This window comes from Physcomitrium patens, chromosome 1 (genome assembly GCF_059467195.1).
Source record: "Physcomitrium patens ecotype Gransden chromosome 1, ASM5946719v1, whole genome shotgun sequence".
NCBI lineage: Eukaryota > Viridiplantae > Streptophyta > Bryopsida > Funariales > Funariaceae > Physcomitrium > Physcomitrium patens.
The window spans coordinates 11,224,307-11,296,395 of record NC_143410.1 but is presented as its reverse complement, the minus strand read 5'-3'; the positions used below and the strand labels follow the sequence as shown (position 1 = coordinate 11,296,395).

Below are 72,089 nucleotides of genomic sequence, written 5' to 3'. Positions count from 1 at the left end.
TGTTCAAGAAAATTTAAAAATTATAATAATATAGAATAAAAAAATATAATTTTAATAAATCTTGTAATTTTGGAATTAGATAGCTTTAAAATTGAAGTTAAATTTCTAATTATACTTGATTCATAAATCTTCAAAATTTTGATCTTATACCATCAAACTTTTCAAGTTAGGTAATTTTTAATTCTCTAATATTTAAATAATATTCTAATATAGAAAAAAGTTTATGATTTGATACAAATATTGAAACGGCTCCAATCATCTCTATATCTCTACTTTTTATCATTCTTGTTTCTCCTTTTGGTAGTAAATTGAATTGATGTATGCAAGCATTAACTCCCTGAATTTTTCTTGCATTTGTGCCATTTTATTTTTCATTTTGAGAAGCTTTTCTATAATAACACTTAGAAAAAAAAAGATGTCTAATATCATTGAAGACAAGTAAAACAAAGAATTTGAAATAAAGAAAATACTAAAAATAATATTAGTTTAGAAGAAAGTAATTCAAAACTTCTAATATGCTTATGTCTTAACAAAAAAAAAAGGTATAAACTACTTTTAATCAAAAAATGATGAAGCTCTAATGTTATAAGTATATTCTTGTTAATTCATAAAGGAAAAGAACTTGATGAAAGTAAATAAATAGTGAAATTTTTTCAAAGAAGTATGAAAAAATAGAAATAAAGATATATGTATATTAAAAAAAAACTAAAATGGTTATTACCAAAAGTCAAGAAAATTAAAGACTCTTGAAACTAGATTAGAATTAAAAGAAAGAATTGATAAGAATGAAGAAGACTTCACTCTTGCCTCTATATATACTATTTACTTATGAGCTACATGGTGACATTCTATAAGACTTACAAAATGTGTTGATTTTATATGATATGTAGTTTAAATTTTAAGACAAGTTTTCTATATGGGTACCATATAGTTAACTTGTTTTGCAAGCTACTAACACGTTGTCATAATACGTGGCATTTGACTTGAAAATGCAGTGGACACCTAGCTATGGAAGATTTAAAAAAAAAAAATTGTAATAAGTCCTGGTAACTCTAATAGATTTTTAAACAAATTAAAATTAAAGATTAACAAGTATAATCACATATCAAACAAATTCAATCAAAATTGCAAAGAAATTATAAAAGAACACAAAGTATTCCTAAAGACCTTTTAAAGAAATCATGAAGAAATAACATAAAAATTCAAAAATATACTAAAATAGAAATATTAATAAAATATTAAAATAGAAATCTTAATTAAATATTAATAAAATCCTAAAAAAATACTAAATAAATCTTAATAAAATCCTAATAAAATCCTAAATAAATCCTAAATAAATCCTAAATAAATCCTAAATAAATCCTAAATAAATCCTAATAAAATTCTAAAAAAATTCTAATCAAATCTTAATAAAATCCTAAATAAATCCTAATCAAATCCTAATCAAATTCTAAATAAACCTTAACCAAATCCTAGTCAAATCCTAAATAAATCCTAAATTTTTTTTAATCAAAGCCTAAATAAATCCTAGTCAAATCCTAACCAAATTCTAGTAAAACCATAATAAATCCTAACTAAATCTTAATCAAATCCTAAACAAATCCTAACCAAATCTTAATCAAATCTTAATCAAATCCTATATAAATTTTAGTCAAATTCTAAATAAATCCTAATAAATCCTAACCAAATTCTAAACAAAATCTAAATAAATCTAATAAAATCTTAACCAAATCCTAATCAAATCCTTAACATATCCTAACCAAACTTTAAATAATTTCAAGTAATTTCTATAGCACATTTAAATCTCAATTACTAATGAATGAACCATTGATTTTAACTCAAATTTTGTACACTTCTTCAAAATTAAGTTGAAAACAAGAATTTTTTTTTTAAGAAGATCAAACTTATCAAAAAGAAGATCAACCCTAATATTTGCATGGATGTTGGCTAGCTTCCTTCTCCAATCTGAATGTTGAATTTTCAATGCCAATATCTCCTTATCAAATCATTCAATTGATCTCAAATTTCTCACATACATAAAAAACAAGTCTACTACTCATAGAAATAATTTTCACTCCAATCCAACTAATAAATTGTAAGAAATCTTAGAAACCCTTACTAGATCTAAAGCTCTATTTTTTGAGACCTTGATCTTTTTAAACCTCAATAATCCTTGATCTAATCCTTTGAACTAGCTCAAATTCACAACATATATTGAACACATATAAACCCACAAACACTTAAAATTTCATCTATAGATCTTTTGCAAAACTTATAAAATTCTCCAAAAAATATCACGTACTTTATTTTACAAATCCAGAGTCATCCAAAATAAACCCTGACTTTGCAAAGCTCTTACAAAGTCAATAAAAATTCAAATCATCCAAAACCAATGCTCATCAAAATCCTATGAAGTTTGCTTTCTAATTCCACTCTTTAATCTGCCAAAGAATCCCGAAATCATCATAGGAGCTCGTTTTTGTGCCTAGGGATCTGATTTTGATCCTAATTCATAACTGGCCTTTTTTAGGTATAAATATCTAATTTTTCTAGATAATTTTTATATTTACAATAAAATATCTAATTTTTTTAGATAATTTGTTATAATATATTTGAAATAAGAAAAATATGATATTTTCTTCATCCTTTTACCTACTAGCTGATTTACATCAGGACAAAATTTGACACTTGGTTAACTTATTGACTAAGTTTTTAATCTACCAATCAAGTAAAAATACATGTAAAGACAAAGTAGCATTTATGAAGCTTCAAGAAAGCTTTCTTAAAAGATATTATGAAATTAATCTATTTTTACTTATTTCTATCTATTTATATTATCTAGGTAATAATTATAATAAATATATGTTTTTAACACATTTACCACAAAGGAATGACATGAAAAAATATTTCTTTTGATTTTATTACTTTAAACATAAAGCATTGCCAATGCTTTGAAATGGATATAATGATATTAAATATTGGCAAATAAATCATATTTGCCTACCATTTCAATAGGCAATGTGAAGACATAGTTCAAATTTGAATTTTCTTATTATTTTTTTAAGACTATTACAACAAAAGATAAATAATATTATAAAAAAAGAAAATAAAAAAAAATATATAGTGTGAAATATCAATACTACTACATATATTTTGTATTATTTTGTCCTAAGACAAATGTCATTTCATAAGATTTGAAAAGTAAAGTCATGTGTAAGGCCATCACAATGATGACTAGATAATTAAGATTACTTTCAATTAAATTCTCAAATGTGGATGGTATGGAAGCTCTAATTGTATGAAAGCAAAATATATATATATTTTTAGAATAAATTTTTTTATATAAATTTGTAGATATATAGAATTATATTTTTATAAATCATTTGTTATAATATTCAAGCATTGTCATAAATACTTAAAAGAGTATAGATAGATCTTATTTAAGAGATTTATGACTTTTGATAAATGATCTAAAGTTGTTACACTAGTGTCACGGACATATATTTACTGTAATTGTTATCTAAGAGATATGAATAGGTAGAAGTAAGTAAAAGTAGATTAATTTCATAATATCTTTTAGAGAAGCTTCCTAGAAGCTTCATAGATACTGCTTTGACTTTACATGTGTTTATACTTTATTAGTGCGTTAGAAACTTAGTCAACAAGTTAACCACGTGCTAGACATATTGGTAGCTTGAGGAACAAGTTAATTATATAGCGCCCATATAGAAAACTTGCCTTGTAAGTTAAGGTATATGTTGTGCAAAGTCAATACATTTTTGGAGGTCTTATAGAATGTTTCCACGTAGCTCCTAAATTGATAGTATATATAGAGGCAAGAGTGAAGCCTTATTCACTCTTGTCAATTCCTTTCTTGCTTATAGTGTAGTTTCAAGGATCTCTAGTTTTCTTGTCTTTTGGCAATAGCCATTCCATTTTCTTTCTTAATATTCATATTTAGTTATTTCTATTTTATCATCTTTCTTTGAAAAAAGTCTCATTTGTTTATTTTTTTTTATCAAGTTCTTGTCCTTGACAGATTGACAAGAATCCACTTACAATATCAGAGCTTTATCTAATCTTGATTAAGAGTGGATTATCCTTTTCTCTTGATAAGACATAAGCGTATTAGAAATTGCGGATTATCCTCTTCTAAATTGATATTATTTTTAGTATTTTCTTTATTCTCAAGTCCTCTCTTTTATTTGTCTTGAGCGATATTAAACATCTTCTCTTTTTTAAGTGTTATCATGGTAGAATTTACTGAAATGAATAGTGCAATGGCACAAATACAAGAGCAATTGAGAGAGTTAATGCTTGCGATGTATCAATTCAATTTACCACCATAAGGAGCAACAAGATTGGCAGGAAGTGAAGATATAGAAATGATTGAAGCTGCTTCAATATTTGCACCAAATCATATCCCTTCTCTTATGGTGGAAAATCCTTCCAATGTTAGAGAACCAAGAATTGCCCTACTTAAGAGGTTTGATGGCACTAGATCAAAGTTTAGAGGATTTATCAATCAAGTACAACTTATTATTGAACTTCAATACCAAAGCTATTCAACTCTAAGATCACAAGTTAGATTCATTGGTATAGTTTTTTTAGGTTCAAGATTATCATAGTTTTTATCTTTTTTATAAAAAAAAGATCCAATATTGGATAATCTAGAGGCTTTTTTGGTAGAATTTTGACCTATGTATGGAGAGCATGATGCAATTTATGTCATAACCAATAAGATCCATATTTTGCGATAAGGCAATTGATCAGTAGCATTGTATGCTTCTTAATTTTGACAACTTATAACTGATATTAAGTAAGATGATGCTATACTTGTTAGCCAATTTTTCTATAGATTATAATATGACATAAAAAAAAAATTAATGCTCAATTTACTTGATCCTCAAACATTGAGTCAAGTAATTAACTTTGATGTGAAGTGCGACAATCGTATTTTTTAATTTCAATTTGAGAACTGTACAAGTGGACCTCAACGTTACTATAATTCAATGGCAATACCAACATTTCTTCAACACATACATTCGAAAGTAGAAGATATGCAAATTGATGTAGTACATTTTAAATCTTTTATTGAATAAAAAAATACTTGTCGTCATCAGGAAGGATTATACTTTTATTGTAGAAAACCTAAGCACACTGCTCAACATTATCAAAAGAAGTGACGCAACTATAAAATGAGAAGTACAGCTATTAAAGAAGATAGTATATTAGAAAAAAAAAAATTAGCTATAATAGGGACCATGTGGCTAGAACCTTATACAACACTTATTGAAGGTCCTATTCTCTCCTCAGAACCCTCTCCTTGTTTTACGATAAATATTATTTTAGGACCTAAACATCACAAAGCCTTTACCTTGTTAGATTCAGGAGCCTCAGCATGTTTCTTAGATGAAGAATTTGCTAAAAGACACAACATACTTTTAGTGAAGAAAACTAAACCTATTCATGTAGAAGTCATAGATGGTCATCCATTGTCTTTAGGAGATATTACTCATGAAACCCTTCTTATAGAAGTAGCAACTAATGATCATAGGACCTTTGTAATATTTAATATCATTAGATCTTTCTCTAATCCAATCATTTTAGATTTATCATGGCTAAAAAAATATAACCCTAAAATAGATTGAACTTCTTGTAGTCTTGACTTTTCTCAAAGTATAACTAAGAGCATAGTTAATCAAGTAGAAAGACTTAAGTTTAGTACAATTAAACTTGTATTTTTAGGTGCAAGAGCTTTCTTGTAAATTGCAAAAAAAAGATCACCTTGTATCATTTATGTCACATCTGTTTCTACTGGTAGAAAGACTTCAAGTGGCATTCCAAGCCAATATCAAGATTTTCAAGATATATTTAAAAAGAAAAATGTTGATACTCTTTTAGAACATCGTTCCTATGACTACTCAATTGACCTTCAAGAAAGAGCACAATTGTCATTTGGACTAATCTACAATTTATCACAAAATGAGTTAGTTGAACTCAAGGAGTATATTGAAGAAAATTTGGCTAAGAACTTCATATGCCATTCCAAATCTCCAACAAGAGTTCCAATTTTATTTGTGAAGAAAAAAGATAGATCATTGCGGATGTGTGTCGATTATTGAGGATTCAACAAAATCACCATCAAGAACAAGTACTAGCTATTTTTGGTATTTGGAGTCTTTGATCAGTTGAATCAAGCTAAGATCTATATAAATATAGATTTATAAAGAACATATAATATAATATGCATCAAAAAATAAGATAAATAGAAGACTGCATTTCAAACAAGGTATGGATATTTTGAATACAACGTCATATCTTTTGGACTTATAAATGCACCAGCAGCATTCTAACATTTAATGAATGATGTCTTTTAAGAATTTTTAGGTGATTTTATTATCTGTTATCTAGACAACATCTTAATCTAATCTAAGAACACAAAAGAACATGAACTTTATGTTCGTCATGTGTCACAAAAACTAAGAGATGTAAGACTCTATACCAAGTTAAAAAAGTGAGTATTTCACATTAATCAAGTCAACTTTTTAAGATACATCATTTCAAATGTTGGACTTATGATGGATACTAAAAAAATTCAAGCTATTATAGATTGGAAGAACCTAATAATGGTAAGAGATGTCCAATGTTTTTTGGGATTCGCCAACTACTATTGAATCTTCATCAAAAACTTCTCTCAAGTTGCATCTCTACTTATATGTTTGATTTGTAAAGACAAAATTCAATGGAATCAAGAAGCGGAAGTAGCATTTGAAGCTTTGAAGACAGCCTTTGTTTCTGCACCAATCTTATATTGCGTTGATTTTTCTAAGCCATTTTTTATAAAAATAAATGCATCAGACTTTGCTTTGGGTGCCGTATTGTCACAAATGGAAACAGATGATAAATTTCATCTATTAACTTTTCATTCTAAAAACTTTTTAACAGCCGAGATCAACTACAAGATCCATGACAAAGAAGTTCTTGCAATCATGGATTCATTTCAAGAATGGTACTATTATCTAAAAGGTGCTCCTAATCCAGTCACTATATGTACGGATCACAAGAATCTTGAATATTTTATATTAATACGTATTTTGAATTATAAATAAGTTTGTTGAAGTATATTTTTGTCAAGATTCAAATTCAAGATCACTTATCAACTAGGGAAACAACAAGGTTTGTCAGATTCACTCTCTAGACGATCTTACCTCGCACCAAAGGAAAGAGATGCTACTTTTGATCAGCAACAAATAATTCTCTTGAAGCTAGAGCATCTTCATCTTCAAGTAATGAAATCAATACTAACTGTTGATTCAACTTTTATTAAGCAAGTTTAGTCAAATATGTCTTTTGATCTTCTTCTTGATATTAAGAAAAATCCTTCAAAGTCTCATGATACCTTTAATTTTGAATTCAAGAAAAATCTACTATATTTTGACAGACGCCTATATGTTCCAGAAAGTGAAGCTCGATTACATGTTCTTCAAGCTCGTCATGACTTTCCAAGAGCAAGATATTTTGGATACAATAAAACTTTGGAACTAATACCCAAGGATTTTTGGTGGCCTCAAATATGAAAGGCAGTCAAAGATTTTGTACAATCTAGTGATGTTTGCTCGAGATCAAAAACTCCTCATCATTTACCTTATAGATTTCTTCAGCCATTACCTATTCTAGAACAACCATGGTCTTTTTTTTTTATGGATTTTATCATAGATCTTCCAATCTCAAGTTCTTATGACTCTATATTCATGATAATAGAAATTTTTACCTAGATGGCATATTTTATATCATGTACAAAATCTATCATATGTGGAGTAACAGCTAAACTCTTTCTTAACAACATCTATCGTTGTTATGGATTACCCAAGGATATTATATCCAATAAGAGAACTTAGTTCGTATCAAGATTTTGGTGGACTCTTTTCAAGATTCTAAAAGTGGATATAAAAGTATCTTTGGTATTCCATCCTCAAATTGATGGACAAACAGAGCATGTTAATCAAGTTTTGGAGTAATATTTAAGATGTACCATCAACTACCAACAAGATGATTGGACAATTCTTTTGCCATTGGCAAAGTTTGCTTATAATAACAAGATATATTCTTCTACAAAATAAACACCTTTCTTTGCCAATTATGGTTATCATCCATGACTTGATACTTTTGACTTTTCAAAAGTTGATAATCGTGCGACAAAAGATTTGGTAAATCATTTGTTAGACCTACATGCAACAATGAAGGTGTAGTTAAAAGAAGCTCAAGAACAACAAAAGATGAATGCAGATGTCTATCAAAAGGAACAACCACCATTCCACATGAGTGACAAGGTATAGTTCTTTCATCACAATATCAAGACCATTTGTTCTTGTGACAAGTTGGTCTATCAAAGACTTGGACTATTTTCTATTTTTGTACAAATCAATCAAGTTGCATATTGTTTATACCTATCAAAGTCAATGAAAATCCATCCAGTATTCCACGTATCTCTTCTTGAATCATATAAGACAATGGACATACCAAGAAGAAGACAAGCTCTACCTCCTCTTATAGAAGTAGATAATAATGAAGACTTCGAAGTGGAAGAAGTCCTAGATTCAAGGCGGCGTTAAAATAAATTAGAATATCTTGTCCATTGACACGGATATGATATTAGTGAATGTACATGGGAGCCAATAAAGAATCTTGTAAATACAAAAAAGGTGGTGGAAGCTTTTCATTGATGACATCCATCAAAATCAAAATAAAAATCTCTCTTATAAAAGAAACAAGATTTAAATAAGATAACATTCTACTTTTAATCCTTGTTTGTAGTTTTTTTGTAGTTGTGATGCTGAGGAGATGGAGAACCAACAACCAATGGGTTCGACTGAAGAACCTTTGTTTGCTAACCTGTTTGATGAGACATTATGATTGTCACAATGTTTAAGACGACGTAATGGAGATGAAGATCCTTAAGAACGACATGTTCTTCCTCGAATAAATGGCAAGATACAACGCGTTTGGTATCACGACCTTGGAGGGGACTCCCAATGTTTGGTGATTTTACTAAAGATAGGAACAAATCTTGATGGTCTTCCAAGTATTTTATTTGAAGGAAGTTATCAAGACCTCAACAAAGATCAAATAACATGGTGGTCTTCTTACCCTGATATGGGACACTATTGATAGTTGAGAGGCCCTATCAATCATCTTTGAAGAGAACAAAGATCAAAGTATGTGGCAAATATAATTTGTCGCATCTTGGACTTTCTCAACATGTAATCACCACTCCTTGTGGAACTTATTCCTAGAAGGGGGGGCAATATCATGGACATATATTTATTGTAATTGTTACCTAGGTGATATAAATAGGAAGAAGTAGGTAAAAGTAGATTAATTTCATAATATCTTCTAAAGTAGCTTCTTAGAAGCTTCATAGACACTGCTTTGACTTTACATGTATTTATACTTGATTGATAGGTTAGAAACTTGGTCAACAAGTTAACCACGTACCATACATGTTGATAGCTTGCAGAATACGCTAACTATATGGCGCCCACATAGAAAACTTACCTTGCAAGTTAAGATACTTGTTGTGTAAAGTCAATACATTTTTGGAGGTCCTATAGAATGTCGTTGTTGTATTACATGCTATCTAGCTTGAGAACACACCGGACGTATGACAGTCAAAGATAAAACGATGTTTTGCAAGTATCCAAGTAGTCTAGTGTGTTTCAACTATCTAAACACAAATTATTTTGGATTTCAATATAAAAGCTTAATTCCAATATAAACTACTTAGAATACTATTTTTAATAGCTTATAGATATTATAAGCATAGATTCTTTTTTTATTTATTATTTTTATTTCTATTTCATTTATTTTTTTATTTTTTTAAATCCTAACCTTAAACAGCAAGCCTCGACAAGCTGTAATTGTCAATTTGACTATCCGATTATTGTGAGACTTCTACCACTAGTATTTTTACAAGTCTTCTAAATACTCAAGAAGTTCAATCCAATCCAACTTACAGATTACAAGAAAACACCGTAAATCCACGTTGAAGTCCTTTGACCACCGCCTAGAAGGTTGATGACGAACTTTAACTTACAATTTCTCCTTCTTTGATTGTTAATTCTCATTCAAACTTTGTGTGTAGCTCCGCCTTTGAATCCTTGACTTGCCGTATCAAAATTCACCTTATTCCAGCTGATAGATCTCACATATTACAAAAATCCTAAACAACTCTAATATGCCAACTTCTGATACCTCTTTATACTAATGATCAAATATCCTCTATCTGTACCATAAGATTAACACAAATTTTTGCATGCACTTAGTATACTCAACCATCTAGACACCTCTAAAATTTCAACCATAGATGTCTCTCCAATTTCGCAAAACAATCAAGAGTACTAGCCTTTACTTTATTGCAAAAATCCAATTCACCAATACAAACGCTAACTTTGAGTAACGATTGCAAAGTCCTGCCAAATCCTATGAAATCCAATTCTATACCTTTCAAAGGAGCTTGAAGCTAGCTCTCTGACTCCAAAATCTTGATCTCCGAATGTCCCCTTCTTTTTCCTATCCTTTCCTTTAACTCCGTGAGGTCCCCTATTCTTCCGCCTTGGACTTTGAATTGGAACAATAGACCCGCTTCCATAGAATTTCCACCTCTAAGAGGATCTTTCCATGAAAAAGATGTTTCCTTGAAACGGCATAGAGAATGGAACAGCTTGAAATAGAACTGAAGCCTCCGTATTCGGGACCTCATTGGATTGCCCAACTGAGTCAGGTCTCATATTGGGTAAGAGGCCCATACCAGGACCTGGATTGAATGTCCTTGTAATTGGGTCAAATTGGCCTTTCACATCAGACTCACCTAAATATTGAATTGGTCCTTTTTCCTTTCGTCAATTCCTGGTAAGAACAGCTCGCACTTATTCTACTCGATTTACTAGAGAATCTTAAGGACCTCGATTTATTCCTTCAATTTTTCCCTGGCTTTGGATCTATTGATCCCAATTATTGAAATTAAACGGGGCATTACATTGTTGATAAGTATGCCCTGACTGCTTACTATTCCCACACACTAGCACGTAATTGTCATTGGCTCTAGGATTGAGACATTCACTAGCATAATGACCAACCTGTCTGCAATGGAAACAACGAAGTGGTCTTCTTGCACCTCCATCAGGCATATTGGGTGTCTCCATTGGTATATACTTACTAGGCTTGTTCCATGTAAGATTAGAAAATGATCTTGGTTGTCCCATTGGTATGGAGGGTACTTGGTTCGATGATGCCTGTGGAGCATACACTATTGTTACATTCGGTGGTATAGCTTGCAATGGGGTGATATTAACTGGCCTCTGAATATTGGCACTGGAATTGGCCACTGTTTCTAACATCTAAGATGACTAAATATTAATAAATATTTTCCATTTATATTTTTACCATATAGTCGTGTTGCAACACGACATCGCCACGTAGCTCCTAGATAGATAGTATATATAGAGGCAAGAGTGAAGCCTTCTTCTCTTATCAACTTCTTTTTTGCTTATAGTCTAGTTTCAAGGGTCTCTAGTTTTTTTATCTTTTGGCAATAGCCATTCAAGTTTCTTTCTTAATATACATATTTAGTTATTTCTATTTTGTCATCTTTCTTTGAGAAAAGTCTCACTTGTTTATTTATTTTTATCAAATTCTTGTCCTTGATAATTAGCTATTTATGGTCTTATTGTAGAAAAATTTTCTTTTAATCTTAGTATTATATTCTTCCTTAAAAATAATTGATATCAATTTTGAAATTTATATTCAAATTATATTTATACTTATAAAGATTGATAAATTACAAACAGATTTATTTGAAGAGGAATAGCATGCCTATCAGAAAGTTAATAAGATTCTAAATAATAGAACATCTTACATAATATAGTATTATGATAATTCTAAGCATGGCCATAGATAAATCATTGATTGAACTAAATTCTTGCTTTTCTTTCATGTCTTAGATTTTTTTCATAAATTTTTTTCATGAGATAAAATCTTCTCTTCTAGTAATCCACAAGAATATTAATAAGCAAGTTAAAGCTAGTAAAAAATCATCATTTGTAAATGTGGAGCAAAGAATTGATTGAAGTAATGTAAATATCAAAGAATAAATAATTTAATACTAAAGAATGCATATCATTTCTTATTAAAAATAAAAAAATAAAAAATAAAAAATAAAAAAATGATGCAAGTATAGCATGCAAATGCATTCACTACTTTTGAGTCCAATGCTACAAAAACTTAAAAGAAACAAAGTAAAGCTTTGATCCTAAACTTAATATGTATTGTAATCTAACATATTAATAAACAATATTGGTAAACAAGAGTGGGATAGAGTTCAAATTCAAAATTTTCTTTTGATAGCTTTATTTCCAAAAACCTCCACACAAGACATTGCTCATTAATTGATCAATAGGACCACCATAGAAAAGCATTGCATCCTCCCTAACCTCCTTGCAATTGTGCCAAGTATTAGAGTCTAGACAACAACAATTAGTCAATCAAAGGCCTCCAATTTTTTGAGTGTATGTGTAACAACTTAAAATTTACTAGTAACTTGAGCCTTTATATATTGATAGCTAGAATTTATTTTAAATATCAAAAATTTTACAAATGCTATTACTAAATTTTGGTAGTTCTAATAAGTCAACTATCTTAGATGTATTCCATGTAAACTTAACTAATGTTAAAAGAATAATTTAATTTAATTATCTTCATTATTAAATTCAATAAAAGGCTCTAATTATTAAGAAACTATATAATTAATTTATATAAAATTTTTAATTAACTTTTATAGTAGCTAAATTTTTTTATAAACATCTTATAAATATTATAATATTTTAGAAAATATTTTGTCTTTACAAAACTTACTATAGGATTTAACATATTTTTATTTTTAAAGTTTTAATAGATATAATTTTAAATAAAAAATATATATCTGAAAAGAAAATATATAATTTTTTTAAAAAAATAAGATTTTTTTTAAATAATAAATTTAATAAAAAATACTAGAATATTTTTTATTTAAATCAATGCAAATAAATATTAATAAAATTTAATTGAATATATATTATTAATATATTATTTTTCTAAATACTTTAGATTCTTAAAAACTTCTTTAGTTGGTATCAATATACAATTCAATTATATTACAATATCTTTTATTTTTAATTCATAATTAAAATAAAGTAATAAAAATGATATTAATATTTTAATATTATATTATTTAGAAATCATTTTAAGTCAATATCTTTGTTGCAAAACTATATATTTATTAAAAACCTTGCAACAACATAAAAAAACAAAAACAAAATAAATTTATTTTATTATTATAGATTTATAAATAACTTTAAAATATAATTTTTTTGAATTATATTTATTAGTAGAATTAAATAAATTTAGTATTATTTAATGATAAATAATTTTTTAAATAATCATTCTTATATTATATGTATATATATACAATTCAATTGAGACAAAATGGTGTTTTGATTTACCATATGCATCTTTCTTTGTTTTCATCAAAAGTAAAATGTTGGAGTTCACAAGGCCTTAATAGAACATGAAATTTTGGATGAACAATGTGTTGAACAATATATTTTCTACATACATCTTTTTTTATTTTCATTAAAAGCATTAAAAACAATGTATTCAATTTCTTTATTTCAATGTTTAAATATGTGCAAATTTTGGAGCATATTGAGGAAGTGGTAATTATGGCAGACATTGGTAAGATACAAATATCCCTTAATCACTGATTCCATATTTGCAATTAGATTCACATTTGATAGATTTACTATCAAATTAATAGATTCATATTTTTTTACTTTTCTGAAAATTAATGTATTTCGATTGTGGTATGGCACGTATATATTCCAAATATCAATGTTGAAGAAAATCAGGCAATGAAGAATTGTTTAGCTCCCAAAGAAGAAGTGTTGGAGAGGCATCTTTGAAGAAGGTAATACCATATGCTCATTTTATTTTAAGTTGTACATGGCAACAAGAGTATTACCATTCTATTATTCTTTTGGTTATGGTTAATCATATATTGATATATTTTGCATGTAGATTGGATTGCTTCCAAAAAAAGATAGTTTAGTTGCAAGCAAAGTTGCATTATCAGTTGGATTGCAGAAGTACTAGCACTGTTCAAAGTGGTGTTGAAATTGGAGCTCAATTCTTCTTGAAATGTGGTAGAGATTGTTTTTTTCAAATCTAGCTTGAATAATGGTGGCGGGCTAGCTGATCATGAGGTGGATAGTGTAGCAATAGCATGTATTTTTTTTGAGAGGAGGGGAGAAAAAAGCTCTAAAGAAGAGCTTATTTTGGCCATTCTTTAATATACTTTGGTTTAGTACAAAAGGCATATCTAATTTAGTTGCTACAAACAACTGTAAAGCTTAACTTTTTGTAACTACGTGATATGTGAAGCATCTATGTAAAGCTCAAATTTTGATTGTATCCTCTTCAATGTTACAAAAATATTCTTCTCTTGAGTTGGATAATGAGGTCAATGATTAAAAAAATTGAAGTGATTTTGTTTCATTTTGTATAATAAGATATAACTTGATTGCTCACTTTGAGAGGTTTGCAAGGATTATGCAAGAGTGGATTCATATTAATAGAGATTATTATTTTGAATAATAATTATTTGAATTATGTGCATAAGTTTATAAGTAATAAATAAAAATTTCCTCTTTTAGAAGTACAAGAGTGATTGTAGGAGTTGAAGAGATGACTGAGTATAAATTTATATTGTAGTTAATATGATGTCAACAAATATCTCAATATATGTTAATTTTTGCATATACAAAACTTGTGGCAATAGATCTATTTTTTATTTTTTATTTTTACAAAAAAGAGTGCTTTGAAGATCTGAGAATAAAATGTACAAGTGAGTGGAATTTTTAAACCATTTATCTTTCTTAAAAGTATTTGATTGCATGTATAGATTTGATTTGTTTCCTTTCTTTTCTTAATAATGGGGTGTGATGTGATTAGTGTCTTTTGTTGCTCTACTTTTCAAGTGATCGTTGAGGTCACTATAAGTCTTCTTTTGTTTTTATGGACTAATCTAAAAGTACTAGGTTCTTTTCTTATAGTATTACCAAATGTGGAAGCAAATAGGTGGAAATCCTAAAAGCCTTTATTTTTTTAATAAAAGAATGTGATGATCTGAAGTTTGATGTTTGCTTAAGAGTATTTTAAATTTAATTTTTATTAGAGAATGAGCAATAAAATGTTTGGGCAGGTATTTCAAAGTACAAATGCTTTTGTGAAGTTCATGTTGATCTCATTAAACATAATACTTTTGTTCAATCATGTACCAAGTGACTGTACTTGTAGAGTAATAATATTCTTTACAATCTTGGACTTCATGACATTCAATTATCAAGGAAAATTATTTGAATCTGAAATAGGAGAAGCTAAATTTTCATGAGCAATATGTGTTTCTAAGCAAGAAAGTATGCTCTGCTTTAATTATCAACATATAGAACCTACTTGGTGACAAAAATATTATTGAGATTTAAATCTATATGAATATAATTTTCAAATGATAATCCTTGCCTTTTATAAAGCTGGTATTATTACTTCAAGCACTAGTGTGCAGATGATCATCAAATACCAAAGAAAAATCCATTTTTCTTGAATCAAATCATTTTTTGCAACTATTAATTTTTGTAATTGTGCTTCATATATTTGTTACCTTTATGTGTGCTGTGTCTTGAACTTTTGCTCAAGAATAATATTGATTGTTGAATATGATAGTCAAAAAAGCACTGCAACTAATTCAACACCAAATTATTTCTAAATCTTTTTAATAATAAGAGACAAATCTTTGCAATATGAGTTATAAAATGATTACTAAATACAAAGAGGTTTTTTTAAAGTAAAAGAATTTTTCATGTGGAGACCATCAATTTTTTACAAAATCCATGTGATATCAACATGAATTAGAATAATTTAAAATTTCTAATTCACTTATATGTACAACAAAGTTATAAGACAAGTTTGTCTTGACATAAACTTTGTTCTTATAGCAAACTTTTTAACCTCAGTTGACTAGTTGAAGTTTATAGACTTTCTTTCAAAGATTAAAATTTCCTTTTCACATTATCCATGAGCTTAAGGGCAAACTTTTTTGCAAAGAAACTCCAAATCAAATTCTTCCAGAATTAGCAAACCCTTAAACAAGATACTCACTAAGATATTCCATATCCTACTCATAAAAGAATAAACGATGTTGTGTGACTTTTTTTGGATTGAATAGGAATTTTGATGAGGTGCATCACTTGTTTTATTATAATTTTATGAAACCATTTCACATATAGTTTTTATAAATTGAATGTTCTAAATTCTAAATATGATACCATGACAATTCTAAGATAACACAAGTATGTGATGTTATTAATTAACAACCACATTCATTACACATATGCATGTAAGTATGTATACTTATGCATACTTAAAAGCTCAATTTTACAACATTGTTTCATTATTATTGATATTGAAGATGTACCCAATTTCTAGTATAATATATTTTTGCATATTCTCTATGACAATGGCACACAGGTTCAACTAGTATGTATACATATATATATATATATATATATATATATGTCATCAATTGAATTTAATGATATCCTCTCACACCCTGCATGCCAAACAATCATTTGTTTGTTTCTTGTTTTATCTATCATTCAAAATATAAAATTCAAATCTTGTACATCCTTGCACTTCCTGAAGACCCATTAAAGATATTTAAAGCAAAACCTTAATCAATTTTGAACAAAAATCTAGAAATATGCACAAAAATTACATATGAAAATTTGCACCAAATAATCCATGCTTTCAGGGACTTCATGCCATGCAATAAACCAATTATAAAATCAAGAAAACTGTATTCTAAAACAGTACAGTGAGTAAGGATGAGCTGGGGTTTGTAGAACACACCTCGGTATTCACAAATGCACATTAATCAAGGGAAGACGTTAGCATTCAGCTTCCACGAAAGAGTAGTTCCAGATGCAGGACCTTTGATATAAAACTCAGTTCCTTGCTCTCAGGCCTTCGAAAATTCTATCTAGTGTCTGTGTGGAAGTGGGTTGTGGTGGACTTCTAACCGTGTCATTTCTTTCAGGGGAAAACCGATTTGTTCCTAAGTTCTGCCACCCAGACTTCATTATGTCCCAGTTCACTGGAAACTTGATACCAACTGAGCTATCCAACTGTTGAGGATTTCTAGGCGATGCAGTTTGCAAGTCAGTTGATGCTGGAGGTTCCGGTGACTTCGTTGAGGGAGTCACCCCTCTCGTCAACTCCCCATGTTGCACTTCGAAAGGGTCTCTGATATTGTTACCAGAAGGTTCTCTCTTTGGGATCTTGTGATTGCCACTGGAGGGTGCTTTAGAAACATCTCGAAGTGTGGCGTACTTGGAAACAATATCACTCTTAGATGGGGAATTTTTCACTCGTCCATATTGATAATAAGCAGAGCCTTCGTGTTTATCTGGTGGTGCACTGTATGCACTAATCAAAGATGAGTTCTGTTGCAAGTCCTGTTTGTCAGAAGTTGCCTTCTGCAACACAACGTCTTATCAGTATATTACGGGAGGATTTACGAAACTACGATGCAGAGATGAGCCGAAGGCTGACATATTTAAACAGCACCAGCAGTTTCAGGGCACAAGGCACAAGTCACTCCTATGATTAGACAATCAATGAGGAAGAAAAGAATGTATTTATAATGCTCATTCCCTGGAGATACACATACGTCGTGTCTAACGACTTATTTGGCATGGAAATTGACGGTATGGACCGATCCTCGTGTTGAAAAGTTGCTTCATTTTGAGACTGAACGAAGTCCTCAATTGAAATATTATCGTCACCATAAGCACGAGGTCGAGTAATTACCTTCATATTGGTTCCCTCAGGTTCAACGTCCAATTCAGCGCTGCCAAAGTTGCGAGCTAGGGGCACAACATTCTCTCCTACTACAGCACCCTGCTGAAGCCAAGACCGCTCTGCACGCCAGCAAACATAAATGGGTACAAAAAGAGCCTGAACATACAATACTTCACATTGGTAGTGTAGAACAACCCAAATGCCTCAACCTCAATTTCCACGGTCCACGACAATAGATTCTAACCTGGCAGTTAATATTTTTACTGATGAAAGACTATCGTTGCACGTGAAATGTATACCACTTCATCAAATTTTCACTTATCCACTAAGTGGTGAGAAACAACTCACTCACAACCGACCTTTAACCAAGGTAAATAAATTTGATCACCATTGGAGATTCACATACCTTTACGGAGAATGACAAGACCCAACGGATCAAACCCTTGACCATCTTCAGCGTCACGGCTTCTAAAATATCGCCAGCTGCCGAAGTAACTCATTGTACGGTTCAAGACATTGCTGGCCAGTAAGCCAGTGTAAATTACCATGAATATTGGATAGAAAGTGTTGAATCTTTCATCTCCAATGAAGGGGATTACAGTCATAGAACCCATTTTCTGCATCCACCAATAACGTCACAATCAGCTTCTAAAAAAACTCCAAATTGAGGGAAGTGATGTATCATCTTGTAAAAGACTTTCACTAAAATTGCATTCTAGTATTCAACTTGAAAATCAGGGACTCAAAAGTGAAGCGGGCACAAGATCATAAAACTAATAGTCTCCATCGTCAACTGAATGCTTCAACCACCAAAGTTTCCATAAGGAATTATACTTGCATCCTCAAAAACAGTTTTCTGATCGGTTCCGTCTGCATTCTTGAGCTTGATCAGGCCCAGAAAGTTGTAACAGAGGGGTGCTGCATACCTCGCAATCATCCTGCGATCACAACCAAATACTCTTTCAACGTAAACAAGTCATTGCCCAGCTGTACTAGTCTTAGTAGACCCTTCGAAGGATTATTACACAAATTGACGATACCACTGATGTCGTTCTAACTAGTTATGGGCTAACAAAATACCACACGGAATATCTACAGCATGATAAATATTCTCAATAGCGAGTTATCAGCTATACAAACATTAAATATGGAAGCATTTTTAAGCAATTTGATGTGCAACTGGGATCGCAACGACTTAGTTGCAGTAGTTCAGGTGAGAAATGGCATGATGTCAAATGTTGTTAACTTGTAACCGCCTTCTACTAATTAACAAGGGAGTGAAGTGCTTAAAATTACCTTTCTCGACTAAGGCAAGTACATGAGAAGGAAAGAATGTAAAGGAGTAAGTTATTTTACGAGCAAATCATGAGTAAGCTGACAGAGCTAGTTTGCTTTGGCGCTAGATAATAAATTGTCATCATTCCCAACTTGATAAGAGAAAAATACGTACACACACACATATATGCCAAAGGTACAAATGCAACCACCTGCAGCACATTGCACAAACGTACGTTTTCGCGTAGAATACTGCTCAAACGATACAGTAGCCACGATGTCGTTATCAGACAGAGACAGTTTCCAAATTAGTTCTAACGACTGGAGCTAAGAACTACGATTCGTCTCATACTAAGCCAAAACTGCCTCAACACCTCTTCCACAGGGGTTGAGATTGAAGACATATCTGGCTGAAGTCACATCCACCCATCAGTTCAAAGAACGTCCGCTATGGAATTTTTAAAAAATTGACATTAAAACTATTCTTTTCCATCAGCCTATGAAACAAATATAATAACCAACGCTGTGTCGGTTACAGTGCGAAAGCCATGATGACTAACCTGTACCAGTATTTCTGAATTTCCAACCGCTCTGAGCAGCAAAGACAAGAGAGAAAGATCTGCTTCGACCATAAGGGTGGCTTCAGCCATCACAATTGCAAGAGACATGGTTCCTAGAAATATAGCTGAAATTTTAACCACATACTGTTTAAGTTGCGAGCACCACACATACTCTGCAACCAAGTTCATAATTGAGAAAGAAAATTAGTCGCCGCTACAAAGAAGTTTCAGAAAATCAACAAAACATCTTACTAAATGGCAACATAACTTCACGAGTACCGTAGGTCGGAGTTACAGAGAAATCCAATCGCGGTCAAAACATGCACATCACAATACTGAAGCGATTTGGATGAGAGGGCATGGTTGTACGAATGTCAGTGCTTCGTACTTCGTGCTTCGCATCACTCACATTCAAGCATGGCCGTCATAATAAAACTATAAAAATTGCTCATATGTTCTAACAACAAAACGGGTCAAATTCATCAATAGAAAACTTACCAGCTCTATCAAGAAAATCAGCAAGGGGGCCAGTACGTTGTGGTCGAATTGTCGACACAAATCGCCTGCAACAAAAAGAGAATCTCGAATAGAAAACTATGAACAGATGGCCAGTCATTTTCAATTATAAATCTGAATACAGAATTCGAATGTTAAACTCTAAGACTGCAATGGAATGAGAAAGATCATATTGCCTATCGAGTTTTGTGAATGGAATAATTCTGTTCAAAGACTCGTTTAGATGGTGGCGTGCGACCAGTGCAGGAAAAGCCTGAATAAATACCCATCTGTATTACTCCCCCGCTGAACATTCTTCACTATCTCTTCCAATTCAAGTGCCTCCCAAATATATAACGTGTAGTCACTGATCATTCAGAGAAAAACGAGTGGCAGATTATTATCACCATCAGCAGAATTGACATAAGTTTCTGGGCTTCAGAACCCTCATTGCAAGCTTCTAAGTTACTTAAGCAGCAAAGAGCTTCACTGTGTACAGTTGTCTGTGCTACCGTGATTGCAAAGGGAAACCACCAGCTAAAATATCGAATCAAGTACAGGTAGGACAAGCAGTCATCGACGATCTGATTCATAACTATCGTTACTGCAACAATAAGGCAGGAAGTAACAACTAACACCTTTTGTATCGATAGTACGCACTCTGTGCTTTACGAAGACGCCTTCGAAGTGCAGCCATCGATTTCTCATTCTGATCATAGTCCATATCGTTTTCACCCATTCTTCCACCAGATGGCTTGAATGCTGGGTCTCCCCTATACTGGGATCCTCACAGCCATCAGATTCAAAAGCATAGTGTGCATTGTTGTGGCACCCACAAACAGATTCAATGACCACATGAACAACACCCACTGCGCTCAAACTACATGCACTAACAAACTATCACTTGACTTGCAAAAAACTGGCTTGCACATGATTCAACACGAATGTAGAGACAAACATCTAAGATCGTGCCAATTTGTGCAGAAGATCAACTAATATTCATCTACGAGGCCTTTCTTTGCATGAACTCAAGGGTAAACGCAAAGACCTAACCATTTCCACCATCATGTCATCGATTACATCCATGCATGGCCGTAGTATATCGTGGCTTGGCATCTGATTTGAAGTTGCTTGTGCAATCTATTCGAGTAGACATAAAATAAGATTAAAAGTTGCTCGACAAGATAGCATCCTCAAAGTTTTAAATTCACTCACAAGCCTGAAATCTATAGATGTTCATTTCAAGGCTGACTAACAGAAACTCCAAACAGGGATTTGCCAGAATGGTGTAATGACTATTAATCTTTCAGACATCTAGCAATAAGCCGGTACCTGTTAGAACCAAGGACAATTGAATATAGACTCAAGGGATGGAGAAAATACCTCCCCAAATACAAGATTACTCATTCCATCAGACCACAAGTAAAAGGAAGCTGTCCCGTGTGTGTAACTTGAATCCAAAAAATGCAATTACCAAGTCAGTAGCCTCTTTGAGAGCTTACAACAATTGCAGTGGACAGCTCCTGATGAGCGTCATCCAGCTTGACGGCACATCGTGCAATTTTGTGAGTCAGGTATTTCTGGCGATACTCCATATTTGCATTGCGCCACATGCTTCGAGGGATTTCTACCAGGCCAAAACCCAGAAGAAATGCACCCGTAACTAGTCCAAAAGTGTTGGAGCAGGCAATTGCTAATGCTAGAAGCCCATCCCTGGAAACAAATGCACACAAGGAACAGGGGTTCAGGTGAAATAAATATGTAGAACGGCATTCATAGTTTTACAGAAGCAAGCAGCACCAATCATCTCTGTGTCGGTGCTAGAATGTAAGAAATCGCGAGAGGAGCACCGAACAACAAGAAATCAGGGAGACTCTAGAAATCAGATCACCACTTTCCTGTGAAACGAAATGGTGTGGACCATACCAGTGTAGTTTGTTCATGAAGATCATAATCAGAACCCCCACACTCCCAACAAATCCCACAGCCCCATAAAAGGAAAAGTTCTGATGAATGCTTGTCTTCAGTCTCTTTGACACCGTAAAATCCCCAGCGTCCTCGTAACCCTGTAATGTCGGCACAACAAACCTGCCTCATACGAAAAGTCTAAGCATCATCTGTAATTATGAGCTGAGCATGGTTCAATCCAACAGGAAGGAAAACAAATAGTAAAATTCAAAATGAAGGCTACTTCTAGAATGTGCTGCAACGTACATACCAGGTAAGGTAGAAAGTGCTCCAATATGACCAGCTCCATAATGTAGCAATGCTAGGCTTACGGTCAGGCAAATGAACAGTCTGCCTCGTAAAATTACAACCATCGATAAATCCAAATGACAAGGAGAGAAATGTCTACCAACACATCTAAACAGAAGCTCCGAAGATGATACTCAGAATTAGTCAGTACGCAGAACAACTTGAATTGGAAAAACAAATCAACAACCACGTGGAGGTTCGACTATACACTTAAAAGAATAGTAGAAGATCTAATGGAAAACGATGGAACTTCTGAAACTTAATTCTAGCATCAAGGGCATGATGCCCTTCCAGGTCCAGCTCGTCTCCAAAATACCATCCCTAATAGAGAACAACTACAAGGTGGGAACGTAACCCCAAGGCGGTGAGCGAATGAAGTATATGCTTGTAATACACAAAATGAGAATCTCGACAACAAAAACCCCTACTCGCCAGGTCCTCCAAAACTGAATACACCTCAAAATTTTACCAATGCAATTACATAACTGGATCTCGACTTGTGGGAAAAAAAAATGAACAACGTGTCGTGAATTCAGACGGAGATTTCCAATGTTTGACATAGCCCCAAGCAGTTTAAGAAGGGTATGATCCAAAAGAATGGAATCCAGAAATGCACACATGCAGAGTGTGTACCTGGATACCAACCATCCCATGACCAACAACGCCCTGCTGCGTCGTAAATATTGAGAACAAAAGTGCAGACACTATCTGTTCTGCAGAGTAAAATCCAAAATGAAAAAGAGAGTGTGAAAACTGCTTACAGTCCAGATGTCAGCGGGCACAAGCACGATGATAGAGATGGCGCACAACCAAGCGTAACCTACAACAACACGGACGTGCAAGGGCACAGTGCGGGCAGCGAAGTACTGCAACACACCCGTGACCATGCCCAATGCGATGGGCCCTGCCAATGCATAGAACACCCACATTCTGCACACTCCAGATGACGCTCTTTCCCTTCACCACCACCAATCCAAGAACGGTCGCAACCAGGAACCCTGCCCTCAAGGACCTACTCCAAAGCACCAATTCGGATGCGTCCATCACTCATGCTCCTCTGCGACAGCCATACAGAACCTCTCGCGATTCCCCTTCAAATCTCCACAATCCCAGCGCCATGCCGCTTGCTTCATCCCCCCATATTCCACCACCTCTTCAACGATCAATCACGCCGCAGAACCTTCATATCTCACTAAAGCTCGAAGCTTGCGCCTCGGTACCTTCCCCACAACGGTCCGTCGCGCGTAATTGTGCGCTGCGAGGTGCCTGCCCTCCGACGTGAAAACTCAATCTCATCCCATAGAACCCCAAATTTCGAGACACAACTTTTGTTGAAAAGAGGGATTCAGGATTAACAACGCTGCTGGTTGAAGGTATGATCGGAACGCGGCGATGGGGAGTGGCCCCCAATTCAAGATTTACGAGGCTCGAAGCATCATGAGAGAGAGAGGTTGGTGGCGATGGGCCATCACGCCCTCTGTGCATGGCATGGCATGCAGAAATGCTTGAGACTCGGACAAAACCTCCCTCCGCGAAGATGAACGCACACAATCTACGATTATGCCCATATTTGTCTCCTCTTCATGCTTCTTATTCTTCATGCAATCGTTTTTTTGAAATTTAATTATTTGATTTTCTATACTTTTTTTCAAATCACAGTTTTTTGTAAAAAATCTGAAATTGTCTATCTATGTTGAAATTCTGAGAAGTAGTCCCCTGAAATTAATATCCTCTGACATTTGATACCTTGTTATGGAACAAATGTGGTAATAAGGCATGTAATTAATATCTTTGATATTTGATGTCTAATACGAATATTGAGAATTTTTTAATGTGATTATGGATTTTTTTCATTCTCAACTGAAAATTATTGAAGGGAGGAGAAGGGTTGCGTGAATATGGATTTTTTCATTGTTAAATATCAATTGTGAAAGGAAGTGGAAGGGTTGCACTTTGAAGAGGAGGAAGGAGTCATGTGTCATTGTGCCAAATCTCAATCCTACTCTAATATTTTATATTTTTTGCTAATTATTTCCTCTCTTTGCAATATATCATATAAATTAACAGAGGTTCAATTGTATTACATATAAATATGATAAATTTTAAGATATGAAGTTATTATTTATGGATTTAAATGTATTTTAAATATTCTTTTTAAGAATTAAGATGGTACTAGATATTCATATAATATGTATGTATGTATGTATGTATGTATGTATGTATATTAAAGAATATGTATGTGTATGTGTATATATATATATATATATATATATTAAAATAAGAAGTGTTTGTTTGTATGCTAAACAATTTTCAATCACAAGACAACTTCATGTTGCAAAGAAAGAAAGTAAGGTAATTCAATATTTAGTTGGTAATATTTTAATAGATGTTGCAACATTCCATCAAAGTTGCAATCCTTGTCCATGCCATTGAACCACAATACCTTATTGATCTTGAATATTAAGAAATTTGAGCTTGGAACCCACATGCATTCTTTCTCTGATGCATTTTATTGAATTTGGAGTAGCACTTGCCTAACACATGATGCCCATACACTTTAGCATTGCAGTAGTAATTTTTGCCACTCCTTCATGTCTTATTATACTAAGACTTGGCTACACTTGGCATTTATACTAGCACTTTTATTAAGCTCTTGTTTTACCAACATTACAGGAGCAACATATTACATTGAAATGGCAACAACTATGTAAGAAATTCTTTTAAAAGAAATTAAATTAAATTCTTGTGCCAAATTACAACTATCTTAAAAGTGACAATGGATAAAATATCTATATTAAATAAGATGAACAAAAGACTAGCTATAATTTTTTTATATTTTGCTTTTCAAATATCTTTGGCTTAGGAATTTTTATAACTAATCTATTACAATAGCAATAATATACCATGACAAAGTTAGCAATCTACACAACTACAATATTCTTAAATCTACATCTAAATGACTTGCTTTAATATAGTACTTCCAAAGAAAAATAATAACATTTTATGCTCTTATGTATATGTAATATTACACACAATATGATAGATAAATAATAAAAAATAATAATAATTATAAAGTCATTGTTATTGAAGTTAAAGAGAGTATTTAATACAAAAGTAAATAGACTATTTTTTATTTATAAATAAAAGTATTCTAATAAAAATATAGTAAAATATTGATTATTTCACTAAATATATAAACTATTTTATTATACTACTAAATTTAATTTATCTACTAAAAATTCCCATCATTAATTTTATAAAAAGTATCTGTTACTGTAATATTCGTTTTATTCTAAATTTAAAGTTTAGTTTTAAAAAATTCATGAAGTTTAATTTATTTGTAATTCTTCATCTACCTTCACAATAATTAATGCTTTTAATTAAAATTTACTAACAGATTGTTTATTAATTGAAATCCAATTGACTTGATAGTACATGTCTTATTAGGTTGTATGATAATTGTGTAGGCTTTTACAATTATACAATTTTACCATCAAAAATTAATAGTTGTATGCTATCAAGTGGCAAAGTAGTAGTTACAATCCAAATCGACAAATATATTGTGTTTAGAAGCAGTTGAGATATATATATATATATATATATATATTGTACAACATGTTAAAGTTAATCTCTGATTTATTTAAATGTAAAATATTTTACACAAGTTAAATTACTAATCAAATCATTTTCAAGTATTTTTTATATATTTAAATATTATGTAATTAAATATAATTAATAGTTACTTTTTATTTATTTTATTTTGTGTTCCACTACAGAATTGATCTTTGGTTTGATATTTTAAAATTTTCAATTTTTAATATATATATATATATATATATATAAATTTCTATATCTGGCACCTTTAATGATGATGTTGTTTGATAATTAATTAGGTCCAAACAGATGAAATATTCTAATCACAAATATTATAAATTGTTTCCACAGAGTTCTTATTTTTCCACATTTTGAGAAAAAAATAATGAGAATTTTTTTTTCTACAAAAAATGAATACAAAAACTTAGTAGATGCAATTGATTTTAATTATGAAAATGCAAAAGAGCTATAAAACAATAGTGAACTATTTTTGTCCAAGTTGGTTTAGCCAAAGTATGGACAAAAATAAACCAGCTTGGAAAAAAATAGTGATTTCAAATAAAATCCTCATTTTCAATAAAATTATTGAAATCACTATTGTAATTTTAAAAAATTGCACCAATCCAGACAAGACACTTGGCAGCAGCCCAGTGGACGACGAAGAAGACGAACGCGCAGGACAGAAAACAGGCTCCCCGATGCGTTTAGAAACGAGAACCATCCAAGATTGGATGAACAAAGAGCGCCTCGAGCGATGAGATATCAGCTCCTTCAAAGCAGCCAATAAGCACAGACACAAGTCTGACTGATCCGCAGTGGCGAGCGGAGACGGGGCTTGTAGATTTGGAGGGGGCGTCAATTTCCCTATGAGATAGAGTTTTGCGAGTACTTGCAGAGTGTAACGCAGCGATGGTGAGAGCCAGGGAGATCGGACGCGTGACCCATGAGCACATCATCACCTTGTTCTAAAGCGGCGAGGGAGCTTTACAGTTCCTGGTGAGTGACTTTGTTTTCATAGCACGACGGGGAAACGTTTTGCCTTTCCGTTTGAGAATTTGCAACCTTTGATATGGCTCCTGCCTTTTATTTGTTGCCGAAAGACGACCATGTGGCAGCTGCCGCTTTTTCTTAGTTGGGTGGAGAGATAGTTTGGTGGAGATGCTTCAACCCAGTTGTTGTTGTTGGTTTTAGTTGATGGACAAGCGTGCTGAGTGGAAGGTTCTGGGTTTAAGCTCTGCAGTGCGTTTGCTTCGGGAATTGAAGAAATCGAGGAGTTGCAGGAGGGTCGTGTTGGGATGGTGGGTCGCGTTTGTCAAGCCTGATGCAGTCCTCGTTGTGGAGTTGAAGGCCGGACACCGCTGGTGTGTGTTTGTTTTGAGAAAGAAATATGAATTTTAGGGCACGAACCTGTCTTCCCATTTTGCAGTATGCAAGAGTTCAAATTCTACTCAGATTTTGTGTAGACGATGAACTTTAACCCTGATGTTAGCGGGTCGGAGGGTCATGATCCTGGCACAAACCTATCTTGGACCCTTGCGACTAAACCCTTGTTATGAGTGGAGAATAACTGGGTCAAATAAAATGTCTTTGGTAGGTTTGAAGTGTAGATTCACATGCTTGAATTACTACACGGAATGTACTGGAGAAGGAATGGTACATTGTTCGTCAGGTCATCCCCCACAGCTAGTTTCTTGTGGAAAATGGTCAAGAAGAAATGTAAGTCAACCGAAGTGTAGAATGTTCAGTGATGCAGTGGTTAGAGCGGTTGGCATTTCTCAAACTGAAGGGGAAAATAGGTGTAGCCATGAAGAACTTGGTCGATATGGTATAGACGAATTTGATTACGCTGGTATGAGGTCTCCCCCTCAACGGCCACCAATTTTTGATGAGCGTGATACAAGCCCTGCGAAAACAGTTGCGAAGATTAAGGCTAAGAAGGGTGTAGCTCTGAAGAGGAAGACGGTTCGCAAAACGGTAAGCGAGCCTAAGGATGGAGTAGAAGATACGAAGGGTACAGAAGATCCAGAGCATACAAAAGGTTCAGAGGCTTCTGAGAATGACGAAAGTGCCGAGGCTGAAGGCAACGAGTGGTGTGTGTACCTTATATTGTCAAACGATAAGCGAAGGACGTATATGGGTGCCACAGCAAATATTACTAGGAGGTCTATTCTCTGTCCTATGAATTTAAAAGGAAATATGACTTTTCAGTGTTTTTTTGTTGGAGTTGAGAAGGTGGGTTAGACTGTTCTGCACTACTGGCGTGAAACATGAATGTTTCATTGAAGTAACATAAAGTTTGTCTTGTTTGTGAAGAAACTTCGTTTGGACCTTGAACGCATCTACGATCAGTTGATGTTCCGTATTTTGAATGAGTTATTCAAGAAGCTCGGTTGTGTTAAGATTTGTGTGGCCCGCAGGTTGAGGCAGCACAATGGAGAGCTAGCTGGTGGTGCAAAATCCACTCGAGGGGGTCGTCCTTGGAGTTTAGTGTGCACTATGCGGGGTCTTAGTAGCCGGAGTGAAGGTATTCCTCTTCTTGGTAAATAATAATTTTGGAGATATTTAACCTCGTGCTATCGGAACAATTGGTTGAGAACAGTTTGTATCTGTGAAGTTCGTAGTGGAATACTCAATACGTCTGGAGTAATCGATTCTTGAGTCATAATGGTCGGTTTGGAATCCCTGTGAGGTCTTTTTCAACATTTATGTACAAAGCTCACAATTTAAGTGCAATCTACATATTTATGTAAACGGAGAATGTCATCTCTTCTATAATTGAAGACACTATTTTTTGAAGACAGCGTCTGACATAAAATTTTGAAAACGGAGTGCAGCTCAACAGATCGAGTGGAGATTGAGAAAATTTTCAAAAGAACATTTTGAATTTGACGACGCGCTTTGTGAGGAGGTCCCCGCAAATTACCGGGGCTTAAATGTTGTAGTGCGAAGATGGGCCGCTTTTAAGAAAGTCCACGAGATCATGAAAGATTGGAAACATATGCAAGTTCAGTGGTATTAACAAACGCGAATCACCAAACGGTTGGCAAGGTGACCATGCTGCTTATTTTCGTGACCAAAGCACAATTAGTCTGCTCCTCTATGTCACAAGCAGGTTAGTGATAGCTATATGACAATTACCTCATTTCTTCACATGGTATTTGAAAAAAGCTTTCAAAAAGCCAACTGAAAATACCATTAATCTCGATTAATTTTTAGAGCCTCCAACTCTCGAATCATATAAATTTGGTAATGGTTCCAGTGTGAAGCTTCTCTTTCTTTCTTTCTTCTTCTTCTTCTTCTTCTTTTTTTTTTTTTTTTTTTTTTTTTTCATCTTCAAATTCTTCATAAGTTCTCATTTTTGTTGTCTGTTGGCTCTGAATTCGTGCAATAAGATGTGGACCTTCTCTCTTTGTGTCGGAGTAATCATTCAGTTACTGGCAGCAAATTTAATTTCTCTTTCCTAGAGTAGACAATTTTCTCCATTCCAAAATGACTTTTGGTTGCAGGAGCGTCCAAAGAAACCTAAGTGCTACCCAGACTCACCTATCTATATGATAGAAGCTGCGGGGTGCTTATTTGTCGGTCAGGGCTGACCTTGTAGTGCATGTGACTCTCTCTCTGTTTGGAATTTGATCTCATTTTGCAATTTAATCATGCATCAGTAGTCAGGGTGTCCTTCAAGTCAGCATTTCCAGACGTCGTGTGAATTGGCAAGTGTGGCCTTGTGGTTTTCAACGGCATGCGTTGTGGTTGCGGAGTGAAGGCTGGAGATATATATTATGCAGCATTATGGAACTGAGAAGCTTGCAATAATCAGGTATGTAGCTTTTCGTAGTGACCTTGGAACTTGAATAGTTCTATTGAACTCGTTTGGAGTGCATATAATATACTCGTGTTAAGTTAACTATTGGATGTCAATTGGGGTGTGGTAATTATCTCTGACATTGTACAATGTCTGATAACACTAGAATAACATTTGAATAAGTGCTGTATATGTGTTCAGTCAATTGTTTTTTTTGAGTGATGTAATCAAGAAATACAGTTCTTTGAAAAGAACTAATGAATGATTAATAAGTTTTTCGAGTTTGGGTTAATAAATTTTATGATTGACTCAAATATCAATGAAATAAATCTAAGTTTTAAAAATTGAATGTAAACAATTTTTTGTTACAATATTAATTTTTTAATATCAAGTTATTATTTGTGGATGGTTGAAAACTTTCATCATACCAATGTTTAGCCAAATACTTTAAAATCCATTAACTTTGCTTATTTATAGTTTTATAATAAATTATTGATATCATAACTCATAATGATGCCTTTGAATAGTAATGAAATATGAGTTGAAGATTGTTCAATTGTTGCAATTTTAGAGATGTTAATAATAAAGATGTTAGGTGTTTTAGTATTAGTTTCAGAATTTATTTGTATGAAAAAAATAGTTGTTTTGATAGAGTAATCTTCATATTGATGCTATTTTATCATTTTCTTAGATGATTATTTACAATTCTTAGATGATTTTGACTTTGTATGTTGTTTCTTAAATTTGGATGTAACTTAGTCATGTTGTTTTTTAAATTTGTATTTTGATTATTTTCACTATATATCACCTTCAACTATATCATGACTTAGTTATAATATTTGAATATAAGTTTACTAGTGTTATTTAATTTCAGTTCATTTATAAAAGAATATTAAGAGGTTTTGTCTATTTTGATGATTATTATAGATTGGTTATCATTTGCAAAGGTTCTATTATTAACTATGTTGTCTTAAAATGTAATCAGATTTGTGTATGCATATTTGAATGTGATAAAAATAATATGATCCAATTATAAAATTTAAGTTCTATATTTATTACAAAAACTAAAAAAACATAATATTTTATTTAAATTTATATATTCAAAAAGTAATGCCAGCATATAATTAAATTTAGATAATTAAACATAATCAAATTCAACCATCTAAATAAACTTTTTTATTGTATGAACTATAAAAGATAATTTTGATACAAATTCATATCATAATTCATGTCATGGAATGGTAAATATAATATTTTCTAATATGATAATAATTAATATTTTTTTGGATTCCTAAATAATATTATTTTAAACAAAATCTTCATTAAATTTATTACATTATATTATTGTAATCTGCATAAAATATGTTATAGAAGTATACATTGAAGTTTAAATTGTATATACACTTAAAAACTTGAACTAAGAGAAATAACAATATTAGCTCAAATATTGACATAGTAAGTTTTTTATTACTATAGAATATGAAATTTCAATCACTATTGGTGACATAAAAGAAAATCAACATAATAGAAATGCAAATATAATTTATTGTAGTCTAAAATATAAATAGACAATTATGTGGTTACTAATCCACTAAATTATATTGACAACTTTTCAATTAAGTGGATTATTCTTGATGGCGTTGTTATATACCTTTATTTCACCAATAATGGTTGTTTGGAGCAACTTCTTTGCACATTTAGATACAAGGCAATTAATATCAATTTTTAAAATTTTCTACGATATAGTTCTCAATGTCTAAATTGTGGTTGATCAATTGGTGGCTAAAAAGTTGTAGATAATCAATGAAGTTAATTACTCATTTAATATTATTGTAGTTCTTTGTGCTTTATGAATCAACAAATTCATTATATAATAATTCTAGATTTAATTTGAAGTAATTATTATAAAGTCAATCATTATAGAACTTCGAAGATATGATTGCATTTGAAATATTTTTATTATTAGCTTTGTTAGAATTCACTCTTAAATTTTATTATTATTATTTCATATAATACGTAAAGTCTAATATTGTAATTTTAAAAACCTCATATTTCTTATACTATAGACTTGTTAAAGTTTTTAAATTTACCATTAAAGCATCACAAATAAGGGATATTTCAATTCAAAATTTTAAAAAATAAAGAAAAATAAAAGTCAACAAAAAAAAATTACAAAGTCAAAGATCTTATATCTAAAAATAAAAATATCATAAAATATTCTAAATATACCATTAGATTTATAGAATTTAAAATAAGAATATAGATCAAATCAAAACTCACAAAATTCTACCCATTTTTAAAATTGATTCAAAGCTCAAAATGCTCAAATATTTAATATGTACAAATCTATATACTTTTAGAACAATTCAATGACATATATAGAATGGATAATCTAAGAATGGACTCAATAGTGTTTTCAAAACTCTTAAAACACCTTTTTATAATAAAATTCAAAATCCTAAAGTCTAAATCAAAGTTGATATATCTTGCAAATTAAGAACTTGCAGAGCAAGTTATTCATATTGAAAGAATTATAGATATTAAATATAGGAGGTGGATAGAATAGGACAAGTTAAAATCTAAATTTAAAGGGGTCAAAAAATTGGAAACATCCATATAGTCATAATTTCTAAATCTTAAACTCATTTTATTATCAATTTATTATATATATATATATATATATATATATATATATTTTATATTATATAAAATATTATTAGTAATTTTTAAAACTCATGTTTTTTAAACTTTGGACTTATTGAAGATTTTAAACATATTATTAGAATCAAAAGCATCACAAATAAGACAATAAATCAATTCAAAATTTCAAAAAGACAAAATAAATAAAAATAAATTGAAAAAATTATGAAATTAAGGATCTTATATATAAAAATTAAAAAACTTGTAGAGCATTTTAAACTCACCATTAAAGTACAGCCCTCCAAAATATGGACATTTGTCAAATCAAAACTTACCAAATTCTACTTATTTGTAAAGTTAGCTCAAATAAAAATAATCAAATCCTAAATATCTACAAATCTATGCACTTTTAGAACAACTAAAATGATGTATTTAGAATGAAAAACTCATAAATAAATCCAATGGTGTTTTTAAAATTCTCAAATCACCTCTTACAATAAAAGTCAAAATCATAGAATCTAAATTCAAATTGTCTTATCTTGCAAATTAAAAACTTATAAAGCAAGTTATTTATACAATCAAAATTTTATTTTGAAATTAAAATATTTCACTATATATTATTGAAGATATCATTATAATTACACATATAAAAACTATTAAAATTGATAAGTATAAAATATTCTTAAATTAAAAAATTAACAAAAAAACCATAAAATAAAAGTTTCTACATTTGAAAATCTAAAAACTAATAGAACATTCTAATTCCACTATCAAATTAGTATATTCTAAAAATAAATATATATATTAAATAAAAATTAAAATAATATATATTTATAATAATAATTCAAAAACCAAGTAGATTAAATCCTTAATATTAATCAATCTAAAATATTTTAACTTCTTCTTATTATACAATTGCAACTTAAAAACCCAAAATACAAAAGATAAAATCCCAAAACTCACAAAAAATCATCATTTTATAATTTTGATTTTATAAGTGCAAAGTTAAAATATATAAACTATGAGTCATAAAATCAATTAAGCATGCCATTCATTTTATTAGAATTATATATTCTAAAAAAAAAAAAAAATCTTTCTAAAAAAATAATAATAATAAGTATAAAAATTAGGCACATCCATATGATTCTAAAATATTAAACTAATAATTTTGAATTAAATTCTTTTGTCTAATAACACCTTTGTAATTCTGAAATCTAAATCCAAATTTAAAATGTTTTAAAAATTTAAGTAATTAAAGATGCATGATTTGCAACAATACCTTTGACTGAAAGAACATTGTACATCATATTTTTAAACATATTATATATTAAATATTGATTTAAAAAATCAATAAAAATTAAAAATATACTTAAATAAAAATAAAGTTGATTCCTACTTATGTCCAATACTTTCATCCATATAATTGTTTTATAGAAAAATATAGTAAATAATCTAAAATAAAAAATAATTATATTTATAATATACTTATTATTTTTTAAATTATCAAATACTAATTACCGAAATTTTAAAAAATAATATCAAGTAGGACTTACAAAATCTAATAATTTCTTTATTTAAAGCTCTTATAAAAAAAATAGTAAGGCTTTCTTATAATATTTAATTAATATGAATATTAAAGATGTTAAATTATTATTCAAGTTTTAAAAAATAAAATTGATGAGAACATCGATCCTTCTAGTTTGGCATCTTAATAAGTTTCTAAGTTTAACATGATTGGATGTCTTATTGTAAATATTTTGGTTTTTATTATATTAATAAGAATAACGTTAAACATAAAAATAATAGAAAAAAATAGATCTATATAAATACTTGATCTATTTTTATTAATCTATAGATTATTATTTTTAGAATTTTTAGAATTTATACTAAAAATATAAGGCATCTCTATATTTTAATTTAATCTTATATAAATAATATTTTTAAATTCAAATAAATTCAAATACTTGAGAATATATATAAATATATATATTTAAAAAAATATTCATAGAAATTAATATATTAAAATAATATTGGTAGGATGAGATCTTATATATAACTTTCTATTTATGATCAATTTTTTACAACTATAATTTCTACTTAAAATACTTGGACCATATTGTAATAATTATATATTTGAATATTTTTACTAATGATATTTTATATTAAATCTATTTTTTCTCCTAAAATAATTATAATAAAATTATAATTTATTTAAATATTTAATGTTGTTAGCTACAAGTTTTTGTATAAATTTATTTTTTATTATTTTTTAAAGACTATTTATAAATTGATTATATTTATTTTAAAAATTAAAGTTTAAAATACTAATAAAATTTTAATTCCAAAATTTTCTTCAAAATTATAACTCTTTTAGGTGATAGAAATTTAGTCTTTATTTTGATGTTATATATATATACATATTTATAAGAAGTAAGTCTGTACAAGAATTAGCATGTTTTAATCAAAATCAAAGATTACTTTTACATGTTATTATTACAATTTATTCTGTTTTATTATATATATATATATATATATATATATATATATATATATATATATATATAGATTTATATAAAATTTAAATCCTAAAAAAATTATTACGAATTTGTAATTATTTTATTATATATATATATATATATATCAAAATTTAAAAAATAAAAATAAAAAATCCAAAATGAACATAATTGCTATTGTAAGAAAATGCAAGAACTTCTTAAATATTGTCACAATATAGCCAATATATTTGAAAATAACATGTATTTTTTTTTATGATGATTAATTGTACTAAATCATTGTTTGTTATTTTGGCCAACTTAAACAATTTCTTTGTATGTTAGAACTTACTTCTTTTTCTAACTTCTACTTTCTTTTAATTTTAATAGCTTATAACATTCAAACATACATATTCCAAGTCAAAGAACTATATTTTGAATTACTACTTTATCTAACTATACTTTGCAATTCAAGATTCTAATATTTGAGACTTTCTTTATTGGTTGTCTTAAAGCAATGCATTTGATTTATCTTTATTTCATTTAAAGGGACAAGCTTTAAATATCTTCAATCTACTTTATTTAGGTATTAGGTTCTAGTAGCGAGTAGATTACTTTTTAATTTCTATCTTCTACTATTTTCATCTAACTTGTTTTTTTACTTTCCTAAAATCTTTTTTTTTTTTATTTTTTGAGTAAAATTAGATGGATGCAAGTATGTCTTTACAATCCCAAAGGACATAAAAGTGTACTACTTTGCTTTCGATTAAATTACACAAGGTACGTAAATTCAACTTTAATACTATCATAATAATTTTACTCTAGATTTTAACTTTAAGGTGACAATTAGAATCAATTTAGAGCATTAAGTTGAGGGCTTTGTTATAATATTAGTAGCTCTTTGGAATGTTATTAGTATTTTGATTAACTAAAAATATTTCATTAACTCTATTTTTTACTTTATTAAAAGTTTACATCTCTCATATCTCTCATTTTAGCATTTGTGAAGAGCACTCTAAAACCCCCATGCCTAGTATAACCATCAAAAGCTTAAACAACTTTACTTCTTATTTCATCAAGACTTCATACCTCCTATATCAATTATTTCAATATTATTTGAAAATAAAGTTGTAATCCTATCTCATATATAAATGCCCTCTAATCATTAATTTTTATAATATTAATGCTACATCAAGTTTCATTTTAATAATGCTTCAATCTTCATTGAGACTTTTTATTTTTTATATTCTTTATATTGAATTTTTTTGGAAGCATACTAAAGTAAGGTGGTGTAGCTCTATTGATCTTTCATACTACTTGGTTGCAAATTACATTGATTTCTATCAACACTTTCAATGATTTCAACCAAAACAAAAGGCATCCTTTCTCTCTCTTACAAATTTGACTTCCTTCAAATATCATAAGTCACCACCAAATGTATTAGCAACAAATGCAAGAATCTTCTTTTCATTGCAACTCAACTACTAGTATGCCTATATCTTCCAATTTGGTATGTATTTTGATCTGATGCTATCACATCTCTTTTTCAATGGAGTGGTTATAGATTACTTCTCTTACTTCTTAAAGATACATATTAATTCAAATTCTATCAAGTCTAAAGAAAAGTATGAATTTTATTGATTAAAAAAAAGATATATATTATTTGGTATTTCTAAAGTATTTATTTATATATCCTTTAAATACCTACTATATCTAAAATAACCATTGCATTAGAATTTCTAATTCCATTATTTATATTAAACCTATTTTAGACTATGTTTCTCTTTAATTTAACTTAAATAATCTTATTTTTATTATTTAAGGTTATTATTGGCAATCTCCAAAATGATAACTTTATCATATTATTTTGATAATTGTGTTATTTATCATTCTAGTTGCAATGATATATTTTCTTGTGATTTTTCCATCCTTTTTTGTTTGATATAGGATCCTTTTGACATTCTTAACTTAGAGTCACTTCTTTACTACTTTTAGAGATTCTTTACCTTGTGATATGTTTTGTTTTGACAATCATCTAATTTGGGGTTGTTGCAATATTTTATTGTAATACAAATATTAGATAAAAAAGAAATAAAATATTATATTTCAAAAAAACTTAATGAAAAAAAATTTAGCAAATTACTATAGAAGTTTAGATAATAGTTAAGAAAGTAGTAAAACTAATAAGTGTTTATGTTGCCTCTTTGCAAAATAAACTTCTACTTAGTTTGTATGGCTATAAATGAGGAAAAACAAAGTAGATAAGAAAAATAATTAACATAAGCAACTTAAGAAAAGAAATGAGAGTAATTTTCAATAAAAATTAATTAAAAAAATTAAAAATTTTTACCCATAGAGAACTAGTTGTGAATGAGGGTTGAAATTAGATTTGAGATACAAAACCATGCATCTACAACAATTCTAGGATTTTATGAATGATTGGAGGGTGGATTTAAAAGAAAACTAGTGAAAAATTTTGTAGGCATTGATTTTGAGTGATTTGAATTTGTAATGACTTTATAAAGACTTTACAAAGTTAGGATTGATTTGGAATGACTTTGGATTTTTGAGAAGATATAAAGAGTTTATACTTTGGAGAATTGTGTGAGATTGGTAGATAATCTATAAATAAAATATTACAATCACGTGACTATTATTATATTAAATATATGTTGTAAGTTTTAACGTAATCAAATTATTTAATTGAAGAATATTGAATTTTAAAGTATTAGAGTCTAAAAAATTATAGTTTATAAGAATAGTGAGTATTACTAAGATTTGTAGCATTTTGTGGATTTAAATGATAATAATAATAAATATACATATTAGTAGAAGACTCAATTTTAAATAAGTGTGAAAAGTTTGAAAACCATTGGATGGTGATTGCAAGTGATATTAGCACTAGAAGTTCAATGTTAAGATTGTAGAAGGACGCCTCCTAATACTTAAGTATATTATAGAATTTATCTTCTATTTAGTTAGTTCAATCTTTTTAAAATTTTTAATGCTTATTTTTAATTTAGCAATTGAGAGATATAAAAATTTTGAGTTAAAATCTATGATTAATTTATTAGTTATTTAGGTTTCAATCTATTATAAGATTGACTAAGTATTTATCTAGGATTTAAAATTTAATTAGGATTTTATTAAGATTTGATTTAAAATTTAGGATTTCATTAGAAATTGATTAGAATTTAATTAAAGTATAATTTGATTAAAATTTGATTAGAAATACATTAGATTTTTTTTAGGATTTTATTAGACTTTGTTTAGAATTTATTTAGAATTTTATTAGAATATCATTAAGATTTGGTTAGAATTTGATCAAAATTTATTTAGGATTTTATTAAAATTTGATTAGAATGTACTTGGGATTTAATTAAGATTTTTATTTTTGATGTTTCTTTTAAGATTTTTGTAAAATTCTTTATAATTTTTATAGATTTTTTTTATGTTTCTTTTATGATTTCTTGAAGACTTTTTTTAGATTTGAATAAGGTTTGATAATATTTGCTAAATTTTAATTGGGATTTATTTAGAATTCTATTAAAATTACTAGAATCTTCTTATTGCAATTCTCAATTTACCTTCTATAGCCAAATATACAGTGCATTCTCAAGCAAGATTGCACGTAATATGACAATGTTCATTTCTTTGATTAAATTAAGGCTTATGGTTTTAATAGAGGTGAGATTCTTCATTTTTAAGACTTTCTGCTAAATGTATACCTCTTCTTAGGGTCATATAAGTTAGAAGTAAAAATTGTTGTCATCTTTGACATCATCTTCTTGTTTCTTAGAGGCTTGCTATTTCCTTCATTTTTTAGTTGGTACACATACATGATCAAGGAGAGATTATATTTATTAGATTTCCACCAAATAACATTTTCCATCCTTTGAGGCACTATTCCCAAAATTAATTATTCCCAAAATCTATTTATTATTGATATAAGTAAAAAACATATATTCATATTTTTTTAATTTTTATAATTTATATTTTATAAATGATCAATATAATCTTATTAGATTTTTAATTTTATTATCTTTTTTAGATATATATGTTTTCAATTAGAATATAATTTGATATAAATTTGAAGTGATTTATAGCTTTATAATTAGAATAGAATTTATTTATTAAATAATATATAATTTTACGAATTTTTTTGTCTTAAAAGTAAAAAATATATTTTTATGCAATTTATTTATTTCATCGGATTTTATTTTAAATTTTTTACTTTTGTAACGGCAATAACAATTTATTTGACGTGCTTTTGATTAGATTAAATCTTTACTGGCAGTAGCAAAAGAATATTCAAAGTTAATAAAGTATCAGATGATGCCCAGTCTTTGATTAAATTACCCATCTAATCATATATTTGAAGTATTTTACTAATTTTTTAATTGTTAAGAAAATTTATAACATATCTGTTTCCAATCATGTTATTCAGGTGGTATTTCAAAGCAATGACGTTTCTGGGATACTCCAAAAATACATTTATTTATTATTATTTTTCTGAAAATCAATCGTGAAGATTTTATTATTAAAAAAAATAGTTGTAAGAAAGTTATCACTTCAATAAGAATTTGGTTCCAATATTTGTAGCATTTTTCGTTATATCCTTATTCCACGTGATTTGATACTTATTCTAAGAATATTGATTAGATTTAACACATTATATTATCTAAAAAATGCCACCAATAATTTACGTATACATGTGGGATTGAACTCAAATTTTCGAATCACATTAATAGATTTTTATAAAAATCTGAATTGTTTCAAAAAAATTGATCTTGATTTAGTTTATCTTAATTGATTTATTTTAGACTATCTTAGTTTGAAAATAAGTTAGGCAGGCCTAACAAGTTGCTGCCTCTCCATAGATCATTGCGGATTTGATGTAAGAAGAGGTTTCTTCACTGTCAACGAGAGTCCAGTATCAGTGGGTTGCAAAGAACATTCCATCACCAGCAGACCTATATAGCTTACGTCAAATAACCAACTATTAGGAAAAAATGCTACATTCAAGACTTAAGTCTTGTCCAAAGAGTACATCCTGAGGATTTTCGTCGAATAAAACACTACATTACATCATTAGAACTGTTCAGACCACATAGAAGTATGAGCTTCACTATTTCCCAGATGGAGGGTCTTCACATTTTGCTAATCAATACTTGAGGAGGAGAAAGAATTACAGGAGAGAAGTATCCCAGTTGAACGTTACAGAAAGTGATGGTCTCAGCTGAATCAATGTTGGAGCTGACGATTACTGTCTCTTGTATGAGAGCCTATCCGCCTGCATTTTAGGACGGGGCATTAGAACATATCTCAAAGACATCCGAAGACATACAATACTATCAACACTGTCCTTAACCCCATTGTTAGAATTAAATTTTTATAATGCCAAACGACAGCATTACAAACACATCCTAATGCAAAGACCTCAGGCGGCAGAGTTATGTTTGTGCACAAGACGGTTACAAGCTACAGTGTGTTGATTTACCGGGATAAGCATGTACGTAGGAAGCCAAGCTGGATTCGTTGGTATTCCTGCCCATGAAATCTGCAAGTAGGTTCACAGGGTAAGCCTCAGATATTCAAGGTTCTGGGTCACGAATAAAAATTGTGAAATTAGGAATACAGGAGAGAACATACCAGTGCATACTCGCCATGATCAAAGAATCTGGTGTTCAAAATCTGCTCACACAATTACCTCATGAGTCTTAGAAAGTAGGTATACTAATTGATTCACAGGGAGGAAAGTGCAGTCATCAATCAATTGTGGGAGAATAAAATCACGGCAGTGTGTACATTAAAAGAAAAAAAATAAAAAGAAAAAAAAAAAATCACACGAACAGGAAAATGGGCACGCTCTTTACCTCGCCACGGTCTTCATAAATGTAATCTAGGCCAGTGAAGTAAGGGGGATGCCCAACTGATAGATACTGCATCGCGATTTCCTCATTCAGAACATCTGTGTGTCTAAGCTTGCAGAAAGAAGCACATCTCTGCAAATGACTAGATAACTATGTCTTTGGAGCGGAATTCAAGGCAACATACAATGGCTTCTTGTCATATAAAAGATCGGTATGCATGTCACCCAAGCTTAAGTTTGTGAAGAAACGGAAATTACCTCTACACTGTTCAGATATTTTTCCTTGTCAACTCTCACAATCTGTCCTTTCTTCACTGCCACGACGAGACAAATTGATCAGATTTCGAAGAGGCAAACAGACTCGAATTGCAAACGACATAATTAAATATATACGAAAGGTTATAACAAAAATTGATTAGGCATTCCCCGAGAAAGATGATGATCGTACAGGTTGGCTTCGGGGGAGCTTCTTTTGCTGGTGCAATGTCTGCTTTCGGGATTGAAGGTGGTACTGACCCGGACTCAGCTGCAGCAGCTGACACACGGAAGACTCGTCTCTACAGCCAAAAGGAAATTTCCGACTATGAATATATTTAATGTGAAACCGATTCCACCAACACGAGCCACAAATCAACAACAGTTAATTTCTCGCCAGTGCACAGTTCCACAACTGCCGTCTGAGATATCTCAGACTGTGATTAAAGACCTGGTGGAAAATCAGAGATTTGGCCCGTAGTTATAAACCCTTGAATTCTCGGTGCAGTCGGGAGCTAACTAATATTCTCAATGCACATTACAAAAAATGTCAGGCTCTTTCCAACAAGAACCCACGTGAGGAGACTCAAATTTTCTCACGCGTACTATCCCCTCTGACTTTCAGATCACTCCGTTGAGTTCGACTGATCAATTGCTGTAACGAGCTCGATTCCTTCAACCCTACCATTGGCTAGCTCACACTCCAATGTGCCAGCTCCCGAGCCAATGAAACCAATCAGGCGCATCAAAACTTCGGGTACTCCCAACCTGGGGTAATGAAAAGAAAACGCGCGCAAGCTCGACGACACTAAATAACACTCCTGTCAACCTTCATTCATGAAGCGAACACTACCCCACCTTCGAATTCAACAGCAATACCTCAAACTGGTCGCAACGTGAGATTAAACCGCACCTGGGCACGTTTACAGCTGGAGCTTGACCTGCGACCCACAAGCGCAAATGGGTGCAGGCATCTCTGGGTGGAGCTGGCGGGGGAGGAGGCTGGCGCGAAGGCCTGAGCGGGGGCAGCGTGGGTGGTGGTAGTGGTGGAGGTGACCAACGCCGGGGACGCCATCGCCATGGAGACTCCCTGCAACGCTGGGTGGGGATTTCAGGCAGGCGAGATTGCTCGTGTGGACGACGTGAGAGAAAGGGGATCACCACATCCTCAATTCCCTGAGCGACGCGAATTCGGTGAAGTTGGATTCAGGAAGCTCTCATCATCTCTCATTCTCATTCTCTCGTTCTCTCTCATCTCGATTGCTCCCTCCTCGGTCGACGATAATGATGCTACCGCGTCTTTCCGTCTCGGACGCTGTCCTCGCGACGCCACCCGACGCGACGCGACCCGACGCTCCTACGCTCGGACCAGCCTTATCCATTTCGTTTCCACGTAACGTTTGGCCCGAAAAAAAACATCTAAAATATATATACTCTGTTGCAAAACATATGAATGTATGTATGAAAAATAAATATACAAAGACATGTATATTTTTTGTTTTTTATGTGTATAGTTTGTGTTTGGTGGATGGTTACATCTGATTGCAAAGGACTTGAAAAAACCTCCCAAATAATTTTTTGATTAATATTTATTTTGTGGATATTAGTGTAATAGATATTATGACTTTTGAGATGCAACACTTGCAACAAAGAATCTTGCTAGTTATCTTAAATGATTTACATCTGTAATATATTTTTAAAACTTTAAATTTAACTAAGTTGTGTATGTGTGTATATATATATATAATCTATTAGCCTTCTATCACCTACAAATCAATTAGCATCCTGTTTTTCTTTAAAAAATACGTGTTTATAATTTACAATTTAAAATAATTATTTCATAGCTACAAAAGAAAATTTATCTATAGTTTTACAAAAATGTTATTGTTATGAGATGCAATTGTTAACAACATTATTTTATCTTTATTTCAACAATGTAACAATGATGTTTTTAAATAAATTCTTTGAAGCAAATATTTAATACTCAATGATGTAAAAATGTTTTATGAGTAATTCTAAGGTGTTTGTTAATATACAATTAGAAAAGAAAGAAAGAAAATATATTTTTTTATAATTTTTTTTATAAAATATCTTTAAAAAAATTTCAATAATTTATCTTAAGACCTCTTTTATCAAAGCTATGAATCTAAATAAATTTTTGAAAAGAAAATATGCTCATATGTAACTTTCAAAAAAAGAATGTAAGAAAAAAAGAACTAAAATAGAAGATAAAAATAACTTAGAATGATTTTAAAATTATACAAAGAAATTGGAGAATTTTCAATCAAGACTGGAAAACAAAAAGAAGACCTTGATTAAATTAAGAATGTTGTTAGTCCTACCTTTATTAGTCCTATCAACTAAAAAGGCTATGTGGAAGCTTCTTAAAAAACACATGGCTTAGGGCCTAAGCATCTATATTGTAGATTGCATCTATAATAATTTTAAAGATAAACAAATTATAGTAGAAGTCTCCATAGGCATGTGGTTTATATAATTAAATCTAAATATGTAATTTATATCTATTAATATTTTAAAAAAATTCTAAAATAAAATCTAATTATCATATGTTTATCTATTTATACTACTTTTATTTACTAAAATAATATATGCATCTACAATATATGTATATATATATATATATATATATATATATATTTTAAAGATGAATTATACTAAAAATAATCAAGTTAGTTTACAAGTTGGTAAAGTCTAAAATTTATCAAATAATATTTGCTACAAACCTTGATTTATGCTTTGCACAAAAGTAATTAATATGTCTTTTGAACAATTCATAATATTTTATATCCAAATAAGAAGACTACTAAATTATTTTATCACAATTTAGGATTTTATAATTATCTTTAATAACATGTTAAGAATATCATAAGAAATTATATCCATTTCTGGTAGTATCACCAAGTATTAAGACTCCCTTTGACGGTTATGGCATTATACATATGTATTTGGCTATGTATTTATAAAATAATATGCCTTTTTAAAATATTTGCAATTTAAATCTGACATTTTGATAGTTAAGACAATCTAAATAGTTTATTTGGTAATTTTATAAATGATATTTTTTAAATTAAATATGTTGAATTTTAATTTTACATCTTAATAAATCCAAAAATGTATACATGTTATTTATTTATTTCATAATTTTATAAATTTTTTAAAGTTTTAAATTTTTTATACCATGTCAGTATCAATAGTTGGTCTTTGTCAAAGATATAAATCTAGACAAAACTCAAAAGACAATATATTCATGTATCATTGAAGAATAGAGGGAAAAATAAATAAATAAATAAATAAAAATGACAATAATTAAGATGGCCTCATTGTTATCTCCATACATGTTAGCTACTAAGGAAGTTATGTGTAGTCTTTCTAAAGATTATGTGGTAGGTGAGACAAGTAGCTAACATATGTAACATGTGGCCAACTCACCAAGTCATGTGTCAATTATGTACAACATCTTATGGTGCTTATAGATTCAAATTGCATATAAGAAGAATCTATAATACAACTTAACGAGATAATATCAAACAAATATACTTCTACCTATTTCTACCCACTTCTAATTATTTAACTAATATATGCATATGTTGTAGTCTTTGATTTGGATTGGTATTATTTAATAAATTTTAAAAAACCAATTCCAGCTTATTTTTAAGATCCTTGTATAACTTTCAAGTCTGTTCACTAATATTATATTTCCATCAATTTATAAGATATTCTAAGTAATTTTAATATTATTTTGAATTAAAAAAAAATCTACTTTAAAATTTTAATTTTATTGATTTCAAAAAGAGGTGTTGATAATTTCTTCATTTTCAATATGTCCATCAAATTATTTAATTGAGTAAAACTTAATGGAACATAGTCATTGTTAACTATGGTAGTTACAATTAATATGTAACCAAATTGATTCTTTTAAGTAATAAATGGTTTTAGTTATTAATAATCTAATTTATCATAAGATTAATTCGTATTGATATTATGTCAAAGAAATTATGTATCTTGACACATTGATAAGAAGTTTTATTTTTGATAAAACATAATTTATTTTAATTATTTTTTTTGGTTTTAATTTGTTCTTTTAATTTCTTATAGTTGTTATTTTAATACCTTGTAAAGTTTTAATATTTTTTTTTTAAGAATACTCTATTAGTTGAATTTTTTAAGTAAAAAATATCAAATAATAGATAATACTTAAAATTTAGAAAAATTAATATTTTTTGCATAAAAATGTTTATGTTATTATTATTAAAAAACGTTCTAGCATTTAAAATATTATTCAATTTCTTAAATATATTTGATGGTATATTAAAAATAAAATCTAATATTTGATTTATATAATTTTTTTTATTTATGACATATGAAGAAATAGGTAAAAATAATTTAATATCAACCTTTAATAATCTTTAATGAATATTGAAGTTTGAAGCCATCAAAGTATTTTTGAAATAAATTTTATATGTATTTTTTTATAAAAAATATCATATTATTAAAAAGACATATTTTCTTTAACTTCTATAATATATAAAAAAATCTTTTATGATGAAAAAGGTGGTCTTTTTTAATAATTTTTATTTAAATCACCTCATAAGCTATTTATTTATTAAAAAATATTAGTTTGCTAACATGGTTAAACAAAATTCGTAAAAATAATTAAATAAAAATTAGATTCTTGAGTTTATATATTAAATATGAAATTTCTTTACTTTCAAAAAGATAATATACTATTGATTATATAAAAAAACCTTTCTGTTATGCAAGATAGGATTTTTTAGAACAAACATTCTAAAAAATATAAATTATTTTAGAATGATATGTAAAAAAAAAATATATGTATATGTATATTTATGTATATTTTTTAATATATATTAGATATTAATCTCTCTAAAGATTAAATCTAGTATAAATCTTAGCCTTGCTTTGTTGGTGAGGAAATTCTCATACTAAAAAAAATCTAATAACTTTTAGAAGTTGATTTATTAAGTCCAGAATAGTATGCATATATGCATAAGGATCTCTATTTTTTTTTCCAAAGAAATTATTATAATTCTAAAAGATCTTAAAGCTTAATTATAATTCTTTATAAGCTTTTTGTCAATATATTTTTTAATATAAATAAGTAGTTAATCCAAATGGTAGTTGGATTTCTTTTTAAGATCCAATATTTTATTAAATAGATAAAATGTAGAAAAAATATTGATATTTTATTTTTAATTACATCTTAAAATTCTTTATATTATTCTAAGATATTATTATAATTCCTACTTAGATAAAAACTAAGAGTTGCAAAAATTAACAAGCATTATATATATATATATATATATATATATAAATATATATTGCTTATATAAATTTCTTTATTCCAAAAAATTGATGAAAAACTTTAATAGGCATAAAACAAATTTTATAAATATTTTTTCAAAGATAAAATCTAAGAATATAATATATTCCACCTATTTAAGGATTATAGTTTTTAAACCAAAATAAATCCAAAATGATAGGATTTATTGAAGACTTTATAACATTAAATAATAGTAGACTTTTATAAATATATATTCCACATGTATAATTTTAAATTTTTTAATACCAATATTTTATAATATTTTTATCAAAAAAAAAAGCATAAACACCAAAATCTACTGAAGTAGGCTTAGACAACATAAGGTTGTAGATCCTAAAAAACTTATATTACAAAATAAGCAAAGACTTTAAAAGTTCATATAATACTTTCACAAGAAGATGTTATATAACAATCTACCTAAACAATTATTAGTGTAACTATATGAACTTGTATCAGAATTACATTGGTTGTTTTGTATTTTTGTCTCTCTTTTTGGCTAATGCTAGACAATACAATTTTGTCCTTCACAAACTAACTACTAACTTAATATTATTGACATTAGATTATTTTTCTTCTGATGTGAAAAATTTAAATTATATAACATCAATTTATGTATCTCCTATGTTTGATTGGTATTTGTCATAGACGTTTACAAGCATAGAAGAACCATTGTATGATTTTTTAAAAGAACTCCTAGATGGACATCTCTCTTTTACTACATAGATCCCCTCCTCTTGCTGCCATGCACCTTCACATAAGCAGAGTAATATCATTGTTTTATTATTATTATTTTATATTTCACGACCTTGCTCTCCTGTCCCCTCCCCTAATGATCATATTACATTTTTACCCAAATTTTTGTCTCTTAATAATTTTTGTTGCTGTCTATTATTATTAGTGATTCCCTTATTTATTTCATGATTATGATTTTAAGTACAGTCCAATTATAATATTCAATATTAAAATTTATCAAAAGATCAACACGTTGATAGGTATGTGATATAATTGTTTGAGATCAAGACTGTAGAGTATAAAATAATGATGTGACATTGATATTACTCAATGCAAGGGTGTGTAATAAGGGAGGTGTCTGAACAATAAAAGAAGGGTGTCTAACCAGCATATATATATATATATATATATATATACATATATATTGTTTAAACTAAAACTCAAAAATCAAACATATAGATTGAAATTGCCCTAGGAATGTGTAAAAGTTTTTCAATAAAGGATATTGTTATCCTAAAAACCACAAATACTAATAAAAAATTACTCTTTAAATAAAATCCTAACAACATAACTTAAGATGTTTTGGTAGGATAACTAAAAGGTTGGAGGTTAATGTCTAGTTGTACTTAATTTTACATCAATAAGACTTATTTTAAATTAGGAGAAGTCTTTATTATATTCTCTAGTAAAATTATTTTTAACAATTTTTAAAAATTCTCTAGTAAAATTATTTTTCATAATTTTTTGCTAAAACAAATATGTTATAAAAACATAAAGGCATATTGAAGTTTTATAATATGATTCACTTTTACATCAAATATGACAGGAATACAATCTAAGTTTTTTCTTTATTGAATTCATATAAAGAACAAATATTTTCAATAAAAAATTCAGCGTTGGATCTAAGTTTTAACATAATTAGATAATTTTACTCTTTACATAATTAACAAAGTTTATACATTTTTGTTTAATGTAACTTTAACTTTTTTGAAAGTAATGCTATTCTAGTTGCCTCTATGTGTCATTCCATATTGCAACCAAGTTTAAGTAGATAGCCCTTCAAGTATACAATTTTGAAAAGAAACCAATCTTAAATATAAAATATCCAGAAAAGCATCTTAAATAGGCTAATCTTATTTGTAAATTTATAAATTTTTACGTAGTAACCAATACCATGTTCATCAAATTGAATAATTCTAATTTGAACCTGAATCCTGTAAACCAATCTAAGTTTACCACATGTTTGTATCCGTATTTAACTCAGTTCGATAATTTCTTGTATGTTATAGATTGATGCGAATCACTTAAACCAGAATCATTTTTGACAGATCAGATTGCTGATAATAATCTTTTCATACCAGGCTTAATGCAGTTCCAAAGGACAGCAGAATACATATACAGGAGTAAAAACGGTGACGGTCAAATTGTTGACAACTCAGGTCAAGGGCAGCTCATCTCATGAGCAAGCAGTATTATGTGATACAAAGTATTGCCAATATTCATCCTACGTGTTTATGTTCTCAGCTTATGCTCATGCGTTCTAATTAAACTCTTAATACTTTGCTCAAAAAATTGGTGAAATTTCTAATTTTGGAACAACAAAAAGACTCAGCGTCTCCAAAAAGGCCAAAACTAATCACAAATCATAGAGACTAGCACATAAGGAGCAACTCGAATTGCACCTAAATCAGTCCGAACGTTTGGCTGCTAGGGTGACTCTTTAACTATTAAAAGCGTCATTTGATTTGAACAGAAAGGGGTCATCTGTCCTACACGAACCTGCAATAAACCAAATGAAAGCCTTATAAATCAGCAATAAAGGGAAAAAAAGATTACATATAAGAATTGCTGAAGATTATGCACCGCACGAAAGGTTCAAAAGGAACTAGCTACCTTGGCATCGTACACTTTCTGATAGCTAAATTGTCCAGGGCGCTGGGTGCAGTGTACACGAACATCCCAGGCTTGACAAGACTTAGCACAATGTGACGAGTCCTGAGCTAAAAAATGTTCTTCAAATATATCTGGTCAACAAAGCTGCAGAGACATCTACATACTGAAATGTGGTAGGGTGCATACAGTTCACGTGAGAACAAGGCCTCGAAACTGTTCAAAAGCTGCAGAGGACCTGCCTGGGTTGTTTTGAAAAAATGGTGCCATGGAGCGTGCTAGAACAGGCTTTGGTCCTCCTAAATGGCCTGTTTGCTCGGTCACTAGTTTGCTCAACAAACCATCTACGCCAGCGAAGATAACCCATTGGTCACTTTGCTGCAGTAACTCCTGATCGCATGAGCCCCACAAAAACGGTTTAGTTGAGCTAAATCAGGAGATTACGCTAAACTTTCTGAAATATCTGTGGGAAGCAACTTTGATTTTAAAATAGAAAATACCAATGCAGCACTTTCCATCCAATTTGTGGCAGATCTCATCTCATGGTATTAAATATCTCACTAAATATCAACGGACAAGGAACACAGTGGTTACGAAAATTACATTAACAGATGCATCCTTCTCCCCCAGCACCTGCAGAGTTTTAGATAGCTTCACAATGTAACCAGCATACCTAAGATAACCATCCACATAATGAAACATTGTTAAGTGTTAATAAATTGTAACAGTTTGCTTACAGGAAAAAAATTCCATGTCGTAATCCGAGCAAGCTTAAATCAAATTAAGAAGCCTATAACTGAACTGTATTTAGAAAAAACTAAAATCTAGAAGTAGAAAAGTCTGACGGTACTACAGCGAGCCTGGGCACCAAATAGTGTGACTATACATTCAAGATTCAGAGCAAAACCAAAAAATTACAATAATCAGAAGTCATGTATTAGGAGTAACTCACCCGGGTCTATTGCTCATAACTAAAGTAGCACATTCACTACCAACTTTGGCACAGAGAGTGGGAAGTCCAGTTCCTCCCGCAAGAATAGCTGAGCATACAAGCGTTCCAGGTCGATCTAAAACTGCCTGAATCGAGGACAATGAGAGGGATGAAATAAGTCGCAGCAATTCAATTTCATGCACGTCACTAGAGTTTGCTCAGAACTACACATCAAGGTAAATTGAGTAGTCAAAGTGCGTCAAGTTCAACTTGAATTTCAGTACCTAATGAAATTATCTACTCATGAAATTACCCACTCTACTTTGCAAAAAGATGCCTAATTATTAACCACCCCCAAAAGTAAAAGTAAAAAGCTACGTACTAAATAACGTGCGACCTGAACATGAAAAAATAAAAGATTTTCAAAACTGCTATATTTCGTAAGACTTAGAGGCTTTACACGCTACTTGACAAAAATAATAAAAAACTCCATGAAGCTGACTTTAACTTGTAGAAATGTTTACAGCAATAGCTATAGAGATGTTTTTGACTTATACTTAATTTCACAAAAAGACCAACTTACAAGAAAACATTTGCAGAGGGCCGCTTGCAACATGCTGTTCCAAGGGTACTGGAAGAAGAGGGCTATAAGTCTGCTTGGAACAGCCTGGATGAGGAGCAGGCCATCTATGGCAGGACACCCTGCCCCGAGGAGCTGACCAAGCACATTAACTACGGCTATACGATGTAAACCTGCAGAAGCTTCCTCAGTGCGACGTTGGGACTGATGTGGTGCTGCAGGCAAATCTAACATGAGGGTCAATGTCTTGATGTTTTCCACTACCTCCTTTAGACCCTGCTCAGATCAGCAGAATAAAACCACAAACCTCTGAGTATTCAGTACTTAGACATAAGCTCCATGTCGAAGTCATAGGACACAAAAGTTGAGTTACAAGCATGCCACATTCCTCCAACTTCATACAACTTAGTCGTGGTTTTCAAATTAGCTCAGAACTTTAAAAGCAATTTTTGTTTATAGTGTCTAGCAGAGACCGTTAAAAGAAGAAGCTACACAAAATATGGAGAGAAATTTTTTTAAGTCAATAAAGAATAATTCAGGTGTATAATACCTTTAACATCCAAGAAGGAGTGAAGTCAATTAAAAACAAACCTTTGGAAGTTGGTCAGCAGATGCCCATTCCGGCAACTTTTCTCGGTGAATCTCCAACAAATGAGTTAAGACCCCTCCCAATTGCTTCAAATTCGAAGCGAGCTCTGCTGGTGACATGCTTTTGGTTGCACTCTGCTGCAATACTTGCATCAACAACTCAGCCTGCATCCCAATGATGTCAATACCATAGTTTTTGCGGATGAGCATAGGAAAATACTGAATAAGTTGGTGAATAACAACTCTACGGCCACATCCAGATTGACCAAATTGTCTCTAATAAGAAGAGATCCTAGATACTCCCATACAACTTCAAACCAGGATGGCAGTTGTAAATAAGGATAACGCGATAATGATTGAAATTGACTACATATTGCTTCTTTGTTTCAGAGTCAGGCTTCAACACCGCACGCGTAGTTCATTTATATGATTAGGTCAGTGCGATTAATCATATTGTTGTTATTGCTGAACACGACTTAATCTTCAGAAAAAGACTTACACGCTGCTTAGAGCTGCTATTTACTCCTTTTAAACAACAGCGAATACTATTCCTTTATACCTATCCTTTCTATCACCCAATTGATACCTACTCTTCTTGTTGCTCAGTTAATACCGGCTCTCCCTGCTTTGTAATTAATAGCTGCTCTTCTAGATGCTGGGAACTTCCTACCTGCTCTTCTAGAAGATGGGGATCGCAAGCTCGCTGCCGTTGTGCAGAAGAAAACAAGTCTTGAGCTTCTGGGTCTTCTGGTCCATTTGCCTCGGTGCAATTCCCAATCCATTTGCTTCTTGGAAAGTTTTCCTGCAAATCATCTGCTACAGACAAATCTGATTCTCCTTCACTTGGTTCTTCAACCATATCATACTCGACCTGGACTCATGCAAGAACAAACGTCACCAGGTTATCTCAGATCATCATAAGCTCGTCAACAAGGTACTTATGTAACCCAGCCAAGCACAACACCAACTCAAAGCTGTTGAAGTGAAATGATCAAGTTCTAATGAAATCCTAATAGACCGTGGTAGCAGAATTGACAATCGAATAACACCATTTCACACGGTAGTCAAGCCCAATGAAGGTTGCGATGGAATTTGAGCAGACCGCAAGAAAATTCACAATTCTATTAAAAAATTATAAAATAAAATAATAATCGATGATAAACATATAATCTACACGGAGTTAATTGAAGTTATTTGACTTACCAAGAGCTGCTTACGTAAATGATACAGTCCAGCAAGTAGCTCTCGGCCTTTGCTGCTGATAGGATTACCCTGAAGATTTATACGAAGAAGGTTTGGTACCATTCCAACAGCTAAAGCTCCCGTTAAAAAGCTCATGCCTTCGTCTGTAATCACATTGTTTGAAAGATCGATAGATGTCATCGACGTATTATCCTTCAAAGCTGCAAAGAGCTGCACCAAGTCCAACAAAGCCCCTGCAATCGCTAATAAGCTAATTTTTACATGTAAAGAGACATCATTCATTATCACCATTAAAGCACACAGAAAAATAAATGAGTCAAAATTATGGTGCACGAAAACATTATTTAAACACTGGAATCTAGCGTTGAATACCATCAACAAGAATAGCAAGGTATCATTTGGCCGAAGTGTGAGAATGTCGCCCTCACTTTCCGTATACGACTGTCGGTGATGCGACATTTGCTGAGTTCCATCCATAGATAATTTTCATCATTCTTCATTGTCTCCAAAGTCAGTGCGAATCTGCAATTTTCATGAACCTTTCAACTTAACCGGCTGATGATTACAAATCTACGGATTGCAGGTTCCGTATCCAGAAAACTCCACATTGGGAAAAATGCAGAAATCTTCTCACACATCAAGTTGCATTCGTTGAATAATCAGAACATTCGTGGAATCGAAACTCATTCAATCCCTTACGCAGAGAAGATAGTATATACTCAAAATAAAAACAAAAAACAAAACAAACCTTTTATCTGCGATATCAGGTGGAAGCATCTCCACTCCTGGAACTGGAGATGGGAGAGGCTCCTCTTCCTCAACATCTGTGGTAGTATCTTTCTCCTACAAACACCAAATCAAAGAAATATTGTTAGGGAATAGACTTGACTCTTAGTGCCTCACTGCAAAATGAAGACAAATTCATCAACACTTTCCATGAATAGCTTACAGTAGAAACAACGTACTTCCGTGGAATGGCATACAACCACTGTATTGCTTCCCAGAGATAACAATGTTGTCATTTCCAAAAGGAGAAAAGGACGAGAAAGACATTGAGCTAGTGAGCTGGTTGCTCTTGCTACAGTGCAAATTGCCGCGTAATCATGAAATGCCCATGGTTAGCAAGTAACTCACAACTAACCACAAGAATCTCAGGGATAATGTGGAGCGTATCAGCAGAAATAATATTGACAAATAAGAGAAGTTATACAAAATACAAGTCAAAATAATCATTTTGACAGAACGAAGGAACAAACGAAAGGATCAATATCAAGTGAATTTTAGAGTGACTTTTAAAACAAAAACAAAAAAATAAAATAAAAACAAAAAATAATAAAAATAATAATAACACTGGAAGCCAGCGTAAGCATTGAAGGAATCATAAAAATCCTTTGAAACTCCCACAGGTATAAATCACCACTAATCTCATAAAATATAATGTGGAAGAATTTAACAAACCAAGATGGATCCTATTTCGCACTTCTAAAAATATAGAGCCAAAATCTGAATTACTACCTCACGGAAATTCCACTGCGATCACAATGTAATGAAATAAGCTAAGACACAAGCTAACGTTATTGTCTAATCAATCGAAAAAAAAGCGACATCGGCACGTTACGCACATTCAATGTGCACGATATCCGGACAGTTCTCATCCACCGCCGTAACAATGCCAATCGCATACACTTCCGATCACTCTTCCCGATCTGCGACATTCAAAGCTAACAAAGCGCTTTCGCAACCAGGGGCCTCACCATCGGAAGAAATTCGACGCTGACGTAGAGGACGGCGGAGGAGAGCTGCTCTTGCAGCCCGCAATGATCGCCACCGATCGCGAGCAGCTATGCCTCACATGGTGTCCACAAACAAGGAGACTTCGGTGGCGTGAAGCCGATGCGACATCACAGGAAGGGAATTGTTGACGTCGCGTGCACAATAGACGAGGATGCAGAGGACGCGAGAATGAGGGCGGTGGGCCGTGATTGAAAGGGTATGGTGGAGGAGGAGGCTCTCTCTCAACCCTTCCATTGCAACATTCCTTCTGTCACAGAAGGGAAGCTCGCACGGCCTATGGATGAATGCCGTCATCTCCTGATAAATTCATTCGTATATACGGATGGGTGGGTGTGTGGATGGATGATGGTATCATATGTTTTCATTTGTTTCTCTGAAATTGGCCTCAAAATGTAGTGTGTGAAGTTTCTTTATTTCGATTTTTTTAGTTATTTTTTAAGAGAATTTACGAAAAACCATGAAATGTGTGAAATCCGAAATAATGTAAGCAATTCAAGAATTTGAATAAAACATTGAGAAAAAATTAATGTCTTACAAAATAATTTCAGTATACATGTTCTTTTCCTTTGTTTTCTTTTATATAAATGATAAACATTTGAGATGTTGGCCTTATAGCAATATTACTAAAACTAAAAATTAATAAATAAAAGTTCTTGATGGCATTATACTTTAAAAAAATTTAGGTGTTAGAATCAATTAGAGTGTTTACACTGATCCACTTTTGTTCTTTTGTTCTTCTTTTCTTTTCTTCAATTGTGCATTCTTTGCAAAAGATACCGTATTTTAAAAATCTATGCACACAATGTAACTATTGGAACAAATTATTTATTTGCTGTCGGTTACAAAAGCTATTTTCAAAATAAATTCTTGATAATATGAGCATAAAATTTACTTTACTTTTTGAAATGTGTAACTTTTTTTGTTCTTTAATTTTGTTTCGTTCTAAATAAATATTAAAAAATAAAAAAACTTGGAATATTTTTTTAGATTTTGAATTTTTTATAAATAATATTTGAAGTTTCACAGTGATTTTTTCACACAACAAATAAATTGTAAGTATAATTTTATTGGCAATCATCAATTGTAAAATATCTATTCTTGTTAATATCATTGTTGAAAATGCATTTTTGCAAATATATAATATATAGATGTTCTATCTATAAAGTTTAACACAGGATATTCAGAAATAATCTAGTGACAAGACGTAGTTGTTGAAAATATACATGCCACAATTTAAAACAATGCCGAAGATTAGATTAAAAGTTATAAAACCCCAAAAATAGAAGCATTAAACTCACAAAAATCATACTTGGGGAACCACAAAAATTTAAAGATCAGGTTCAATTATTTTTCAAACCATGTTACAAAAATATATTTTACGATATTCAATGTACAAATGAAATCTCTAAATATGATAAGATAATGAATCATAACCAGGTTCTGTTATATCCTACTGCTGAAAAATGTGATTTCGCAATTATTCCACATAGAAATCTCTTTTTTACACTTTTCTAGAATGCATTAATAGATGATTGAATAATAAGGAGTTTCTGTTTTGAACACACTGTAACAATTTGAAGGATTGAATACACTGAATTAAAAAAAAACTTATACTTGTATAAAGATGGTAGTTTGTAACTTACAATACTTGTACCCATAGTAATCAAATGACCGCAATGACTAGATGCAAAAATCCGCACACCAGATTCAACCTCATCTTATAACCAAAACATACAATAAACAATTTACAACACACTTACAAGCTTCAGAAAGTGTAATAGTATATCTTAACAATTTTTCATAAATTCTAACGATTTTAACAAGATACTGAATTAATGAGAATTCGCTAGAGAATTGATCGTACAATTGTTCAGAGTTGTCTGATATCCTCGTTCTATTAAAAGAGATCAGTAATGATCTCGACATGACCAAATCTCTACTTACGAAATTTTTTCTACACGTGGATCTTCAAACTTAAACAAGATTATCAACATGAAGGTGCCTAATTGACGAGAGTTGGAATCCTATACATGAAATTTATTCTACACCTGATCCATCAAACTATGATGAGGATCTCATCGTGGAAGGAAATATTTGACGAGAGTTCGGATCGTGTCCAAGGCTCGTGGTCTGCGCATCCCCACACACGTTATGGATTAATTCACTCAAGCTTCTTTTGGATAATAGAGGAACGCTGGTTTTCGGGGCTGAGCGATGATAAGCAGAGGATACAACCGCGACGCCATGACGCTGTCGGATTTCTCCGTCATGTCCAATTCACGAGGGTTTCGGTCAATCGTCAGTCAAAGCTGTGCACACGGTGTGCAAGAATAGGGGGTGCGTTGATGGCGGCGAGCGACATGCCAGGGCAAATGCGCCGGCCTGCAACTTACAATACTTGTACCCATAGTAATCAAATGACCTGATAAAAATACTCGGGCTTTAAGAGAATCATACTTTGTTGATGAAAAGATACATCTCCTTCTTTTGATGCAAGATAAGAATGTTTAGAAAGAATGTTTGACAAACCTTATTATTTTTCAAGTCGATATGTCATCTTGAAATCAAACCTTAATAAGGATACATTCCAACAAGCTCTCAAGGACATACACTAGAAAGTTGTAGAAGATTTTAGAAGGTTCTAAAGAAGCTTTGTAGTTTGTAGAAGCTACTTGAAAAGTTTTCAAGCTCGTAGAAGGTGCTTGAGAAGCTTCCTAGTTTATTGAAGCTACTTGAGAAGCTTCCTAGCTTATGGAAGCTACTTGAGAAGCTTCTTAGTTTGTAGTATATATAGGAGCCGAGATTGAGGGGATCCTTAGTCTTGACAACACACCACTTCAAGTTCTAGCTCATCTCTCTAGTGTTGTTTTTATACTCATCTGATTAATCTAGTTCTTTCTGATTCTTCTTGAGCTTCTTGTTTAGATTTTCAATCAGTATTCTAAATTTGTGACAGTTTGTCAAGACTACACTCATCTTTTATATCAAAGCTAGTTCTTTCTTATTGGAATGTGGATTATCCCTCTGCTTGAAGGTGCTGGCATTTTAGAGGTTGCAGATTACCTTCCTGTAAACTGATATTTCTTCTATTATAATATTGGAGTCTTATCTTTCTTGGAGAGAGTGGATTATCCATCTTTTTGAAGCTTTTAAGGTGCTTTAGAAGTTATGGAATACCCTCCTCTAAACCAATACTATCTTCTTGTAGAATTATTTCTATCCTTCTCTTAGAATGGCCTGAGGTCAAGATATTAGTATGACTGAAAGTTCAGAGTCCAAGTTGGATGCCATTATGTATGCTCTTGCTACGTTATCATGGAAAATTGTAGAGATTGAAGGAATCATTGCAAGACTTCATAATGATGGAGCATCCGAGATGGCATAATCGAAGATTCATGAGCTTCAAGCTTCAGTATCAAGAGAAGCAGCTTTACCTCTAATTCAACAAGAATCGTTGGTCTTACAACAAAAGGAGCTCCAAATTAGTCTTCCGGATAAGTTTGATAGTACACGTTCCAAGTTTTGAGGTTTTGTTAATCAAATTAGATTGATAATAGCTTTACAGCCAGAATGCTATCCGACGGAGGAGTTATGTGTTGGACTTGTTGGAACTTTGCTCACGAGGCAAGCTCTATCATGGTTTGCTCCTTTGTTTGAAAAAAGATCGTCAATTTTGAACAACTTTGAAACTTTTTTGGAAGCGTTTGCGGAAGCATTTGGCGAATATGACAAGGCATGATGGGCTACAAAAAAGATCCAGTCGCTATGACAAGGGACATGCTCCGTGTTAGTCTAAGCATCATATTTTAGACAATTAGCCTGAGGCATCAATTGGGATGAGGAAGCATTCATGAGTCAATTTTATTATAACTTGAGGGATGACGTGAAGGATTTGTTATTATCTCTTCTCAATTCGTGAATGTTCAACGAAGCCATTAGCCAAGCTGTGAAGTGTGATAACTGCCTATTCCAACGTCGTGAATACCAACGCTCAAGACAACATACAGCTCATCACGTTGTCATATTACGTGAAGTCTTGCTTGAGAATGCACCAGAGACCTGGCTGTGGAAGGTAAAAGAAAATTGAAACAAAAGGTCTTAACAATCCAATAGGATTATAGAGAAATTATAATTAAATGTTAATAATCATAATCAAACATTAAAAAAGCTCAATTAAATTTTATTGAAGTTATAAAAGAAACACAAGAAAATCTTAAAGAAATATAAAAGAATATTAAAGAAAATTTAGTCAAACCCTAACAAAAATCTAAATAAACCTTAAATTCTAACCAAATCCTAATCCTAATCCAACCTTAATCAAACCCTAGACAAACTCTAAACATACCCTAGTCAAATTTTAGATAAATCCTAACCCTAACAAATCCTAATCAATTCCAAATCCTAGTCAAATCCTAGTCAAATTCTAACTCTAAATCCTAACCAAATCCTAATCCCAACCAAATCCTAAACCTTAAACCCTAATCAAATCTTAATCCAAATCAAATCCTAATCAAATCCTAATCCAAACCAAACCCTAATCATAGATTTGAAATTTAAATAACTAAAGATTGAACCATTGATTCTAATTCAAAATTTTCACACTTCTTGGAATTTAAGTTAGCAACGAGCACACAAATTTTGAAGAAAATCGCACTTACCAATTAGTTGATGACCTCAAAATTTTGCTCGGATGTCGGCCAGCCTTTCCTTCTCCAATCTGATGCCAAACTTCAAGCACCAATATCTCCTTTTTCCACCATTCAATTGCTTCCAAATTTTACTTACATATAGAAAATCAAGTCTTCTACTGATAAAACTAAAAATCTCTCCAATCCAACTAGTAGATTGTTAGATATCTAAAAAAACCTTACTGGTCCTTAAAACCCTAAATCTCAAGACCTTAGCCCACAAAAACCTTCATATGTATCGATCTAGCTATTTGATTGATCTCAAATCTTTTATACACATTTACAACAAGCATATCAATAAGTTTCTAAATTTTCACCTGTAAAAATTCTACAAAAGATACAAAATCCAAAAATTTGTAAACTAGTTTTATTTCTCAAAGTTCTAAATTCATAGAGAACATCACTCTTTTTGAAAATCTCTCAAAAATCCAATACTGAACCAAACGATACAAAATTACCTCTCAAAAATCTCTCTACAAGTCTGTCCTCCAATTCAGCTCTCCGATCTCCCAAAGAACCCTTGAGTAGCTGTCAAAGCACGGTTTTGTGCCTTAGGGTCTGATTTCGACCTAGGTTCATAACCGGTCCTCTTCGGGTATCAACTTTCGTCTTCTTGAGGTAATTTTTACTAATTTGTACTCCTAACTCCTTCCTACATATGCCTATATTCTTTATTTTTCTAATCTACCTTGTTTTGCCTTATTTATGGCCTTACAAAGTAAATAGAAGCATAATTTGTAAATAGGCAGCATTAGCACCTTTAATTTTTCTACCCTTTGACTAATATCTATTTTCCAAGATAATTTGCTACAATATTTTTGAAGTAAGATCCTCAAAACATGATACTTTCTTCACCCTTTCACTTATTATCTGTATTACATCACGACAATGCTCCAACTATGTCAGCAAGCAGCCTGAATTTACATTTAGAGGTGGAAGACATGCAAATTAATGCGGTACGTGTCAAATTCCTAACTCTAGAAGGAAAAAAGCAACATATGGAGGAAAGACTATGCTTGTATTATGGTGAAGAAGGCCACACAGCTAGAAACTACTCCAAGAAGCAAAATTGATGCATTGTCAAGACCAGAGGCATGTTTGTTCAAGAAAACGAAGATGTCCAATCACAATAGAGACCGTGTGGCTGGACAATTCAATACCACAATAACAATCAGGTTCCTCTCTTTCTACTCAACTTGCCCATTGCTTTACCATTCCTCTATCTTTTGGCCCTTAGAAACTAAAAACCTTAGTATTATTAGATTCAAGAGCATTTGCATGCTTTTAGACAAAGAATTTGCTAAGCATCACGAGATTCCTCTAGTACAAAAACCTAAACCCGTTCACATAGAAGTAATAGATAGATGACCTTTATTTTCTGGTAGTGTCACCAATGAATCAAAACCTATAAAGGTGACGATTAAAGACCATAGTAGTTATATTATTTTCAATATTATTAGAACCCTGACAAATCCTATTATTCTCGGTCTTTCTTGCTTAGAAATGCATAACCCATCTATAGATTGGATGTTACGAAGGATGACATTTCCTATAGAACATTTTGAGAATAAGCATGTTAAAAGATCTCGAATCAAAAAACCCTTATTAATAAGAGCAAGAGCGTTTATAACATCATCTAAAGAAAGCACACTGTTTGTCATTTATACAACTCCAACTAGCGGAGAGAAGATTTTGACAGGAAATATACCGGAGCAATATAAAGAGTGGCGTGACTTTCTCGAAGGAGCTACGCATCCGATGATTGTATACACAGATCACAAGAATTTAGAATACTTCATATCAGCTTGGGTTCTAAATCGTCATCAAGCTTGATGGAATATGTTGCTATCTAGATTTGACTTTATTATTACTTATTGGCCTGGGAAGCAACAAGGACTATCTGATGTATTATTAAAGAGATTGTATCTAGTGCTAAAGGCTGGAGAAGCAGCGTTTGATCAACAGTGTACAACATTGTTGAAGTCGAAACAATTTAGTCTTTGCTCTGCTATAGTGCCAATTGATGCTAACTTCCTCAACTAGGTATGTACTATGACTATTGGAGATTCTGTAGCCCTCGATATCATGCAACGTATCAATAATAACAAGTTCAAGGTGGAAGGAGATCTTTTATACTTTGAAGAGCGGTTGTATATTCCAAAGGGACCAGCACGACTCCGAGTTTTCCAATCTTGACACGATTTTTTAGTTGCAAAATATTTTGGATTCAATAAGACCTTAGAACTTATTTCCCAAGATTTTTGGTGGCCCCAAATAGGGAAGGATGTCAAAGATTTTGACTTCTCTTGTGATTTTTGTTCAAGATCCAAGAATCCTCGGCATCGTCCTTATGGTCTTCTTCAGCCATTGCTTATTCCACGCCGGCCATGGTCTTCAGTTTCTATGGACTTCATTACAGACCTGCCGCCATCAAATTCATTTAACAGCATCTTTGTTGTGGTAGATCGGCTTACAAAGATGGCACACTTTGTCCTTTGCAAGAAAATATCATCAAGCAAAGACACAACAAGGCTCTTCTTTGATAGTGTGTATCGATATCATGGTTTATCAGATGATATCGTATTAGATCGAGGAACCCAATTCATATCAAAGTTCTGGAGATCTCTCTTTGAGATATTGAGGGTAGATGTCAAGTTTTCTTCAGCTTTCCATCCTCAAACTGACAACCAAATAGAATGGGTGAATCAAACTTTAGAGCAGTATTTACGATGTAGTATCAACTATCAGCAAGATGATTGGAGTACATATCTATCGTTAGCTAAGTTTGCATATAACAACATCCTTCATGCGTCGACTCAATAAATATCATTCTTTTCCAACTATAGATATCATCTAAAGCTTGATTTGTTGAGTCCGTCAAGCAATAACAATCCCATAGGTCAAGGATTTGTGAAACAACTATTACAGCTTTAAATTACGTTGAAGCTTCAATTGCAAACCGCCCAAGAAGCTTACAAAGCATCTACAGAAAAATTTCGGAATCATGTACCTACTTTCAAAATTAGAAATAAAGTATGGTTGCTTGGACGGAATATCAAAACCAAGCAGCCATGTGATAAGTTGGACTACCGAAGATTGAGACCATTTATCATCCAAAAGCAAATCAACCTAGTGGTGTACTATCTGGGGTTATCGACTGCTATGAAGGTACATCCAGACTTTCATGTTTCTTTCTTGGAGCCTTATCAAGAGTCGTCTTTTCTTGGAAGAGTGCAATGTCTGCCACCTAGTATTGAAATTGACAACCATGAGAAATACGAGATAGAAAAGCTACTAGATTTATAGCTTAAGTGGGAAAAATTGGAGTATCTAGTGCATTGGAGTGGCTAAGATATCAATGAGTGCACATGGGAACCAATGGAAAATCTTATCAATGTGTCGCAAAAGATACAAGAGTTTCATCGATGCTATCCTCAGAAAACTAAGCCCTTTTGATGAAAGTTTTTCAATGAAGTCCCTTCTCCTTGAAGCCTCTTAATCCTTGGCCTTACAAAGAAGGGAGAGAAGGAACCTCTAAAAGACATAGTTAGAGACTATAAATCTGTAACCTGAGCCCATTCTTCCATGTTTAGTGCTTATTTTTTTAGTCTGATATAGATAGCAAAGAGATAGATACCATACTAGTCATGTCCTCTCAATTGAATATCTCACGAAGACGGCCCTAAGATGAAGAACCGCTTGTACCATGAAGACGACAGAGGATACTTAGTAACAGGTCGCTAGTGATTGTATTTGAAGTAGAACCTGCCTATAGTAATCTTCTCGAAGGAGTATTTGCAAGGTATTTTTACAATGAAGATATAGAAGTTCATGCCTAGTCGGAAATTGAAGGCGTATGACACTATCATTGGTTACAAGGACCAATGAACTACTTGCCACGTAAACAATAATTGGAGTATATTGCAAACACTATGTGACAAATTTTCAACTTCTTACATTGGTATTGACTCACAATAAGAGTGCTTCTCAAAGACCTCAAAGCTAAAAGAGGAGGTGATGTCAAGGACATGGACTAGGAAGTTATAGAAGATTCTAGAAGGTTCTAAAGAAGCTTTGTAGTTTGTAGAAGCTACTTGAGAAGTTTTCAACCTCTTGTAAGCTACTTGAGAAGCTTCCTAACTCGTAGAAGCTGCTTAAGAAGCTTCTTAATTTGTGGAAGCTACTTGAGAAGCTTCCTAGCTTGTAGTATATATAGGAGCCGAGATTGAGGGGTTCCTCAGTCTTGACAACACACCTCTTGGAGCTCTAGTTCACTTTTCTAGTGTTATTCTTGTACTCATCTGATAAATCTAGTTCTTGCCAATTCCTCTTGAACTTCTTGTTTAGATTTTTAGTTAGTATTCTAAATTCGTGACACGAGTTTGGTGATAATTCAATATATGTGCTCATATAAAGTATTTGATATTATTGTAATTTGTATACATTGTAACTGAACTAGAAGTGCCTTCTAAATAATGATGCCATTTTTGAAAAGAATTTATAATTTGAGAAGCTCTTTATAATGGATCTCATAGTAAATCTTAGTAGTTGAAATTTTCTTGGAATAAAAAATTATAGAGTGAAATTTATCATCTATTTCTATTTATAAAAATATAACAGTAAAGGCAAAGTTTGATGAATCTATTTTCATGAAGAATGCCTTGGAAAAGTCAATGTGATATAAGATTGGTGCAAAAACAAAGGTTGTCTTTAAAACTTCAAATGTTACTTTTATTTCTTGATTCTATTAAAATTTGTCTTTTCAAGTCAAATGTATAAGTGGAGTTACAATTCAAAAAAAGTCTTTGATGAAGATTTGATAGTAATTGGCAAATCTCAAAAAATATTGAACATCTCATATTATTTTTGGGATCTTTCAATTTATAATAGTTTTAACTTTCTTAAGATTCATTATAAGTCCATCATTTGAAATGATGTAACTTAAGAAATCAACTTAAATAGTATAAAATACACATTATTCTATCTTGGCATAGAGTCTCAAATTTCTTAATTTTTATAATACATGACAAATATGAAGTTTATATTCTTTTGTATTCTTAGAATAGATCAAGATATCATTTAAATAAAATATAAAAAAATCATCCAAAAACTCTCAAAAAATATCATTTATAAGATGTTAAAAAGCTGCTACTACATTTGTATGTCCAAAAAGTATGACATTATATTTAAAATATCTCTACTTGGTTTGAAATGTAGTCTTTCATTCATCTCCTTCTTTAATGCATACCAAATTATATGCTCCCCATAGATCTATTTTTGTATATATCTTAGCTTGATTCAATTAATCATGAAGTCCAAATATTAAAGGTAGTTGATACTCATTTTGTGATAAATTATAGATTAGTCCAAATGGTAGTTGTGTCCTTCTTGAAGGTCAATTGAGTAGTTATAGGGACAATATTCTGGAAGAATATCTACATTTTTTTTTTTTTTTTTTTTTTTTTTTTAAATTTTTAAATACATCTTGAAATTATTAATATTGGATTAGAATGCCACTTGAAGTCTTTGTACAATTAGAATTGGATTTGACATAAATGACACAAGATGATCTTTCTTTTGTATCATGCAAGAAAGCTACATTTATCACCTACAAATACATGTATCTTTTGTATCATTGCACCTACAAATACACGTTTAATTGTATTAGACTTTTGATTTTCTAATTAATAATTACACTCTTAATTATACTTTTAAAAAATTCAAGAATACAAGAAATCCAATCTACTCGAGGATTATATTTTCTAATCACAATAAGTCTAAAATCATTGGATTAGAGGAAGATATAATGATATTAAATACTACAAAGTTATTACAACCATTGATTATTATTTCTATAGGAAGAGTTTTGTAAGTAACATCTCTAAAAAATAACAGATGACTATTTATGACTTCTACATGAATATGTTTAATTTTTCTTACTAAAAATATGTTAAATCTTTTAGCAAATTCTTCATCTAAGAAACATGCTAAAGCTCATGAATCTAATAAGGTAGAGGCTTTGTAATATTTAGGTCCTAAAATAATATTTAATGTAAAAAAAAGAGAGGGTTCTGAGGAAAAAATAAGAACTTCATTAGGTATTGTATGAGGTTCTAACTGCACGGTCCTTATTGTAGTTGGATAAACTTATTTTTTGATATACTATCTTCTTTGACATTTGTACTCTTCATTTTATAATTGTATCGCTTCTTTGGACAATGTTGAGTAGTGTACTTAGATTCTCCACAATATAAGCACAATCCTTATTGATAACAAAGGATCTTTTCTTACTTAATAAAAGTCTTGAAATATATCTCATTAATTTGTATATCCTCTACTTTTGAATGTATGTATTGAAGAGGCATTGGTATTTTCATTGAATTATAATAACGTTGTCATATTATAAATATTTACAGTATGTAAAAATTAGTTAAAATATATTATATGTTAATAAATCTAGATGTATATTAGGATAACTAGTAGATTAAATTAAAAAGAATTGGTATAAGAAACTTTACTTTATTTCTTTACTTCTTTTGATTTTGACATAAAAAAAAAAAATATAGGACCTAAATGTTTAATATGAAGCCTTGGGAGAAGGTGGAAACCTAAGGATGAAAATCTAAACTAGTAGGAGGCTAATTGGGACGGATGAAAGCAAGGCATGGTCGGATGAAGGCAAGGAATGGAAAACTTCATCCCTATTGGTCGAATACCATATCCAATGGGCTTTGAAGAGGCTGCCCGTGACCTTAACAAGGGTTTTGGTGACTTCAAAGAAGGAATTTGGAGATTATAAGCTAGTGTTGTAAAGTTTAGGATTTGAAATACAATTTATGTGCAAAAATTAGAGGATTTGGAGTTAGGGTGAAGAAGTTACAGCCGTTTGAAGTTAAGGTGTTAATTTAAGATATACTATTTCTCTTTTGAAGATACGAGAAGTTTTACAGCAGCTTTTGAAGATCGGAAGGTGTGACTGGAACGGTGATTTCAAGGCCTACATCTTTCATGAAAGAATTATTGCTTTTAAAGTTCATATGAAGGAGTTATAAGGAATTGAAGGCAGCACTTCCAAATTAAAGGCAGTAAGTAAGCGGTTATATTTGTAGTAATGGTTGGAGCCATAACTTAAGTATTCAAATGTAATTTCGGCTCAAAATTTTTGGAGAATGTAAATTTTTGCATTAAAAAGATATATATATATATAAATTTCGTGGCATTTGAGCTTATATTTTGTGAGATATGAAGAAAATTGTACATGGATATATAAAGACAAGGGTTTGAAGCGACTGTTAGGGTTTTTAAGATATCTCAAGATCCTCAACGAATTTGTAATTAAAAATTGTTGTAAAAGTTAATAAGAATACATCTGTACCTCATGTAAAATTTGAGTTTGTTTGGACATTCAGATTAAGAGATATGAGGTGTTGAAGTTCGGAAAAATCTCGACATAAGAATATACAAGGTTTTAGAAGATTTTATCATATTTTGGGTATTGTTGGTTACTTGAGGCTTGTGTATTTGGTGTAATTTTTCAAAAAAGAAAAAAATTATATATAAACTTAGGGCTTCCCTTATTTTCAAGCTTGATTGAATAATTAGTGATAGCTAGAAGCCTAACATTTTCTTGAGGCAAACTCTCTCTACCCCGACAACGTTGAAGCCCACTTATCTAATTCTCAGATCAAAATTCAAAAAGTCAATTGTCACACTTCACAACAAAGTCAATCACTTGATACAATGTTTGAAGTTTAGATAAGTTGAGCATCAATTTCTTTATCTCATATTATAATCCGTAGAAAAATTAAGTAATAATTGCAACATCATTCTACTTGATATCAATTATAAGTTGTCAAAATTGTGAAGCATATAATGTTACGAATCAATTTCTTTGTCATAAAATATGAATCTTATTGGTTGCAACACGAATTGCATCATGTTTTTCATAGTTGAATCAAAACTCTACCAAAAAAGCCTCTAAATTATCTAATATTAGATCTTGTCATTAAAAAAAAGATGAAAGCGATGTTAATATTGAATTTGAAAGAAGTATATCAATGAATCTAACTTGTGATCCTAGAATTGGATAGCTTTGGAGTTGAAGTTCAATCACAAGTTGTACTTGATTGATAAATCCTTGAAACTTAGATCTTGTGCCATCAAACTTTTTAGGTATAGTAATTATTTATTTTCTAGTATTAGAAAGATGTTCCACCATAGGAAAAAGAATGCAATTTGATACAAATATTGAAGCAGATCCAATCATATCTACATTTTCACTTCTTACCATTCTTATTGCTCTTTGTCATAATAAATTGAATTGATGCATTATAAACATTAACTCCCTCAATTATTCTTACATTTATGCCATTGTACTCTTCATTTCAATAAGCTCTACTATAATAATACTTAAAAGAAAAAGAAAAAAAATAATTTTATTCAAGTCCTATAGAAGAAAAGATTGGACATCAAAGAAGATAATAAGAATAATATTAGTTTAAAAGAGGGTAATCTGTAACTTCTAATATTCTTTTATTTTATCAAGAAAAGGGATAATCCACTCTTAATCAAGAGAAGACAAGGCTTTGATATTGTAAGTGTACTCTTGTCAATCTATTAGGAATAAGAATTTGATGGAAGTAAATAAATAAATATAATAAAATAGAAATGAAAAAGTATGTATATTAAAAGAAAACTAGAATGACTACTATCAAAAGACAAGAGAACTAAAGATTCTTGAATCTAGATTAGAAGCAAGAAAAGAGTTGACAAGAGTGAAGAAGGCTTCACTCTTCCCTCCATTTACTATCTAACTAGGAGCTATGTGGCAATGTTCTATAAGACCTTTAATATGTGTTGACTTTATATGACATGTAACTTGACTTGCAAGGTAAGTTTTCTATATGGCTTCGATATAGTTAGCTTGTTTGACGAGGTACCAATACATGTGGCACATTAGTAGCTTGTTGACCAAGTTTCTAATCTATTAATCAACTATAAACATATGTAAAGTTAAAACCATGTCTAAGAAGCTTTTAGGAGGCTGCTCCAGAAGGTATTATGAAATTAAACTACTTTTACTTAATTCTACTTACATAGATAAGAAGTAGGTATATATTTGTAACACCTTTTGTTATTTATGGAACAACTATTTTTAATGGTGGAAAGACTTCAAATATTATGAGATCGGACTATCTCAAAAATCTAAGACTCTTCTAATTCTTAGCAACATAAATTCTACTACAATATAGAACATAGTAGACTAAAACAAAAGAAAAAAAAAAAAAAAAACTGAATAGGAAGATATAAAACCAAACTTTATTAAAAAAAAATGATTCAAAGTTATATCTGATTAGATACCCAAATTGCCTTGGTGAGTCTTATTTATACTTTGTCCAACCATCCTAGAACTTTATAGAATGTTTTTAATGGTGGATTCCACCTAAATAACTATCCTAAATCTTTTCTAGAAGATTCCATGGTAGATCCTACATAGTCCATTAACTTAGTCTCAATTTGAGAAACTTCTATAATCTTTTCAAACATGGCTCTAACTATCTATCTCTATGTATTAACAATACAAATATCTTATTTACATCCCATTGTAGTTAATTTCCTTCTACTAATGTGGAATGTCCTCATTTTGCTCCTCATGGTATTTTCATTTGTTTCTTGGCAATAAAAGAGGTTCCGTGCATATTTCTATATTGCATTGTAGATAGTATAACCTATTTAGAAGACTTTGTATTGAAGTTGTGGATGTCCAATGGCATGACAAAGGTAATGATGCTCCAAAATATTATTTATTTCATACTCTTATTGGTCATCAACTATAAATAGTAGTAGTGGTACTTGGTGTTGATCTGAAAAGCACTTTGGCTTGGTATGAAATTCCTTGAGTTATAAAATATGAAAAACCGAGTCAATCTAAATATGTGGCAAAAGCTCAAGGCGATATTCAACATTAAAAATTATTGTAGAAATATAAAAAGGTCGAAGCTACCAAGGTTCTAATTTATGAATTTGAATTGATGTAAAAAGAGATAAGTTGGCATTAGAGAGTAAGACTTGATCACCCTCCCAAAAGGTCTTGTGTTGCTAGTGGTTATCTATATACTACTTTTGTCAATTTTGTCTGATAAAGAAGTGGTGCATTGTCTCTTGAAAGCTATTATATAAACTCTTTTGTTGTTAGATTGTTGGTATCAATGGAATAATAAAAAATTTCTCATGTAATTAGATATTAATTAATATTAAAAAAGAATAGTAAATGATTGATACTTGCTTAAATACTATTATTGTACGTAAATTCTAAGGATATCAAATATTCATTCTAGTCATTATGATGAATTGCCACTAATTTCAAGGTTCGATTGCATGCTCTATTTTTCCATTTATTTGGAGAGGAAAGTCTATAGTTATGTGTCTATTAATTTGACAAGTTATATATCTATTAGCTTGAATAAGACCTACCAAATTTTTTTTGTAAAGCTTAGATCTTGATTTGAAATGATGACATGATATAATCTATGGTGATAAAAGACAATATGAAAGAAGATCTGTGCAAGTATTTGGACATCAATATCTAAATACACAATAGCCAAGTAAAGTTACTTCAACAATTGATCAATAATGACAACAACCGCAATATGATTGTGAGGCGTTTGTGGCAAACACATAATGAGATCTATAGTCACATACTCTCATTGTGCCATAGGTAGTTGAATTGACTCTAATAATCCAAGAAATGTTACATTACATGTTGTGTTATATTGACATGACTTGCAAGAGTGCACAAAAGCTCAAACATCACAATCCAAATCTATCCAAAACTATGTTCTTAAGATCCGTTCTAGAGTCTATTTACATCCTAGATATCCAGATATTAGAATGTCATGTCTTTCTTGAAGTATGCGCATTTAAAGTATAGCTTTGTCAAGTACATAACTTTATTTTTTGAAATGGAACAAGCTATTACTAAGATTGTAATCTTGATATTGTATATTACCCACTTTTAGCTAATTGCTAATCATCTTGAAATAAGCATCTCAATGCATAGCTTTCTTCCATTTTGTCTCTTTGATTAGATTTAAAATGACATTACTAATGGTAGCAACTTTTGCCTTGTCTTCTAATTTAGCCTTCAATTTTGGTCTCCGCAATAAGTTGTTTGACATAATATGTTATTGCCCTTGCTTATATTCAAGCTGAATATCAAAAGTTATAACTATTCTTTCCAATGATGATGTCAAGATTTCATATTTTCCAAATACAAATTATGTAGCAAGGATCAATGGTCAATCCAAATAATCACTATTTTTTCTAACAAATAATATTATGGAATCTTTATAGAATGTATAATTGCTAATTGCTCTCGATCACATGTAGAATAATTGTACTTTGCCTTTTTGAGCTTGCATGATTCATATGCCATGAGTTGAAGGTTCCTACCAAAGTCTTATTGAACGATTGTTCCATTAGCAAAGTTAAAAGGATCAATATCAAGTATATAAGGAAGGTTGAAATCATATAGTTGTAATGTTGGAGCAGTAATGAGTGCTTCCTTCAACCTATCAAAGGTGCTTTGTGGTTCTAGTTTCTATTTAAATAGGATATATTTCTCCAATGGGCTTATCAATAAGGTAATAATTTGTGCAAATTTCCAAACAAAATAGTGATAATATCTAGCAAGGCTTAAGAAGGAGCAAACTTCATAAGCATTTTTAAGAGTCGATCAATCCTCCACTGCTTTCATCTTATCTTATTCCATATATATACCTTCAAAAGACACCAAATGTCTCAAAAATGTGATCTATGACTTCCAAAGTTTACACTTTGATTGCTTGCAATAGAAGGGACTATCTTGTAGCTGGCATAGTATTTCTTGTAGATGTTGCTCATGCTCCTTACGGATTTTATTATACACTAGGATATCATCGATGAAGATAATTATATACTTATTCAAAAGATTCCAAAATAATTTTTTCATGTGACTTATGAAGGAAGATAGAATATTAGTGAAGCTAAAAGGTAAAAGAAGCTATTCAAAATATCCATAGTGCATACAAAATGGTATCTTTTTTATATCTTCTCTTGTGGTAGGTATTTGCTAATAGCTACTTCAAAGGTCCAATTTGCTAAAGATGGTCATATTTCAAAGTTGGTCTAGAAGATAGTCCATGTATAAGAGTGGATATATATTCTTAACAATCTGCTTATTGATGCCTTAATAGTCAATACAAAGCCAAAGTCTACACCCTTTTTTTTGGGTGAAAAGAATATAGGTGCTCCCTATCGTGATGTGTTTTTTTGAATGAGGCCCTTCTCCAAGAATTTGTCTAATATCTTTTGCAACTCTTCAAGTTTATTTGATACTAGATAATATATTGGCCAATTTGTCAGTTTCGCCTTAGGTAATAGTTCAAATTAGAAAGAGGCACCTTGATTTGAAGGCATGCCATTAGATATGTCGATTGGAAAGATATCTCCTTATTTTCATATGAGTTGCTTTGCCACTTCTATTCTTTTGACTGTCTTTCTCACCACTGATGCAAGATTTAAAAACACCATATACTGGTTGTTTATACTATATTTGCTTCTTCATAAAGATCATTCATATAAGTAAGTCTTTAGTCGTAAGTTATTTTTCTTTGTCACTCAATACGAAGATACAAAGAGTCACCTTGCATCCACCATCTTTTAAAGAGATTGTTCTTGCTAGTTAATTAACTTACTTATTTTCCACCTCTAGCCATAGCATACCAAAGATAATATCATATCTTAGCTTTGTTACCTTGAAATTCTCTATTAAGACATATGAGTCACTCAATCTCAAGGATTTTTCTTCACATGTCTCATTTAATACGTTCTCATAGTCATCTACAAGATATATATTCTTTCTTTTTATTACCTTAATTTTAATCCCAAGTCAATCAATAATTTTAGTCAAGATGCAATTTTTTGTAGAGCTACAATCCATAAATACTTCACATGATTGTCTTCTTAGTTGTTCCGTTAAATACACCATTTAACCTTTTTTTATAGTTGTCCAAAGCTATACCATTTGTTCCTAAGAAACAACATCTATCTATAGTATTGACTCTAGACGCCTTTATTAGAGAGCTTCATTTC

At 31.1% G+C, this 72,089-nt stretch overlaps 4 protein-coding genes across 24 annotated transcripts; 1 reads left to right on the top strand and 3 right to left on the bottom strand.

Annotated features, from left to right (window-relative positions):
• Positions 1-16,559: 16,559 nt before the first annotated feature.
• On the bottom strand, positions 16,560-23,464 carry LOC112280365 (uncharacterized). 5 transcript variants are annotated; one of them, XR_002969292.3, is made up of 15 exons: positions 23,297-23,464; positions 22,498-22,577; positions 22,206-22,367; positions 21,782-21,992; positions 21,333-21,419; positions 20,918-21,057; positions 20,566-20,646; positions 20,283-20,347; positions 19,785-19,957; positions 19,306-19,436; positions 18,788-18,887; positions 18,356-18,566; positions 17,959-18,068; positions 16,999-17,624; positions 16,560-16,785 (listed from the first exon to the last, which is right to left on the bottom strand). XR_002969292.3 is itself a non-coding variant. In XM_024515795.3 (14 exons), exons 1-14 carry the CDS (start codon positions 23,462-23,464, stop codon positions 17,094-17,096), a joined length of 2,250 nt encoding a protein of 749 aa, XP_024371563.1. In that variant the 3' UTR covers positions 16,911-17,093. The 5 variants fall into 5 exon arrangements, 1 of the variants encoding a protein (XP_024371563.1); XR_002969291.3 differs by having other exon boundaries at positions 16,560-16,699; XR_012217395.2 differs by having other exon boundaries at positions 16,560-16,699; positions 16,999-17,621.
• Positions 23,465-26,918: 3,454 nt separating this feature from the next.
• Positions 26,919-30,840, top strand: LOC112289749 (uncharacterized). Of its 11 annotated transcripts, none has more exons than XR_002971982.3 (5): positions 26,919-27,125; positions 27,370-28,291; positions 28,547-28,653; positions 28,964-29,241; positions 29,795-30,840. XR_002971982.3 is itself a non-coding variant. In XM_090249857.1 (5 exons), the coding sequence occupies exons 2-4, from the start codon at positions 27,612-27,614 to the stop codon at positions 29,146-29,148; spliced, it is 972 nt and encodes a 323-aa protein (XP_090105983.1). In that variant the 5' UTR covers positions 26,919-27,125; positions 27,370-27,611; the 3' UTR covers positions 29,149-29,177; positions 29,795-30,260. The 11 variants fall into 11 exon arrangements, 5 of the variants coding, with proteins under 5 accessions (XP_090105983.1, XP_090105970.1, XP_073389730.1 ...); XR_002971981.3 differs by having other exon boundaries at positions 29,792-30,840; XR_012217394.2 differs by having other exon boundaries at positions 29,636-30,260.
• A 9,201-nt stretch (positions 30,841-40,041) lies between these two features.
• Positions 40,042-42,386, bottom strand: LOC112287915 (NAD(P)H-quinone oxidoreductase subunit O, chloroplastic). The gene is made up of 7 exons (XM_024531541.3): positions 42,104-42,386; positions 41,384-41,492; positions 41,194-41,249; positions 40,940-41,005; positions 40,716-40,757; positions 40,564-40,623; positions 40,042-40,356 (listed from the first exon to the last, which is right to left on the bottom strand). The coding sequence occupies exons 1-7, from the start codon at positions 42,269-42,271 to the stop codon at positions 40,327-40,329; spliced, it is 531 nt and encodes a 176-aa protein (XP_024387309.1). The 5' UTR covers positions 42,272-42,386; the 3' UTR covers positions 40,042-40,326.
• A 6,294-nt stretch (positions 42,387-48,680) lies between these two features.
• Positions 48,681-54,478, bottom strand: LOC112287881 (uncharacterized). Of its 7 annotated transcripts, none has more exons than XM_024531503.2 (11): positions 54,231-54,478; positions 53,225-53,319; positions 52,905-52,998; positions 52,477-52,709; positions 51,944-52,144; positions 51,277-51,438; positions 50,689-50,961; positions 50,127-50,251; positions 49,778-49,847; positions 49,417-49,564; positions 48,681-49,063 (listed from the first exon to the last, which is right to left on the bottom strand). In XM_024531503.2, the coding sequence occupies exons 3-11, from the start codon at positions 52,951-52,953 to the stop codon at positions 49,005-49,007; spliced, it is 1,320 nt and encodes a 439-aa protein (XP_024387271.1). In that variant the 5' UTR covers positions 52,954-52,998; positions 53,225-53,319; positions 54,231-54,478; the 3' UTR covers positions 48,681-49,004. The 7 variants fall into 7 exon arrangements, with proteins under 7 accessions (XP_024387271.1, XP_024387248.1, XP_024387279.1 ...); XM_024531480.3 differs by having other exon boundaries at positions 52,477-52,686; positions 54,231-54,470; XM_024531511.2 differs by having other exon boundaries at positions 52,477-52,619; positions 54,231-54,425.
• Between the last annotated feature and the right edge of the window lie 17,611 nt (positions 54,479-72,089).

Bases quoted from the DNA above. Each gene is read 5' to 3' on its own strand.
- LOC112289749 (XM_090249857.1), top strand. From the start codon at position 27,612: ATGTTAGCGGGTCGGAGGGTCATGATCCTGGCACAAACCTATCTTGGA. The intron at 28,292-28,546 runs GTCTATTCTCTG...TGTGGCCCGCAG, and splicing joins ACAGCAAATATTACTAGGAG to GTTGAGGCAGCACAATGGAG. The intron at 28,654-28,963 runs GTATTCCTCTTC...AACGGAGTGCAG, and splicing joins TCTTAGTAGCCGGAGTGAAG to CTCAACAGATCGAGTGGAGA.
- LOC112287881 (XM_073533612.1), bottom strand. From the start codon at position 54,191: ATGTCGCAGATCGGGAAGAGTGATCGGAAGTGTATGCGATTGGCATTG. The intron at 50,252-50,688 runs GTAAGTTGGTCT...TCCTCGATTCAG, and splicing joins CCCTCTGCAAATGTTTTCTT to GCAGTTTTAGATCGACCTGG. The intron at 49,064-49,416 runs GCAGGTCCTCTG...GGTTTATTGCAG, and splicing joins ATTTTTTCAAAACAACCCAG to GTTCGTGTAGGACAGATGAC.
- LOC112287915 (XM_024531541.3), bottom strand. From the start codon at position 42,271: ATGGCGATGGCGTCCCCGGCGTTGGTCACCTCCACCACTACCACCACC. The intron at 41,250-41,383 runs GTACGATCATCA...TCGTCGTGGCAG, and splicing joins AGCTCCCCCGAAGCCAACCT to TGAAGAAAGGACAGATTGTG. The intron at 40,357-40,563 runs GTAAATCAACAC...CCTAAAATGCAG, and splicing joins CTACGTACATGCTTATCCCG to GCGGATAGGCTCTCATACAA.
- LOC112280365 (XM_024515795.3), bottom strand. From the start codon at position 23,464: ATGTGGGTGTTCTATGCATTGGCAGGGCCCATCGCATTGGGCATGGTC. The intron at 21,058-21,332 runs GTTAGGTCTTTG...TGAGGATCCCAG, and splicing joins ATGACATGATGGTGGAAATG to TATAGGGGAGACCCAGCATT. The intron at 19,958-20,282 runs GTAAGTTTTCTA...ACTTGGTTGCAG, and splicing joins TGATTTTCTTGATAGAGCTG to AGTATGTGTGGTGCTCGCAA.